Source organism: Mustela putorius, unplaced genomic scaffold (assembly GCF_011764305.1).
Source record: "Mustela putorius furo isolate JIRA1106 unplaced genomic scaffold, ASM1176430v1.1 tig00000228_pilon_pilon_pilon, whole genome shotgun sequence".
In the NCBI taxonomy this organism is placed as follows: Eukaryota; Metazoa; Chordata; class Mammalia; order Carnivora; family Mustelidae; genus Mustela; species Mustela putorius.
Window position 1 is genome coordinate 40,005,895 of NW_025421322.1, and position 64,333 is coordinate 40,070,227.

At 64.9% G+C, this 64,333-nt stretch overlaps 8 protein-coding genes across 17 annotated transcripts; 2 read left to right on the forward strand and 6 right to left on the reverse strand.

Moving 5' to 3' along the window:
• Positions 1–1,240: 1,240 nt before the first annotated feature.
• JRK (Jrk helix-turn-helix protein) lies at positions 1,241–6,870 on the reverse strand. The gene is made up of 3 exons (XM_045078205.1): positions 6,789–6,870; positions 4,548–4,862; positions 1,241–4,454 (listed from the first exon to the last, which is right to left on the reverse strand). Exon 3 carries the CDS (start codon positions 4,427–4,429, stop codon positions 2,804–2,806), a length of 1,626 nt encoding a protein of 541 aa, XP_044934140.1. The 5' UTR covers positions 4,430–4,454; positions 4,548–4,862; positions 6,789–6,870; the 3' UTR covers positions 1,241–2,803.
• PSCA (prostate stem cell antigen) lies at positions 6,461–15,434 on the forward strand. Of its 7 annotated transcripts, none has more exons than XR_006606199.1 (5): positions 6,461–7,989; positions 8,201–8,960; positions 9,775–9,909; positions 14,022–14,129; positions 14,665–14,689. XR_006606199.1 is itself a non-coding variant. In XM_045078211.1 (4 exons), the coding sequence occupies exons 1-4, from the start codon at positions 7,901–7,903 to the stop codon at positions 14,877–14,879; spliced, it is 522 nt and encodes a 173-aa protein (XP_044934146.1). In that variant the 5' UTR covers positions 6,462–7,900; the 3' UTR covers positions 14,880–15,434. The 7 variants fall into 7 exon arrangements, 5 of the variants coding, with proteins under 5 accessions (XP_044934146.1, XP_044934141.1, XP_044934143.1 ...); XR_006606198.1 differs by having other exon boundaries at positions 6,462–7,989; positions 9,758–9,909; XM_045078211.1 differs by lacking the exon at positions 9,775–9,909 and having other exon boundaries at positions 6,462–7,989; positions 8,851–8,960; positions 14,665–15,434.
• A 5,298-nt stretch (positions 15,435–20,732) lies between these two features.
• On the forward strand, positions 20,733–24,960 carry THEM6 (thioesterase superfamily member 6). Its single transcript, XM_045078212.1, has 2 exons — positions 20,733–21,361; positions 23,480–24,960. Exons 1-2 carry the CDS (start codon positions 20,849–20,851, stop codon positions 23,591–23,593), a joined length of 627 nt encoding a protein of 208 aa, XP_044934147.1. The 5' UTR covers positions 20,733–20,848; the 3' UTR covers positions 23,594–24,960.
• A 2,604-nt stretch (positions 24,961–27,564) lies between these two features.
• On the reverse strand, positions 27,565–32,043 carry SLURP1 (secreted LY6/PLAUR domain containing 1). The gene is made up of 3 exons (XM_045078213.1): positions 28,725–32,043; positions 28,221–28,340; positions 27,565–27,904 (listed from the first exon to the last, which is right to left on the reverse strand). The coding sequence occupies exons 1-3, from the start codon at positions 28,888–28,890 to the stop codon at positions 27,648–27,650; spliced, it is 543 nt and encodes a 180-aa protein (XP_044934148.1). The 5' UTR covers positions 28,891–32,043; the 3' UTR covers positions 27,565–27,647.
• A 144-nt stretch (positions 32,044–32,187) lies between these two features.
• On the reverse strand, positions 32,188–34,899 carry LYPD2 (LY6/PLAUR domain containing 2). The gene is made up of 4 exons (XM_045078214.1): positions 34,800–34,899; positions 34,209–34,348; positions 33,054–33,173; positions 32,188–32,477 (listed from the first exon to the last, which is right to left on the reverse strand). Exons 2-4 carry the CDS (start codon positions 34,267–34,269, stop codon positions 32,272–32,274), a joined length of 387 nt encoding a protein of 128 aa, XP_044934149.1. The 5' UTR covers positions 34,270–34,348; positions 34,800–34,899; the 3' UTR covers positions 32,188–32,271.
• Positions 34,900–38,809: 3,910 nt separating this feature from the next.
• On the reverse strand, positions 38,810–43,250 carry SLURP2 (secreted LY6/PLAUR domain containing 2). 2 transcript variants are annotated; one of them, XM_045078215.1, is made up of 3 exons: positions 43,197–43,250; positions 39,897–39,995; positions 38,810–39,621 (listed from the first exon to the last, which is right to left on the reverse strand). In XM_045078215.1, exons 1-3 carry the CDS (start codon positions 43,246–43,248, stop codon positions 39,485–39,487), a joined length of 288 nt encoding a protein of 95 aa, XP_044934150.1. In that variant the 5' UTR covers positions 43,249–43,250; the 3' UTR covers positions 38,810–39,484. The 2 variants fall into 2 exon arrangements, with proteins under 2 accessions (XP_044934150.1, XP_012907275.1); XM_013051821.2 differs by lacking the exon at positions 43,197–43,250 and having other exon boundaries at positions 39,897–41,782.
• A 1,112-nt stretch (positions 43,251–44,362) lies between these two features.
• LOC101690892 (ly-6/neurotoxin-like protein 1) lies at positions 44,363–50,054 on the reverse strand. Of its 3 annotated transcripts, none has more exons than XM_004743649.3 (4): positions 49,887–50,054; positions 48,413–48,571; positions 48,099–48,200; positions 44,363–47,907 (listed from the first exon to the last, which is right to left on the reverse strand). In XM_004743649.3, exons 2-4 carry the CDS (start codon positions 48,462–48,464, stop codon positions 47,711–47,713), a joined length of 351 nt encoding a protein of 116 aa, XP_004743706.1. In that variant the 5' UTR covers positions 48,465–48,571; positions 49,887–50,054; the 3' UTR covers positions 44,363–47,710. The 3 variants fall into 3 exon arrangements, with proteins under 3 accessions (XP_004743706.1, XP_012907277.1, XP_044934152.1); XM_013051823.2 differs by lacking the exon at positions 49,887–50,054 and adding an exon at positions 49,418–49,518; XM_045078217.1 differs by lacking the exon at positions 49,887–50,054 and adding an exon at positions 49,299–49,391.
• Positions 50,055–58,018: 7,964 nt separating this feature from the next.
• Positions 58,019–59,690, reverse strand: LY6D (lymphocyte antigen 6 family member D). The gene is made up of 3 exons (XM_004743650.3): positions 59,573–59,690; positions 58,723–58,821; positions 58,019–58,529 (listed from the first exon to the last, which is right to left on the reverse strand). Exons 1-3 carry the CDS (start codon positions 59,622–59,624, stop codon positions 58,294–58,296), a joined length of 387 nt encoding a protein of 128 aa, XP_004743707.2. The 5' UTR covers positions 59,625–59,690; the 3' UTR covers positions 58,019–58,293.
• Between the last annotated feature and the right edge of the window lie 4,643 nt (positions 59,691–64,333).

Here is a 64,333-nt window from a genome sequence, read left to right on the forward strand (position 1 = left end):
TGAGGCTGGATGCAGCGGACACCAGCGCGGGACCTGGAACGGCTCTGAAACACGAAATGGGTCCCAAGCAGCAGAGGAGCCCGGCTCCCTGTGTCCCGCTGCCTCCCCACCCTGGGTCACCCTCCTGGACTTGCAGGCCGGGCCTGAGGCAGGCAGGAACCGTTTCTTTCTCGCCCTCACGGACCCGCGAACAGCCCCGCGCCACCTTCCACTCCCATCCGCGTTCGGCCGCCCCCGCAGCTTCCTGCCCTCGTCGGTAAACCCGTGCTCCCCGAGGACGGGAGCCTCGTCTGATCAACCCCCAGCCTCGGGCGGCGCACAGTGCCCGGCACACGGCGGGCAGGGAACACAGGCCACGCTCCACGCTCAACGACACGTGGCGTGGGAGGGCTCCACACCACGAGAAAGCCCGCCGAAGCCCGCAGCTGTCCGCCGCCTCCCCACAGCGGCTCAGGCTGACCCTCGGAGGCCGCAGCAGTAGCGCGTCCTGTTTCCCCTGAATTCGGCTTCCCGTGTACCTGGGCTCCAGCGAAAGCACGCGGTCTGCATGGCCGCCTACCCCTGCCTCTACCCCATCCCTCCAAGGCCACATCTGACTCTGGGGCCCTGAGCTGCCTCCTGAGGCTCCACCTTCTGACCCAGGAAAAACCAGCCAAGAGCGGGGCAGGCACGTCTGCACAGGACGGCAGGGCTTCCCAGATGCTGCACCCGCGGACCCCACCGCCAGGGCTCTGGGCCAAGTGCTCCTGGGGGATGCGGAGCCCAGGCCTCCTAACGGTGCCTCTGTGGCGACCAGAGAGGAAGGGGACCCTGGTCCCACCCGGCTCTGATTTCACATCCAGCCTAGTTAGGGGGAAAAAGGATTCTGAGGCAAAAGCATTCTGACCGCCCGATCCTGGGGGGCCAGAAGTGCCAAGCACGGGGCTGGGGTCCTCTCGGGGGGGGGGGGCAGGGGTCTCTGGCAGGAGCATGGGACGGCGGGACGGGTACAGGTGCTCCCTGGACGGCCTCGCTGGGCCCTGGGCTCTGGGCTCTGCCAGTGCCTGCTCGTGGCCCCGCAGCCGGCCACAGCCCAGGGCCCCATAGCCGCCAGCAGAGGCCACGTGAGCAGCTGCCCGTGGAGGGGGCACAGGAGGCCAGACCCCACTCTGCCCCAGAGCCTCCTGAGCAGCATGGGGGCTCAAGCAGGTGCTGTGCTTTGTGGCTGCTTCTGGAAGGAGCGCAGACACCCCTCAGGCCGTCGGTGACAAGCGTTTATTCGGTGGCCACAGAACGGCCAGGATGGGGGCACAAATCCACAACCTGATGGAACAAAGCCTCCGCAGGGGATCCAGGAGCCCCCCAAGTCCTGCCCCTCCAGCTGCACCCGCCGGCAAAGTCCTGTTTAAGAAGCATGCCAGGCTGCGGGGGAGAGCTCCTCGGCGTCCGGCCACCTCTCCGGGCTGCCCCCACGGCCACGGAGGCGAGGGCAGGTGCTGCAGGGACTCCGGACACCTCACTGCAAGCACCTGCCGTTCGAGGACACGGTGGGCCACGGCAGCCAATGGCAGTGCTGCATGGATGTCACTCCAGGCACAGGAAGGAAAGGGCGTGGAGGCGGCACAGCCCTGAGGCTGTCTGGCCCGGAGATACGGGTGCTCTGAGAACAGCCTCGCTCAGTTGCGGTCTCTGCCCTGCATGCAGAGCAGGAAGCACGCTTGTCCACCGGCAGCTGCGTCGCTGGCACGCGTGAAGACGAGCACGCAGCACACGAGCGGCCTGCAAACCACACGCCGCATCCCTCGCTGCTGGCGGGCGCCCCAGTAGGCGCAGGAAAGAGAACCAGCAGGTGGCCAGGCAGCGAGGCTGGACCCGAGGATGCAGCGGTGAACAGAAGGGTGTGCTGCTGTCCCGGGCCACGGGCAGTCCTGGCTCTGGGCCAGTCCGGGCCGCGGGGAGCCCGCAAACAAGCTGTGCAGCCGGCTCCTCCCTGCCGGGGTAGGGGTTCAGATGCGGCCGGAAATCCAATCAGCTCCTTCTACACCGGGTGGCAAGCGGAGGCCTAAAACTCATTTTCAAATGCCTCGGTGAAACTCAGGGATAGGCAGGCGGTGAGCGTGACCTCCTGCGGACGGGGATAGGACCTCGGAGTGGACTTGGCACCAGGACGCTAGACATGCCCGTGGTGAGCCATGAGCTCCCTGGGGCAACGGGTGGCTGGGGGGGGGGTGGGAAGGACAGTCCTGCTTGTGTTGGGGAAGGGCCTCTGCCATGCCAATCCCGCCTGTGGCCCCCACATCCTGGAGTCCAGACCCCAGGGCTGAGGCCTCCTGGCAACACTGAGGAACTTCCAAGAAGAGGCTGGCATGGTTAAGTGAGTTCACAGCTGACGGGACAACTGCCACCTGTAAGCCACAAGCAGCTGCCACGGAGCCCCAAGGGGAGGATGGGGCGGGCCCAGGGCAACGCCAGCCTCACGCAAGGGGCTGCAGGTCCTGGCATCAGCTGGCCCGAGGCCTGGCTTTCCTCGTCCTGGACAGACAGACAGCTCCACCCACTCATACAGCAGGGCTCAGCCGGCGAACACGAGCCCAGACTCTGCCCGGCTGGGCCCCGGCTTCCATTCACAGGACGCTGGGTCGGCTTCAGGTGTGGGCGACCCAGCCAGAGTGGCCACTCACACTCGCGGGCCAGGAGAGAAAACACTGCAAGCCCCGATGAAGCAGATGCGTGGGGACGGGCCGCCCCGAGCGGCCGAGAGCGCACCCCGGCTGCCGCAACCTCCTAGACAAGCTCTGGCCCGCAGGCGAGGGCCGCGCGGACATCAGTGCTCGGCGGCTGCAGAGGAGCAGGGCAGAGTGGAGGCCTCCTGGGGGGCCTCCAGTTTGACCACGGCCCTGAGGGCGCCGCGCCGCCACTTCACCTGCCTCTGCCTGGCGAACACAGAGCGCAGCGCGCGCAGCTGCCCCACCTCCTGCGCCGTGAAGCAGGGCTGCCCCTCGGCGAAGCGGACCACGGCATCGAAGGACAAGGCCGCCTGCTCCCAGGCCGCCTCGTCGCTGTCCTTCTTGGCGAGCTCCAGGCTCCCAGAGCCCAGGGCTGGGCCTTCTCCGACCGCATGTCCCGGCCTGCCCCGCTCGGCCACCGCGGCCTGGGGAAGCCGGCTGCCAGGGCGGGCCAGGGCCTCCGTCCCCAGCTCCAGAATGTGCGTGAAAGTCTGGTCGTGAGGCTTCACGCGGAGGCGCTCCGGCTCCTCCTCTGAAGACGAGCCCTCGGCGAACATGACCGCCGGCCACAGCTTCCTCCAGGCCCGGCTGAAGACGTCGCCGGGCACGGCGCTCCAGGCGCAGGCCACGTTGAAGACGGCGTCGTTCATGCCGTAGCGGGGGTGGCAGGCCTGCAGCGGGACGGGGGGGTTAACGAAGTGCCTCATGAAGTCCCTCCGGATGCCCTGGTCCATGGGCTGTAGCAGCGACGTGACGCTGGCGGGCAGGAAGACGGTGAAGATGTTGCCGGAGGCCAGCTCGGCCTCCTGCGGGCGGGCGCGGGCGTTGTCCAACAGCAGAATGGCTTTGCCATCCTCGGGCAGACCGGCGGCCCGGAAGTGCTCCTTCACTGACGGGACGAAGATGTGATGGAACCAGTCGGAAAAAATCTCCTTGTCCACCCACGCGTTCCCTTGGGCCTTGTAGGCGACGGGCAGCTGCTGGATGCCCCCAAAAGCCCGGGGACCGCCGCCCTTGCCAACCACCAGGGGCTTGATCTTGTGGGAGCCGGTGGCATTGGCACACATGAGGACGGTCAGCCTGTCCTTGCTCTGCCTGACGCCAGGCACCGCCCCACCTTCCAGGCTGGGACTGGGCAGGCACCGCCAGAAAAGGCCGGTCTCGTCGGCGTTGTACACCTGCTCGGGGGACAGGCCGTGCTCGGCCGTCAGGCTCCGGAAAAAGCCACAGAACTGCTCGGCGGCTCGGTGGTCGGCCGCCTGTTTCTCGACGGACGCGTCCAGCTTCTTGATGCCGTGTCTGGCCTTAAAACGCCAGAGCCACCCGCCCGAGAACACGCAGGGCTCCGTTAGCTGCATCTGCTCATAGAAATCCTTGGCCTTCTCGATGAGCATGGGGCCCGACACGGGCACGCCCTCAGCCCGCTTGCCCAGGAACCACTGGTACAGGGCGCGGTCCAGGTGCTCAAGCTTGGGCGTGTGCAGGGTGCGCCGCTGCTCCGCCGCCGCGCTGGACGCCGAGTTGGCAAAGAAGCGCAGCAGCTGCGCCTTGTGGGCCTTGATGTCATACAGGGTGGACATGCCCACGTTGTACTCCTGCATCAGCACCTTCCTGCTCTCCCCCTTCTCCAGGCGCGCGCAAATGTCGATCTTCTCCTTCAGGGTCAGCACCACCCTCTTGCGCTTCTCCCCTGGGCTCCGCCCCGCAGCCTGCTTAGAGGCCATGGTGGAGGGTGGCTCGTCCCGGGAGCTGGGGAGGAGGGAGGACACGCGTGGCGGGGGAGGGAATGGGGAGCCCTGGCAGATTCCTTGCCTCACCTCCCCCCGTCCTCCGCTCCCTCACCTGCCCGTCCCGTTCCACGGACCCCGGGCCACCGTGAGCCCCGGTTCCTCCTGTGGTCTGCTCTCCAGTGCTAGCGACGTGGCCACCTCCCGGCCCCTCTGCAGGAGAGACGACTAGTGCCACACCGCCCCGGATGTGTCCACACGGTTGGAACCTCTGGTCTTCGAGGGGGACGGTGACTGCTCCCACCTTCAAATGTGGACCTTAGAGAGTACAGGGGTCCTGGGAGCGTGGTTCTGATGAATCGAGGTAGCACTGTCTGTGCTGCGGCTGCCTCTCCGGCGCATGGCGCGGTCTCCCGCCGTGCTCTAGGAACTGGAAAGCAGAACGGGGAAGAAAGAACGTTACGGGCCGCGGGCCTGGGCCCCCGCCAGCGTCCGCTCACTACTTCAGGCTGCAGCAGAAACCACCACGTCGTGAGGGCGACCGACCCCAGAGCTGGCCCGAGGGACGCAGCATCTAGGAGGCTACCCAGCTGGGCACACAGGCTCTTTCCAGTGACCTCTCAGTCACCACGGCTCCCTCAGGCCACACAACTCCATTCCCTCCTGACCCTTTACCGAACACCCCGCCTCTCCCTGTGCCGCTGGGCAGACTCGGAGGGCAGACAACAGGCATCCGTGCTGGATCCTTCCGGAATCACACCCTTGCCACACTTCTCCTGCTAAGACCTCACCTCCTCCATCCTGGGAGAAGCCAAGGGCTGCTGCCCTGACAGTGCCCAGCCCTGCAGGCCTAGTCCGGGCAGGGTCTGCTGGGCTGGTCCTGTCTTCTCCCCCCCAGCCTGCGTCCCCTCACTGCCTTCATGACTCAGCCCCCCCGTTCCTCACCCCTCCGCCCAGGAGACAGCAGATCCCCGGGGCCACAGCGACAGCCAGCTCGCAGCCGGGCACCCGTCCCGCCAGGAGAGGCACGCAGCACTCACAGGTGGGCTTCGAGCAACTCCCCACCTGCCGGCCACCCAAGCCCTCATTCTGGCAGTGCCGCCCCGCACAGATGCTGAGGCCGCAGCCCTGCTCATGGGCGCCGCGTGGAAACGGAGCTCCGTGAGAACACGACTCAAGACGAACGCCGTTCACTCAAACCCGGCGAGAGCTCCACGGACCGACTCTGGGCCCGTCGCCTGCCAGCGCCGGGCTCAGTCTCCCCTGCGGGCCAGCCTCCGCGTGTGCGGGGCGCGGGTGCCGCTCCCTCGGGGCCTGCCTTCGTCCCACCGAGTGAGTGGACTGCGTGGCCACGGGCAGCAGAGGGAAGTAAAGGCCCGCGCGCCCAGCAGCGAGGGGGAGGAGGGCGCCCCGGGAAGGCCTCGCGCAGGCTCTGCCCCCGAAACCCGAGGTGCCCGACGCTTCCGTCCCCGACGAGCAGGTGTCCCCGAGGTGCGAGCGGAGCGACATCCGCCAGCTGGAAGCGCGGGGCCCCGCGGGGCGCAACCACTGCGAAAACCGAGCCTCGGAGGCCCTGACGCTCTGAAGCGCGTTCTCAAGCCCAAAGGGCACCGGCGCGGCACTCGGGGCTCCTCGCCGCGACTTCGACGGAAGCACCAGGCGGAGGCCTCGGGAACGCGGCCGGACACACACACCCTCCGGGGCCGAGGGACGGACGAAACAGGGGGTGGCGGGCGGGGAGGGGCACCTGCTCCCGGTCCCTGCGAGGGGAAGCCCCGACCTGAGAAGAGCCCGACGGGCTCGGGCCGGGGAGGCGGACCCCGGGGGCGCGGGGGCCACGAGAGGAAAATCCAAAGAAAACGAGTCATTTGGAGACGGAGGCAGACGCGGGAGGACTCCAGGGGCAGGGCAGGCGCGGGCACCGGGCGGGGGCGCGGCCCGCTGCGCGGGGGGGAGGGGGGGGCGCCGGGGCGGGCCGGGGCGGGGCCGGGGGCGGTCCCGGGGCGGGGCGTCAGCGGGCGCGGTCCCGCCCACAGCGCCGGGGCGGGGCCTCCGCGGGACCCAGGGGCGCGCAGACGGGGCGGGTCGTCGCCCCCGGGGCCCCCGTCGGGGGCAGCAGCTCGGCCCGGCGCGCAGCACACACCGCAAAGGGAAGGAGGAAAACCCGCAAGTCCCCGTCCGGCAGGTCCCGGGGCGGGGACCCCGGGACCCACCCCCTCCGCCGGCGGGCCCCCAGCGTCTGCGAGCGGCGGCACGGCCAGGCCCGGCGGCGGCGGGGCTGGGACGGGAGGAGCCTCCGCCCGGGGAGCACACACTGCGCGGCGCCCGCCCCCCGGCCTGCCCGGCCCCCACTCACCTGCGGACCCGGGCCGCCGCCGCTGCCGCCGCCGGAAGTGCCGCCGGTCCGCGCCTGGCCGCCTTCCCCGGGCCACTTCCGGGACGCTCTAGGCAGCCCGGAGGACTGACTCGGCCTCTCGGTGGTGCGGGCAGCCGGGCGCCGCGGCGCCGGGGGGCGGGGCCCCTGCGCGCGCACCTGCCGACGGGGCGCACCTGCCGACGGGGCGCACCTGCCCGCGGGGCGCACCGGCCCGGGAGTCGCGGGTCTTGTGCGAGTGGAGCCCCGAGCTGAAGGGCGCGGGCGGGACTCCTGCGGTCCCGGGCCAGGGCTGGCAGGAGCGCGGTGATGCGGCCCCTCGCGTTAGTGAGATGCGGTGGCCCGAGCGGTTTCCTTCCCGCTGAGAGAAAACGCACTCCCCGGAGAGGGAAAAAGGAAAACCGTCGGGTCCCTGTCCGGCAGGGGCCGGGGCCTTGCTGGCTGCACATCTGATGTGCGGGCTTCGGATGCGGACGCGGGGCCCCTGCTCGGACCTGGGCCGTCCTGGGCTGAGCTCGTCGGGGACCTGGGGATGCGATGGATGTGGTCTGCGTGCGGGGCGGGCGGGAGTCTTTGGAGCCCGGAGTCCAGCCCCGGCGCGGAAGGTGCCCGCACGTCCACACCCCTCTCCCCAGCAAGCTAGGAGGCGGGGGTGCGGAGCGGCTGTGTGATCACGCGTCGGGTAGGAGGGAGGGAGGAGGGCCCGTCGGGGAAGGCGACGTGAGGGGCAGAGGGAGGAGAGGAGATGGGACAAGGGACGCGGGTCGCAGTGCTGCTCGGTAGCGAGCCCAGGGACGCGCACCTGCCTGGAGCCTCTGCGCCCTGCGCGTTATGGCTCTGCTGCCGAGTGGCTCCTTGTTGCAGCCGGGGACAGGGAGGAAGACCGTTCCACAGCCTCCTCCACTCCACTCCCTTTCTTCCCGGACTCCCCCAGAGGCTGCGGCCCCAGACCCTCCTTCCAGCGCTCCGCAGAGGGTTCCTGCGGCCTGGGCTCCCCCCTTGGCTCTCCCCTCTCTAGCACACCCACTCCCCGGGTGACCACCCCTCTCTGCGCAGAAGGAGCGCCGGGCGCCGCTCTGGAGAACCTTCCCAGCATGTCCTGGGCCAGCAGCTCACGCCCAGCCTTTCCAGACCTGAGCTCGGAACACGGCCCAGCGTCACCCGTCAGCGCACCCCCACCCCGGTGAGTGGCACTGTCCTCTTCGCCTTCACTCGGCCAGAAATTCAGTCATGCTTAACCCATGCTTAGCCCTGATTGACCAGGAGCTCCGCCCAGCTCTGCCCTCCCCATCCGCGCCCCATCTGACCTCCTGGCACCCCCAGCTGCTCTCTCCCTGGTCTTGGTCCCCACCCCACCCCCCGGCCTCCTGGCTTCTGTCTCTGCCCCACATCAGCCATCTGCTGCTGTGTGATGGAACACCCCAGACTCAGCGGCTTGAAATGAATCATCTTGCTGCACCTGGTTCTGTGGGTCAGGAATCTGGAGGTGCTAGGAGCAGCTGTGCTTGCCCGAGGAGAAAACTGGGGGCACTGAGCACCCTCTCCTGGGGCACTCGGTGGCCCCACAGGAAGGCTGGCTCTGTCCCCGTGGGAGACTCTCTGCTGCCACCTCATGGACACGGGATTACATGCACCTCCCAGAACCTACATGCAGCAGCAGAGGCGGCCTGGGGTTTGACCCGCCCCCCCAAGATGCACCGAGTTCCCCCAGAGGCTCCCATCATCACTCTGGGATTCTTGGGCCACATCTCCAGGTCTGAGCCCACGCTGGCAGAGAAGAGAGGGTCAGAAAGAGGATGAGAAGGAAGAACTTGGGTCTCCTGGGAATGGCCACTGATGACTCCACCGCCTCACCCCCCATTGCACAGGACCCAGGCCACAGCCGCTCCCCACCGCAGCTCCCCATCCCTGTTCACAACCAGAGTGGCCTTGAGGGTGTCAGTCTGAGCCGATTAATGCCCCACTCATCCCTGGAATCCCAGTGGGCTCCGCAGAACGGTCCCCAGCAGACCACACCACATCTGGCTCGAGCTGTCCCCTCCAGGCCCCACACAGGAGCCCCTTCCGGATGTGCTGTCCCTCAGCCCGCAGACCTCCACTTGAAGGCAAGACCGGAAGCAGCAGAACCACTCACCCAGATCCTGGAGGCCTCAGGTGGGGAGATGTCACCAGCCAGTCCCCAGAACAGGGGGGGTTTGGCTCCAGCCTGGGGATGCTTGTGAATTCCACAGCCTCTGGCAGAAGGGCCGCATTGCCCATGTGGACCAGGTGTCCTGGGCTCCCTGACCTCACTCCAGGACAGAGGAGAGGCGGCTGGAGATGGGGGACAGCTCTAAGAGGCACCAGCACCGGAAGGGGGCTGGAATGCAAGGCCAGAGACAGGAGGAGGGATGGGTTTGGGGCAGAGACACTGATGGCACGTAGGATACCTTTGTGAGAACCAGGACGAGGGCCCTTCTCTGGGGTGCAAGGCCCTTCCCAGAATTCGAGGTGGACAGGCACCCAGGCTGGCAGTAGGCCGAGGGAGCTCGGCCTTGGGGAACCGGGGGTGAGAAGCAGGCTCCCAGGCCCCAGCGTGGAACTCAGTGCCCGCAGGACCCACACACGTGCACACACTCACAGAGCTTACTTGACGCCTGAATTTCAAGAGCCCAGAATGGGAGGCCGGGCCCTGAGCATGCGCTCCCCAGGGGTCCGTGGTCTTGCAGCGTGCAGTTGACCCTCTCGATTTTACCAAGGCATTTTTCTCAAGAAGAAGGTCTACAGAAGTAGAAGGTGAAATCAGCTGTGGTTTTGTAATTAACTCACCATCTTTATTTTTTAAATTAATTCTGCCCCAAATATGAGATTCATCCAGCACTGGTGTCCATTCATGTGGCAGCTCCGGGCGGTCGCGGTCTGCTGGCAAAGACCCCGCACAAGGTGGGGTCAGTGATCCCTCTTCCTTCCAGCTTTCTGTCCCGACAAGAAGGGGCAGGTGAGCAGGCAGGAGCTCCAGGGGACCCAGCAGGCGGGGCAGGCAGGTGAAGAGGCAAGAGAACAGGAAAATCTGGAGCCCCGAGAGGTGACCGCAGAGCCAAGAAAGAAGAGAAGAAAGCTCAGGGTGAGTCACAGCGAAGGCCCACCCTGACCCCGTCCGCTGCAGGGAGGGACTCTTAGCGGCACACCTTCCCAGAAAGTGGGACAGCCAGGGGGTCCAGGCTCAGCCGAGGCCGAGGGGCTTATTCAGTGTGTCCCCAAAGCATGGGTGATGGGACAGAATGCAATCAGTGACCAGAGGAAGGTCGTCCACGTGAACGGGGTCAGCGTCAGTCTGTGACCCTAGTGAGGACTTAGTTGTAGACTAGGACAGAGGTCAGCCCGTGCCGGGGCGGGGGCTGTTCATAACCGTGGCTACGGCAGCATAGCCATGGGCTTCAATATTGGAGCTGTGGCTCTTAGGCTGTCCGCTCAGTCAACTCTGGCCCCGTCACACAACCCTGCGGGCTGGGCAGCCCACGCAGCCCACGGGTTTCTCGCAGCCCTGGAGGCTGGACGTCCGAGACCAGGGTGCCGGCAGGGCTGGGTTCTGCGAGGACCCACTTCCTGGCCTGCACCCGGCCCCCTCCTCGCTGTGTTCTTGAACCTGGCGGTGCGGGGAGCTCTGCCGTCCGATCTTACCGGGGCCCGAACGCCTCCATGGGGGCCCGCCCTCATGACCTCATCGGACCCGATCACCTGCCCACGGCCCCACCTTCAAGCACACCACACCGGGGCTGGCTTCAACGTAGGAATCTGGGGGGACACAATTCAGACCATAGCATTTTGGCCCCTGGGTCCCCAAAATTCATGTCCTTCTCACATGCGAGGTACACTCATTCCTTCCCTGTTCGGTCTAACCCCCTGCCTTCTACCCTCAGTGGGACGGCAGCTTCGTCTCCGTGGCTCTGGGCGGGCCTTCTCTCCCGGCGGTTCTGCCCGTATCAGGCTGGATGTGTCCCTGGGGTGGGGGGGGTGCCCCGTCCACGATGGTGAGCAGCTTTCTTGGCCCACACCCCTGGAAGGCAGTAGCACTCGCCTGCTGGGCCAACCACAGCGTCCTCAGACACTGCCAGGCCTCCCCTGGGGCCCAGAAGCCCCCTGCTTGAGAGCCACAGCCCTAGAGCAGTCACGTCGTAGTGAGTCAGGTGAACAAACGCGCGTGCACCTGTCAATATTTGCGGAATGAATGTTCCAGGCTGTGCTAGGTGCTGGGTGCCCGGAGCACGAAGGCAGATAAGAAAGGCTCCGGGCCAGGGCACCTCCAGTCCCGGGGGCTGGGCCGACAGGCAGACAGGGAGTTCACAAACATTTTACCGCACGAACCACCTGAGCTGACGGGGCTGTGGGCTGGAGTGGGGGTGTTCAGGGAGAAAGTTCTGAGCGGCCAGAGGAGACCAGGAAGGCAGCTGGTGGAGGGACCACACTCACTGCCACCTTTCCCACCACTGTGGGACCTTGGGCAGCGTCATGCCCCTCCCTGGCCCCAGGCTCCTCATCTGCTAAAGCAGAGATGCCATCTGCGGGAAAGGGCCCAAACTGGTGGGTGTCAGGGAGCCATGCAGGAAAGACCCCAATGCCAGGCAGTTCTGGGACTCAGCCCTGGCCCACGTCACTGTGTTGTCTTGATCGAGGTCTCAGGGTGAGAGGGTGGAAGCTGCTCCCCCCAGGGGCGTCGTTCTGCTCCCCTCGCCCCCCGCCCAGGAGAGCTGGGAGCTGGAGCTCACTGCCCCAGCGAGGGCCTTGCCGGCAGCACGCACTCGGCCCTGCCCTGTCCCAGGGGTGAGCCCAGGGGGGATGAGGTCAGATGCCAAAGCGAGGACAGACATGTCACCTCAGGGCCAGGCAAGCAGCAGGAAGCCAAACGTGCTCTCTTCACCCCTGGGAGGGGCCTGTCACCTCCCCAGACATGGGGTCAGCAGGCAGTGGGCGTGGCCTGTACCTGCCCACACCCACCTGGACACCCCAAGGGGTCATGGGGAGACTGTTTACAAATGGAGGGTCACGTTTAGAGTGACCACTAACAGGGACCACTAATGGGCCCCTAGGCCAAGAGCAGAAGGAAGCCACTGGGCCCTGAGCTGGAGGGGTGAGGGGATGGTCTGGGTCCCCCAGGCTGGCCAGGTCGGTGGGAAGGGGGGAGGCTGGTCCCCAGGGACACGGCCACCTCGCTGTCGGGGCACGGAGGAGGACATGGCCCGGCCTCTGCACCTCCACACTCAGGTCTCCAGCCATTGGAAGCCCTTTGGGGGCCTTCTGGTATCCTAGCACACAGACAGGGTGGAGAGCGGGTCTGGGGCACAGCCTGTGTCCAGCCCGGTGCCCCCTTCCATGGCCTCCTCAAGAGGCAGCTAATGCTCCATTTCCCAGACTCCCTTGCAGCTAGAGTTCTGTGTCCTGGGGGGGATTCAGGAAGGTGGTGAGGGTTAAGCCTGCAGCCCAGCGTGCACACATTTCCATGCACCACGCCGGTGCCCTTGGGCTGTGCCAGCCCCCCCTCCAGCCTCAGGGCCCTTCCCAGAACGGTCTCCCCGTTCCCTGTGCCCCTCTTGGGTGTGGCCATTCAAGGCCCATAGTCCCTGGGGGACCAGGAGCCCTGGGAGCAGAGCAGGGCCTGAGGGAGGCTGGGCCTCAACCTTGGCCTTCCACACTTACCCCACCCTGGCCTCACTGTGAGCCCCATGCCTCGCCCTGGGGGTGCTGAGAGACGGCAGACAGTGGGGAGGGCAGGCCTGTCCCGGGCAGGCCCCACCTTCCGGCAGCAGAGGGAGAGGACAAGGGGCGTGGTGGGGCGGCCAGAGATTGGGATCTACCTGCGCTGGGGTACTTGCTGGCTGGGGAGCCCGTCCGTGTTGACCGTGGGCGGTGGAGCCTCCCCCTTGCCAGGCGAAGCCTATAAAGCCACCCGGAGCCCAGCCCTGGGCCGCCCGTTGGTGACCATGAAGGCTGTCCTCCTAGCCCTGCTGGCTGTCGGCTTGGCCCTGCAGCCAGGTGAGACCTCTGCCCCCATGGGCCAGAGCGACGGAACGGCGCTGGGGGAGAGGGGACAATCAGGGGAGACCAGAGGGGCACTCAGCGAGGGCACCCACCCAGAAGGAATAGAGAGAGGAGGCAGAGGCGGGGAGAGGGGGAGGGCGGTCAGGTGGAAGATAGGGAGGCAGCGGCAGGAGGAGGGGGCTTTGGTCCTTGCCCGTGTCCCCCTCTGGGGCGGCTCTGAGTACAGCCAGGGGGCAGCAGGGACTCACCCAGAGGCGGGAGGGCATGGGGGGGCCTGGCTTTCAGAGGACCAGCAGCCAGAGGGATGCACGGGGAACATGCAGTGTTGGGGGAGGCACAGGGGCAGAAGAACCTCAAGGCAACAAGTGCCTCAGAGGCAAGGAAGGGCCAAATGAACGGAGGGGGTGCTGGGGGGTGTCCCGACAGCATCGGGGGCCCCTCCCCCGGCCCTGCCCTGGGGTCCACTGTGGGCACCAAGGACCGCAGCCACCCAGGCCGAGGAGTGGGCCTCGGCTGCTCTGGTCTGCACTCCAGGCCCTGCGAGGTCCTGCCCATCGTGGGTCGTCACGAAGTCTCTTAGGGCCCCAGCTTCCTCTTCGGGAAACTGGGGCTCATGACGATGGCCCCCATGGCTGCTGGGGGGTCAGCTGGGGTGTGGGGTGACTGAGCACGGGACCGGCAGCTCGGGGCCTCCTTGCCTTGGGTGACTCCCTCGCACCATTGTTTGGACTGGAAGGGGCCTTACTGAGCCAGCTGGGGCCACTGCCCCCAGGGACAGAGCAGGGCCGGGCCGGGGGCCCACGCAGGGTCTCCCGGCCCTGGCGAGACCTGGGCAGGGCTGGGAGGCTGGGTCGGACTGGCACAGGTTATTGAGACAGTGACGTCCGGTGGCAGGAGCAGTTCTGGGGTCCGGCCCGCCCTGCCCTCCCCTGCTCACCGTGGAGCGTGTCACTCCCTTCCTTCTCAGACCGGGGCATTCGGCAGAGGGGCGGGCTGGGGCGCTCACGGTGGGTTCCAGGTGCCAGGGCAGCCAGGAGGCAGAGCAGCATTCCTGGTGTGGACTCTGATGAGCGGGTTCCCTCCCTGGGGGCCCCCAGTCTGCAGTGGGCTCTTGCGCTCCCACACACTGCCAGCGGCCTGGAAGCTATGACATGACAAGAGGAGGCTCCGTCCCCTCTCTGAGCTGCCCCCGCCCCCCAGGCTCCGCTCTGCGCTGCTACTCCTGCAAGGCCCAGGCGAGCAACCACGACTGTCAGCATGTGCAGAACTGCACCAGCTCCGAGACGTACTGCTGGACCGAGCGCATCCGTGAGTGGCCCTGTCCTTCCCGCGCCTCCCCGGGACGGGGCCCTGCCCAGACTCCCCCAGGGCCGGGTGGGGCTTGGCCCTCCCTTTTGCCATTCCCTTGGACTCCCTGTACCTTCCCACCCCCTGGTAGGGACTCGAAGACCTTCTGTCCATCTGCCCACTTGTTCACCCACCCGCAGACACAGGTGCTCAGCTTCCCCCCACTCATCCCTCCACCCATCCCTTGTCTGGCTGTCCATCCGTCCCCCTCCGTTACTCCTCCACCCTCCCCCTCTGTCACCCACCCACCCACCATCCACCCACCACCCACCACCCATCCCTGTGCGGTCACCCATCAGGCATTTTCAGTTGCAGCAGAAGGTCGGGTTGCCTTGGGCCTGTGGATATGGATGAGCCCAGGCACCTGCCCTGACGCTGCTGGCAGTCTTGAGGTAGTCACCCGGGGTGACTCTAAAGTGTTAGAGTGGGGACAGGAAGAGGGCCATGGGATCGAGGACAGGGCCAGGTAGGTGAGCTGAGCAGCCCCTACCCCCAGGTGTTGTTGACATCGTGACCAGGATTAGCAAGGGCTGCATGTCGCACTGCGTGGACGACGCCCAGAACTACTACGTGGGCAAGAAGAACATCACGTGCTGCTCCACTGACCTGTGCAACGCCAGCGGGGCCCATGCCCTGCGGCCAGCGGCTGTCACCCTGGCGCTGCTCACCACTCTCGGTGGCCTGCTGCTGTGGGGTCCCAGCCGGCTGTAGGATCCGGGAGGGCCCCACTGTGTCCGCACACTGGCTATCAGTGCCCAGGGGTCCTGGAGCGCTCTTCACACCCACTGGCCCAGTCGAGACCCCTCCGAGACCCCAGCTCATGTTGGGCCATGCCCCTCTGCCCCCTCCAGCCTTCTGTGGCTCCCTCCAGAAGCCCTGCCCAGCTCCCCCTGCTCAGCAGGCTGGGTCCCGTTGATGTGGCACCGTTCCAAATCCCTAGAACCCAGCCTGCACGTGGTCTGCGCAACACCCATGTCGCAGCCCCCTCCTCAACCCCTGCTTGGGCATTTCTTCCTCCGGCAAGACTTCTCTGCCCCACCCCCCATCGGCAGAGCCATTCCCACCCATGATGTCCCCCGCAACCAGCAAGGAGCAGGCACTTGGGAGGCCCCACAAAGGCTGAATAGAATTAGGGGCAGGGAGTGAGAGGTCCCATGGGCCCCAAGAGATGAGGTGTGGAGGGGGGTCCAGCTCCCCATGGCCATGGGAGTCCTGGGGCAGTAAGCCCAACCCACAGGAAGCCCTTAATAAAATCCCCCGACCTAGTGTCAGAGAGCTGTGTCCTTATGTGCCCTGGGTTGGGGTCCAGCGCTGTGTGGGACGGCCACCCGGCCCCGTGACCATGGGCTGTGGCCACAGCACTGACCAGCCACATGGGGTGGAGGTCCAGCCTGGGCAGGAGCCAATGACCTGGGCATTGCTGCAGAAGGTGGTGGCCTCCCTAGGGGCTCCCGGCTCCTGCGGTGAGACTCACTTGTGTCTTTCGACCTCTCTGAGCCTCGGATACTTATCTGTGACCCCTGTGCCATGAGGACTGAGCATTCACAGGACACAGAAGCTTCTGGGGGGAGGGGCTGCTACTGTGTGAGGTCCCCACAGTGTCCCTTCCCTGGCCTTCCCTTTTGTTCGAGGAGAGCCCTTCTGTCTCTTTCTTGAATTTTTTATTTTGTCTGTTATAATAAGGGAGGGTTATAAGCCTATGTGGGTGGGGCAGGCCGTTGGGGATGTGAGCAGGGTGGTGGCCGTGAGCAGGGGGTGTCCTCGGAGCGGGAGCCAGGACAGGGACCTGCACGGGATGGTGCTTCCAAGACACATACCAAGCCTTGGGTGAGGCAGCATTAGAACCCAGGGTCTGGAGAGCTGGGCTGGGGGTGGGGCAGGATTACACTGACCAACAAGGTTGACCCAGAAGCTCAGTCTCCCTGTGTGTGTCCTCAGGCAGGCCACTGGGTCTCAGGGTCACCACCTCCAGAGGGTGGAAATCCCTCCCCGTGTTGAGTGGCGATTCTCTTGGCACCCTTCCCAGCCCTGGTGCCCGGCCCCTGGGGAGCAGCTGTGGGCTCTGGCCTCTCCCACGATGCTCCACTAGGGCCCAGCACACAGACCTGGCTTGGCTCCAGTCCAGGGTCCTGGATTCAAGGCTGGGCCTTTGCTTCCTGGGAGAACACCCCAGAACTGGGGGGACCCTGGGCAGAGCATTAGGCCCATCAGAGTCTGAGCTGTGCTGGAGCTTGGAGACTTAGGACTGGTGGGCACTCAGGACTAGGCTTCTTTGTGCCCTGAAATTGTGGGGCCCAGGCTCATTGACCCTGCCCAGGACACAGCGGACACCTCTGTAGTTACAGAGCACCTGCTAGTTCTAGGCGCTGTTCCAGACACACCAAAAACAGCAGTCGCCTGGGTTTGACTGGATTTTCCCGGACTCTCTTGATGCCCTGGGACCACCCCAGGTCATGGAGCTTACAGGACAACGGGCTTAGGTGAACAGGATCAATACAGAAATATGTAACATGTCAGCAGGAGAAGCTAGGAAAGGAGTAAAACACAGAGAGAAAATCACAAATACCGGTGGGGCCTGGAAGTCCAGAGGGATGGGCCACAGTCCACTGAACAAGGTGGGGACCCCTTGGGCAGGGGTCCTCCTCCCTGGGGCTGAGGCTCAGGGTGGTGAGGCGGTGCCTGGACCACCATATCCTGTCCCAGGCTCCTGGGTTTGAAACATCTGGGCCAGGGGCAGGGGAGAGGGCAGGTAGTCCCCTGCGACGTGGGAGACCTGGCAGGGTTCTTCATGTCCCAGAGCCAGGGGCTCTCCTCCGGCCTCCTGAGTGGTCTCCAAGTTCATGCAAACTACAGCACAACAGAAGGTGGGGCAGGAGCCCCTCCCGACACACAGCGCGCTGGGGCTCCTCCTCTCGGGGTGGGGAAAGCAGGGGGCCCCTGCAGGGGCAGCCCACTGGCCCAGGGCCCCTCAGCAGTGGGCCCTCATTCCCCCGTCCCCTCACCATCTAGTCCTCATGGACTACAGAAAAGCAAGGAATAAGAGAGCGCAGGGCTCAGATCCCCACACGCTGGGCTGGCGTGCGTCTCCGTCTGCACTGGCTCCGGGTGCTTCCTGTGTGAGAACGCGCAGGTGCACGCCGCGAGCCACACACCTGGCTCACCAGACACACGCTCCCCAGCAAACTGCTTTCTGAACCTAGATCTTTCCATAGCGAGGAATACAGACCCTCTCGGTTCCGTCCGGAGGCGGAGGCGTTCCCCTGGGCAGATGGACTTGGGCTTGTCTTTCCGATGCCGCTCCCGAGCACTTTCCGTGCTGGAGACATTGTCTGAGCCTTTCACCTCTGTCCTGATAGGTGACAACAGGGGCTCAGGGGCTCGCCCATGGGTCTCCGTGCAATCCGTCATCAAACTCCCCGCCACCCAGCGAAGCCAGCCATACAGGGAAAGAGCCAGGGCACAGAGAGGTGAAGGAACTGCCCCGAGGTCACACAGCTGGCTCGTCACCCTCCTCCCCTGTGTGCTTGTTCACCTTGAGCCAGACCTCCAGCGGCATCCCTAAGTGGGCACCTCTGGCCCTGGCACCGCGCCCAGTCTCCGGCTGGAGGCAGTCTGGTGCTGTCCTCCCCGCTGGGGACTCTGGCTCAGCCCGCCCCTCAATCCCAGGGCCTGTCTGCCTGGCCCCTCCAGGGCGGGGATCGCTGTGCCCCCGCCCCCGCCAACCCCGTCCAGGTTGGTGAGTTCTCCATGTGCGGCCACTTGGGTGTCTTTGTGGAGTGCCCTGCCCGCGTGACCCAGGACTGGACGAGCAAATCCCCGTGTCAGTCAGCAGCCTGGGCCCCGCTCTGTGAAGGGCTGCTCCTGCCTGGCTGGAGGGAGGGAGGGAGGGAGCTGGAGTGGGGGCAGGGTGGTTGCCTGAGGGAGCCAGGTCAGACCCTCTGGAGGCAGCAAAGTCGGGGGGCGGGCGATGTCCATCTTCCTCTGTTTCTCGAAGCTCCACCTTTGTCACGTGACCCCCAGCCCCTTCTCCCTCTTTGCCTGTCTCTCTGTCTCCCTCACCTCTCCCTGCCCCCAGACTCCTCCCTGCAGTGGGGGTCCACCCACCTCCTCGGGGCTTCTCTCCTTCTCCTGAGCCCATGAACAGGGACTCAGCTGCTTGCCTCACTGGGGCAAGCCAGACAGGAAGGAGTTCTGTCTTGAGGGCAGGGGTGGGGCGGGGCAGGCCCTATGGGAGCCTTAGGGCCTGGAGTGGCTTAGCGCCCCTGCCCAAGTGCCCACAGCTGCAGGGCACAGAGCGGGGACCCCATCTGCCCACTCCACAAAGGTTATGGGTGCAAGGGCTGTCCCTGGGGAGTGGCCCTTCTGGGCCAGGCCCTGCTCTGCGCTGCACACGAACGTCACCCAAACGTCACCATGTGCCCACGGACACACGGCCTGCCTCACTGTGGAGCACTCGTGCCCGCGGTCTAGATGAGGGCACACAGCAGGCCGGCGACCCCTCTGGGAGCAAGAGTGCATCTGGGGAAACTGAGGCACAGCATTGCAGCAGAGCCGCCACCAGCTACAGCAAACACTCTTTTATGGACCCAAGGTTCCAGAGGGCTACGGGCTGGCTGCCCCACAGACAGATGGGTCCGGGCCCTCTCAACCCTCCCTGAGGAAGGGGCCCGGGGTGGGGTGGGGGTCCTCCAGTTGCTGGCTCCGAGGCTCCTGTTCCGCGCACTCCTCTCCCCCGGAGCCCTGTACCAGGCGGCGGCCACTAGAACTTAGGCCGTGGGGCCGCCCGTGTTGGTGACGCCAGGCACTACCCAGACAGGACAACTCTTGTGCAATCACGGGGACCCAGGAGTAGCCCTTCCGAAACTCGCCCACCCTGCCCAGCACCTGGGGCACAGACACTTCAGGCCAGGGCAAGGGAGGGGGTTCCAGGTCCAAGAGTCCCGGTCCTGACTGGGACCCCTCACCGTCTGCCGATGACCCCCGCCATGCCCCGCGCCTGCTGTGGAAGACGGTCGCAGGAGGATGGCGGGCAGCTAAGAAGGAGTTTGCTCCTGCAGTGGTGTGCGGCTCCGCATGGATGGCTGGGCAGGGGGAGCCTCCTGGGGCCCCCACCCCCATTTTATCATTTACCAACCTTCACTGACGCCTCCAGAGCAGCCTCTAGAGGCGGCCCCTCCCCTGTGGGGATGCGACAAAGTGTGTTCCCAGACCAGCTGCCCGGGGGGCTCAAGGGACATTGTCATCCTGAGAAGCTGCCCCACCCCAGGGACAGGCGAGCACGACAGGGACAACGGTGAGCAGCGGGGAGAAGGCTTCTTACCTCCAGGGGCTCCTAGGGCAGCGGGATCAGCCCTGATAGAGAGCGAACTGCCTGTCCCTGGGAGCATCCAAGCAGATCTCCCGACCCAGGAAAACCCGGACCCCGTTTTGCCCAACTACGGGCCCCAGAAGAGCAGCCAGAAAGAGCGAAGACGGAGTCCAGAGAAGGGCCGGGACGCCGGACAGCGGGCTCCAGGCTGCGGGGGCCACAGCCCGTGCTGGCGACGCCTGCGGGGCCTTCGCGCTGCCCCCGCCCGGCGACCTGCCGCTGTCCGAAAGGCGGAGGCCGGGAGCTGGGGATGGAGGCTGAGACGCCCGGGCCTGGCGGTGCGGTAACGAGGTCACAGGCTGGGACTGAGAAAGCCCCGGAAGGGCCCGACGGGGACGCGCCCCGAGTGGCCGCGGCGGCCCCGGGGGCGGTCGCCCTGCCGAGGGGGGTGCCCTGGGCGTTCCGGAGCCTCGAGGGTCGCTTTCCGGCGGAGTCCTGAAGCAGCGCCGCCGGGGCCGGGAGGGCTGGAGCCCCTGCCCCTGCTCCGCTCCGTGTCCTCCTCTCCGGGGCCCGGCGGAGTGGCTTCAAGGGCCGGGGAGAGAGGCCGGAGAGGCGAGCTCGAGCCCCCAGCCAGGCCCGAGGAGACGCGGCGGAGCAGCACGGCTGCCTCTGCGCCTGCAGCGCGGGGCGCTCCCGCCAGATGGCGCTGTGGCGCGGCGCCCGGCGCGAGCGAAAGCGTGAGGGGCCGCGGGCGGAGGTGGGGGGGGGGGGCGGGGCGGACCACTGAGGAAGCTGGGGGGGGGGGGCGCCGGCGCGGTGGGGGGGGCGGACCACTGAGAAAGCTGGGGGGGAGGGGCGCCGGGCGGGGGGGGGCGGAGGGGCGGACCACTGAGGGAGCGGTGGGGCGGGGCGGACCAGTAAGGGCGCGGGGGGGGCCCCCTCCGGCACGGGGGGGGGCGCGGGGCGGACCAGTAAGGGCGCGGTGGGGCGGGGCGGACCACTGAGGAAGCTGGGGGGAGGGGCGCCGGTGCGGGGGGGGGCGGGGCGGACCACTGAGGGCGCGGGAGGGGCCTCTGGCGCGGGGGGGGGCGGCGGGGCGGGGCGGACCAGTAAGGGCGCGGGGGGGGCCTCCGGCGCGGGGGTCGGGGCGGACCACTGAGGACGCGGGGGGGGGCACCGGCGCGCGGGGCCCGGGCCCGGGCCTGCGGCACCTGCGGCCTCCGGCGCGTCCCCCCCGGCCGGCCGCGCGAGGTGGTTCGCTCCGGCAGCGCGGCGCTCCCGGCAGGCGGGGCGCGGGCACCGTTGCCGCCGACACCAGGGCCGTGGCCTCCGCCGCCGCCGCCTCCCCCCGCGCCCCGCGGCCGCCGCCACGATGCTGGGGCTGCTCGTGGCGGCGCTGCTCGCGGCGCTCGCCTACTTCGCGCTGCTGGACGGGTGGTACCTGGTGCGCGTGCCGTGCGCCGTGCTGCGCGCGCGCCTGCTGCAGCCGCGCGTCCGGGACCTGCTGGCCGAGCAGCGCTACGCGGGCCGCGTGCTGCCCTCGGACCTGGACCTGCTGCTGCACATGAACAACGCGCGCTACTTGCGGGAGGCCGACGTGGCGCGCGCCGCGCACCTGGCCCGCTGCGGGGTCTTGGAGGCGCTGCGCGCGCTCGGGGCCCGTGCGGTGCTGGCCGCCTCGTGCACGCGCTATCGCCGCTCGCTGCGCCTCTTCGAGCCCTTCGAGGTGCGCACCCGCCTGCTGGGCTGGGACGACCGCGCCTTTTACCTGGAGGCGCGCTTCATCAGCCTGCGCGACGGCTTCGTGTGCGCGCTGCTGCGCTCCCGCCAGCACGTGATGGGCACCTCGCCGGAGTGCGTCGTGCAGCGCCTGTGCAAGCGCCGGGTGAGCACCCTCTACCCCGCCCCGGGTGCACGCCCCCCGCAGGGACCAAAGGGCTCCTGGTCTCTGAGCCCGCTCCGGCTGCCAGTGCCTCCTTAGGGGTGCTCCTGTCCCTCCGAGTGTCACCCCAACCCTTGCCGTTGGATGCAGGACCTCGTGCTGGTTCTTAGCAGGGTCCCCCCCCCCCACCCTGCCACGGCTCCGCCTTGCGCCTCCGGACTCCATGCCATAACCTCCACCTTTCCCAGGGCAAGGAACCCTGGACCAGGCCTCTCCCAGGCGTCTGAGTCCTGGTGGTGCTGGGTGCTTGGAGTGTGCAGCCGCCGTCTCGGGTCCTTGGTTCTGAACGTGAGGGATGGTGTCGGTGAGGGGAGGTGACTGGGAATTCCCGAGGACCTGAGGACACCCCACCCCTCCCCCTGCCCTTTTCACACGGCTTGGACAGAGCCCCTGGGTTTGGGGTGGGGGGATTGAGCCCCCGAGAGCCCCAGGTTGTTCTGCCTTTACCGGTTGGAGTGAGTACCCGAGTGCGTGCGTGGGGCTGAAGGGCTCTCCCCAGGGCCTGCTCCTTCCAGCACGGCCGCTACTGCAGCGTGGCGACAGGGGCCCTGGGGACAAGCTAGGGCACCACTACGGTGATGGTTTCCAGGGCACGCTCCTGCCTGAGGCGGGTTCCCAAAAGCTTCTCTGCAGCCTCCATGCCAAAGCCAGGGCCCACCCCAACCCCTAGGTGCCCTAAACCAGGGCGCTGCCCTCTCTGGCTTTGGGCAGGGTCCTCCTGAGCCAGGAGGGACACAAGTGCACCTTAATTGTGAAAGGCCAGCCTTTCCCCGGTATCAGAGGTGGGGAAACTGAGGCTGAGAGGCAGCGGGAACCACCCAAGGCTATACTGTGGGCCATAGGCACAGCTCCCCAGTTTTCTATCTCTGTCTCTGAACACCCCTAAAGGTCCTGGATGTCCCCCACGCCATAGGGACAGAGATGCTCCATGTGTCCTTTTATGTGTAGGGACTGAGCTGGAACTGAAAGGCAGAGGGGAGCCTTTCCTGCAAGAGAGGGTGCCAGGCGGCCGGCGGGGGCTGGAAGGGGCTTCGCGGAGAGCTGGTGGCAAAGCTTAGCGGACATACCCCGAGGATGCCCAGCCAGGGACAGGAGGGCCAGTGTGGGGCCTGCAGGGGCCCGGGAGCCTGGCCTAGCCCATGGGTCAGGGAGTGCCCCAGACAGTCTCGGGTTTAGTGTAGGGCAGTCTGAGTCTGGTGCCCAGAGATCCTGCGTGCTGCAACTAGGGGGGCCGTGGGCCGATAGCTGGCCTACAGCCCAGCCACCGCAGCTGGACCCCACAGCTGGCTGGGTAGGCAGTTCTCCTGGAAGCCTGGCCTGGATGCTGAACAGAGCACCCCTGTCTGCAGGGGAGGCTGGGGCTGCACATCTCTGAGCCCTTCTGCCCCGGCTTCTCCCCTTGCCCCTGGGAACGCCCACAGCCCATCTGCAACCTGTGACTCTCAGGCCTGAGCCTGCACCTTGCCTGCCTCCCCAGCATAGAATGGTGGCCGGGTGTGCCGCAGGGCCGCGGTGTGGCCGGGTGTGCAGGCTGGGGACGCATTAGCCAGGCCCAGAGCTGCAGGTTCAGCTTCTCCTGATGCACTCGGGAAGGACAGGGGCTTCAGGCAAGCCCCTGTCTGGCACTTTCCCAGCAGAGGGGCTCTGACCGTGGCCCCTCCGCCCCTCCCCCTTCTGCTACCCGCCCCTGCTCTTCCCTCCCTCCCCTGCTTCCACCCCTCCGCCCCTCCGCCCCCAGCTTTAGACTCCTGACGCCCCCTGAGCTCCTCTCTCCTCCGCTTTCCAGCCAGCTGGCCTCAGAGGTTCTCGCCTGGGCTCTGGGGACACACAGAAGGCTCAGATGTGGCCCCGTTGGGGAGACAGGCCTGGTGACGGAGGATAGGGTCGTGAGCGCCGGCCAGGGGGAAATGCAGACATTGAGGGCCTCGGGGAGGGGCACCTGGAAGAGGGAACAGCATGCGCAGAGGCGCAGAGGTGTGAAGGCAGCACCCCAGCGGGGGCCCCTCCTGGCAGCCCGGCTGCTGCTGCTGCTGGTAGGAACCTCACCGTCTCCCCCTGCAGGTGGAGCCCCCTGAGCTACCCGAAGACCTGCGGCACTGGGTCGCCTACAACGAGGCCAGCAGCCAGCTGCTCAGGGCGGAGAGTGGACTCAGTGACATCACCAAGGACCAGTGACTGCTGCGCCCTGCCGACCGGCCTCACTCTGGGGGCGGTTGCCCTCCCGTCGGTGCCTGCCAGGGGTGGAGAGTGCAGGATGGACCGGCTGGGCTGTCCCGGCCGCTGAAGTCCGCCTCAGCCCCGCCCCCTCCCCACGCTCAGGCCCTCCCTCCCCCAGCCAGTAGTCGCTGCCCCCTCCCCTGCGCCATGCCCGGCACTAGACCCGGGGACAGAGACCCTGACCCAGCTCTGCCCTTGGGGTGGAGGTGATGAGGAAAGTGGGAGGCCCAGGGCCCTCAACGCCCTCATCCCAGGGGATGGAGGTTGGGCCCCACCTGGCAGGTGAAGCCAGTTTCTGTGGGCTCCAGTCGGGAGAGGGACCAGCTAAAGCCACCCTGAGCACTGGAGCCTGGATTTTGAGCAGGCTGCAGGGGTGAGGCCTGATTCTGGCCTGGTGAGGATCTGCAAAGGGTCAGAACCACATTTGAGGCAGAGCCCTGTGGCTGCGGGTGGGGGAGGGGCGGGCCCAGCTTGGAGTCTGGGCAATCAGGGCCCAGACCGGCTGACCAAAGGGCAGAGGGGCTCCCCCAGAGTGCGGGTAGGGCCTGCGGCCGGACGCTGTGCCAGAGCCCGTCAGGTCAGATGGCACAGGGGTGCTGGTGGTGAGCTTCCCGTCCTGGCTGGGGCCTGCTGGAGGAGGGAGCCGTCTTCTGCCCAGGTGCCCTCTGCACCTTGCCCTTGCTCGTCCGCACCCCTGGGTCCTCACAGGGCTGCTCTGGGGCTGTGGGTCGGACCCACACCCTCTTCAGGCCTACAGCACCTCACACGTCTGCTCTCCTCCTGGGGTCGTCCTCAATAGACATCTTGCTGGCGACTTTTGCCTCCCTTTGCCGCTCCGTGGGCTGGGGCTGAGGAAGGGTCTTCCAGGGTTGGCCTGTGTGGCTCCCTGGTAGGTCCCTGGGGCTGTCGGGACACCAGCACAGCTACCTCCTCCTGCCTAATCACTTGCCCTCCAGTCCGAAAGGCCTGGAGAGAAGCAGACGGTGGCCCAGAGCACTGACAGCAAGGCAGGGGTGCGCAGAGCTGGCTGGGGAGTCGGGTCAGGGCTCCGGGGGAGGATGGGCGCAGGCTCATGGGTGTGCTCAGGACGAGGGGCCACCTCGCTGTGGTCCCCTGTGGCGTAGGTCGGAGCCATGGAGCCCCTGGACCGCTGCTCTCGCCCGTGTCCGGGCAGCCCGCTGCCCGCTGGAGCGGAGACCGCAGCAGCGCCCCAGCCCCTGCCTGCCCCTCCCCCACGCTGACCTCTGCCTTACAGCTGCAATGGGAAAGCTGCAATGTTTCTGATTTATTTAAAGAAAACCCAAGATTAAAGGGTTTGATGTCCATGTGCTGGGGAAAGTCGTTCGTCCAGTCCTGCCCCCGCCCCCCCTGGGAAGCAGGGGGCCGCTCGCGGCGGTGTCTTTCTGCGGGGGGTTTGTCTAGGCTTCTTGGGCCCCCCGTCTTGGGCCGAGCAAGATGTGCTCCCATCTCACAGAACACGGGACCGAGGCCACGAAGGATGGCCCCAAACCCTTGTAGGCCGTGCTGCTTCCCTTGTCCCCAGCCCCTGGACCTGGCTGTCCCAGTCTGTGGGTGGCAGTGCTCCTTTCTGATTTGGTCCCAGATCCCCCGAGGTGTCTGGGAGGTCCGGCCTTGGAGCCTGGGGTTACCGAGGTGAGGCTGTGGGGTGGCAGGTGGGCAGAGTTCAGCGGACCGTGGTGGGTAGAGGGTGCGGCCGGCATAGGGCTCATTCTGCCAGCCCCTCAACGAGGGTAAGAAGTGGGGCTGCCGGAACACAAGGTGGCCGGGGGAGGGGGAGACGGCAGGGGCCACGTCACGCTCTGACCACCTGCTCAGGAGGGCCCGGCTGTGCGGGCCTGGGAGATAATGGGTGATTGGGAAAGTTGGGTTAGCAGCCAGCGTTCGGTGATGGGGGAAGCGATGCGGGCTGGCAGGCCAGTGGTCTGTGGCCGAGGAGGTCGCCTGATGCCTCACTCTTCCCACCTCCCAGGCAGGCCAGGGCGCCCTGGGCTGGCCACGCTGGGCCTCGCCCCTGCCCTGAGCAGCAGCCTCCGGCCCACGGGGGCCCTCGGGCATCCCCGTGGATATCCGCGTCTCCTTGTCTAACAGGTGTTTGGGCAGGTCCTGTGGGGCATGTGCGGGGAGTGGGGAGCTTGGGGATCGCCGCAGCTGTCAGACAGGGACACATTCCCCAGTGCGAGTGGGGACAGGGGAGGCTGTGCACACAGTGGGTCTGGGTCCCTGTGGGTCCACATGGTGCGGGTGGCCATGCGGCACCCTGGAGGGGGCAGGGGCTGGGGGGCAGGATGGGTCTGTGCATCTGCAGGAGGCATTCGGGATGGTCGGGCATCTGGGTTGAACGTCACTGTGTCCCACAGGCCACTGCAGTTTCTCTGTCCTCTCAAGGGAGACACGCCCCAGCGGGTGGGGGCAGGGGGAGGAGAGGCTCGCTCTCGCCCTTGCTGTGTGGAGGAGGTCCAGCCACGGAGTTTGGGAGGGGCTTGCTGACCAGGGCACAGGCCTGGCCCCAGTGGGGTTTAAGCGTCCCGCGTGTGGATGACCTCCCGTCCTTCTGCATTCTCTGTGACCGCACGTGCCCCCTCCTCCAAGGCCCCAAGTGTCCCCTGCCAGTGTGAGCAGCTCCGGGCAGCACCGCAGCCACCCCAGGGCCGGTCCGCCCAGGGCCCCGTGTGCGGCTTCCCCAGCTCCTGAGGCACACCGGGCTCTGCAGGGCTGGGAGCTGTTCTCAGGCCTACAGACCTCAGGGGCTCTCCTCAGGTCAACTTGGCTGAGTTGGCGGGGTGGGGGGGCGGGGCGGGGAAGTGCGCAGCTCTGGCGGGGGAGGGCCCCGCAGCCTGGCGCTCAGGCGGTGATGGGCAGGGGCGCCCTCTGCTGGTCGTGCCGCTGCAGTGCGGAGGCCCCGCAGGTCCCTGGGGCCACCTGCCTGCTTCCCCCAGGACTGGGGTGGCTGCTGAGCCTCCCACCGGCCCACCCTCCTCATCCTGAAGAAGGATCCTTGTCGACCCCTGGAAGCGGAAGCCAAGAGCTGCGGTGTCCCCATGGGGAGGCCGTGGCCTTGGCCCCTCGCCTCCAAACCCGGGGCCGCTAGAGGCTCTCAGGAACACTGGCCATAATGCAGAACCTGGAAAGGGCCCCGCCCAGAGCGCTGGTGGGCATTTGGGCCTGGAGAGGGGAAGCCGCAGGCTCTGAGGCTGCTGTGTGCGAGACGTGGCTCCTGCCCCCACCTCCCTCCAGGGCTGCCGAGCCTGGTCATGACCAGGGCCAGCTGGGGGTCATCGTGAGGGGAAGGCAGGAGTCTGAGGCCGGACCCACAGGGCACAGAGCCGAGCGCTGGCCCTTGGGGTCTGGGACAAACTGGCAGGCTCCATGCACACTGTTCTTTCTCATTGCAGCTGTGCCCGCGGCAAGGACATGGTGGGTCCCTTGTCAGGGGAGGTGACCGAAGCCCGTGGAGGTGTGTGGGTGTCCGCTGGCCCAGAGGCACCCCACCCCACACACTCCTGGGACTCCCAGGCTGGGCGGGCAGGCTCCCCGCTCTCTTCCCAGCTTCCCTGTGCTGGCCCCGTAGAGCCGGGCATGCCCACCCTTGACTCCAGCTTCTTTCCCACCCCGGGAACGGGGTGGGGGGGGCTTGATGCCTCCGGGGCTGAGGGGAGACTCTGGGAGTAGGGGCAGACTCCCCTTGGGTTAAGGCACGGGTCCTGCTCTGAGGTGCCGTAGGACTGGTTTGCAGGAAGGCCAGCCCGGGATGCCTGTCTCCCCCGGAGCCTCCGGTTCCCATTCTGTGAAATGAGTCCAAATGGCCCTGGGTGAGAAGGAAGGCCCGGGGCCTGGAATGTGCCCGACTCAGCCCGTCTCTCCTGAAAGCTGACTCCGCGCGCTGTCGGCGCCCAGGAAGGAGAAGTGGCCTCTGCCTCGTCTTTATTTATCCTCTGCAAGGGTGGGCGACAGAGGGCCCCTGGCAAAACTCGTAGCCCTTGGGGCCCGCGATTCACCTGAGGCTCGGGGAGCTCAAGGAAGCACGTGGGTAGAGGCGATCTCCAGTGGCGCTGGGCCCTTCAGGGAAGGAGGCGGCCGAGGACCGGGGCCCCCGGCGGCTGGCCCCCAGCCTGGTGCCCTGCATGGAGTTGCACAAGTCATAGAAGCAGCAGTAGACGGGGTGGGCGATTCCTATGCTGTCGGGGTCGGTGGCTATGCAGGAGTTGGCGCAGGAACGGGTCACCTTGGGGCTCTGGTTGAAGGGGTACTCTGCCGGGGGTGGACAGGCATCAGAACCCGCTCCTCCGCTGCCTAGTGCCCTCTCCACCTGCCCCAAATTTCAGGCACCTGCTCCAGCCCTTTTCAACTCTGCCAGGGACACCCCGTGACCACCCCCCTCCCCAGGCTGGGCCATGCTGCTCCCTCCAGGCGTCTGTTGGGGCATGCCGTGCAGCCTTGGGGGGGCCTGGAGCCCCGAGGCTGATGCAGCCCTTGTGCACCCCAGAGCCAATCTGTGGGACCTCCACCGCTGTCCCCCAACCCTGAGGACCGTTTGGGGAAGGTGACCACTGTGGGCCGGACTCACCCGACTCCACCTGCACCAGCACCGTCTGGCAGGCCGTGGCCTCCGGCTTGCAGCGAGTGACGTTCTTACACAGCGAAATGGTTGTGGGCTGCTCGCATGTGAAGCATTTGAAGGCCTCACCTGGGCGGGGGAGGGGGCAGACCTCATCACCCGGCCTCGGGGGCCATCTGGGACGCAGGAGCAGAGGCCAAGTGCGGTCTAGCCCCTGGGCATACCCCTCGGATCCACCCCTGCTTGACTGAGACCCTTTGAGGCCCAGGGCTCCGGCCAGCGGACCAAACGCCGCATTCCTCCACTGAGCCTTGGTTTTCCTGCCTAGAAAATGGGGACTTGAAGTCTGACCCGAGCAAAGGCTCTTGGGCCCAGGAGGCTGATGTAGGGCCAGGGAGGTGAGCCTCGGGGGTGCCTATGGAGGCCTGCCCCAGGGCCTGAAGGGCCTCCTGCCCGCTGAGGAGGTGGGCTGAGTGAGGCCAATGACAGGTCCCTCCCAGCCGTCCCGCTCACCGCCACGCACGCTGGACGCTGCGATAAGCAGCAGTGGGAGGGCAGCCCTGCACCAGGCCATCTGCCACGCTCGGAAGCCGGGACAGGCAGCACCAGGGCCGCCTCCGTGGACACTTATACCCTGCCCGCCCTGCAGGGCCTGCCAGGGTGGTGGCGGAAGAGACATGTGAGTCAGCCGGGCGGCACAGGGTAGGAGTGGGAGGGAGCGGGCAGCGTCACGCCCAGGCCCTCAAGGAGGGGGACCCCCATGGCTGGAGCCTGTCTGGTGCCGGCCCGCGAGGACGCCTCCCAGGCACCAAACGGGGGCCTGGCTCCTTCACACCCAGATGTCCTCCTCCTGACACAGGAGCCCCCCAGAGCACAGGCCCAGGGGCGGGGAATCGGGCCAGGTGCAGAGGAGGGTGGGCGCCCGGTGGGGTGGGGGTGGTGTCACGGGGGCTGGGATGGGCCCCCCAGGGTTCTCTCGGGCTGACGGGTGTGGGCTCCAGGCAGACCCCACAGTCACTGCCAGCCCCTTCCCTACAAATGATCAAGCCTGAGCTTCCCGATTTTAGGCCCCAGACAACAGGGCTCTGCCCAACCCCTGCCTCTTGACCTAACGGCCTTCTCCGGCTGTTCACGGCCCGCCCTCTCTCCGAGGCTTCCCCGCGCCCGCACCTATGTCTGTTCTCTGCCTCTTGGTGGGAGCCCTCCCGGGCCTCCCATCCTGGCCTCAACTCTTCCCCGTGCTGGAAGGTCCAGGCCAGGCGCCCCTCATCCAGGGGTCTTCCTGGTGTTCCAGACCCTCTCGTTTCTCTGTCCCCGGACAGCCTAATGGGGGGTGGACGGGTGAGTGGGTGAGGAGATGGGGGGCGGGGGGGCGGGGGGGCGATGTTTGAGGACGTGGCTGGGTAGAAGGCGGAGGGTGTGGCTGGGCCCAGCGTGCAGGGGGAGGAAAGGAGGGGGCGGCGGTAGACGGAGACGAGCGGCTGGCCGGGTAGGTGGCTGAGGACAGATTGTGAGTGTGCTGCAGGCTGCGTGTGTGGACGGCGCCCGCTGTCGGGTGTGGAGTCGTCCCCCAGCCTCCCGGCGGGATGAGTGCGGGGAGGAGCAGAGACCGGCGCTCAGGAGATCCTGGTTTGGGTCCTGGTTTCAGTCTTGGCTTTGCTGCTGGCTGCACGTGTGGCCTTGAGGTGACTCCTTTGCCCTCTAGACCGTACTCCTGAGAGAGGATGAGACTAGGGACCCAGGGCGGTTTTGAGGGCAGGTGTGATCGGGCCTCGTGGACTGAGGGAACAAAGGGAGGCCCTGCTTGCAAAGGGAGAGACTGTGCTTGCTGCCAAGCCAACAGCCTCACATGGCAGGTGCGGGCGCGGACAGCAGCCCGGGCGGCCCTTCCCAGGGCCTGGTCCCGCGACTGCGCCCCGGATGTTGCAAGAGCAACTGGGGAGTGTCTAGTGTGGAGTCTGACAGATTGAGTGGGCCCTGGCCCCACCTGACCTCCTGTGGGACCAGTCTGCTCACGAACCCTCCTGACCCCCTTTCTTTCACCTGTGAACCAGGCAGAATGTCCTGTGCCTCCGAGGGCAGCTGGGAAGGCAAGGGGCGGACGGGAACCGGGAGCAGTGGTGGGGCGAGTGTGCCAGGAAGGCGGCTGGGGTGGGCAGGAAGGGGAGAGGCCCCGTGTGCTGTCAGGGGCTGCCTGGAAGGGCCCTGGCTCTGGCTTCGGAGGGGAGGAAGGCCAGGCAGGAGCAGCGACCAGGAGGGAGGGGGGGCACACAGTGTTCCCATGCTTCCCTGGAGGGCTGTGTGTGTGTGTGTGTGTGTGTGTGTGTGTGTGTACTGGGTCCCAAACCAGGCTCTAGAGCTCTAGTGACCCTGCCATTCTCTTCACTTTTGTGAAACACACAGGAACACCAGAAGAAAGGTGTGCTGCATTACTGGACGGGGCCTCTTCTGTGGTCAAGTCAGAGTTCAGAGCTACAACCCCAAACGAAGGCATCTTGCCAGCACTTGGCCGTGCCTGGCTTCCCAGTTTCCCTGCCATTCCCGGAGTCAGGGGTCTCTGGCAGGTGGTGGCCAGGCTGTGCGACCAGTCTGTGCTAGACACACAGTACAGGGCTCGCTGGGCTGCGGGGGTGTTCTGCCCCCCAGGATCTGGCTCAGGACCACAGAGCCCCTGAGATGGACAGGAGGCAGAGATGTCGGGTTCCTGGGGTCCCAGGGATAGTGGGCCTTCTGGCCATGGGTCTCCTCTCTCAGAGGCATGGGGTGTCCCTTGCCCCAGGAGAGACCTGCTTCAGGTCCTGACTGCTGCTCTCTACCATCCAAGGGAAGGAAACCCCAGAAGGGGGGCGAGGGCTGACTGTGAGGGCTCTGGACTCAGAGGCCAGTGGGGATGAGCCAGAAAGAGGGCTTCCCAGCCCCAACTCAGGCTGGACCCCAGTGCTGTGCCCCCTTCCCAGGGCCGGGCCAACTCACCCAGGGGTCCAGGAGGAGCTGCTGGAGCAGGAGGACAGGGAGGAGGCGCAGGTCCCAGGGTGACTGGAGGCTCTCTCCTCCCCTCCCCCTCTTGCCTCCCTCAGGTGGTCCTGGGGAGGGGGCAGCACTGGGTGGGAGAGCCGGGGCCTGTCTTCCTCAAGTCCATGGCCTGCACTGTGTGTTTCCAGGACCACGTGTGTACGCACATACATGTATATGCATGTGTGTGTGAGCATCGAGTCTCAACCCAGATGCAGAGCTGGGAGCCCTCCGGGCAAGAGGCCTCCGGGGTAGGTGACTCCTGGGAGGGTGATCTGGAGGATTTGGTGCTGGCCAAGGTGAAGATGGAGCTCTGGATTGGAGCTTGGGCTGCCCTAGGCCCCCAGGGAGTGGGGCTCGGTGAGCCTGGAGAGGGCAGGTGGTGGGTATGCCCAGCAGCAAGCCCCGCCAACCAACAAAAGGGGACCATGTCACCAGGGCCAGGTGAGCAAGCAGTAGGCGCTTCACGGGTCTATCCTGGATCCCGGGCCACTCTGAGCCCGCCTGATCTTCCTTCCACCTGACTTGACCTGCCCTCCTCTTCCCAGTCCTTCAAAGCCTGGCCTTAATGGCCCCCTCCTCTGAGAAGCCACCTGTGATCCGACCCTGGCAGGTGCAGTGCTGCCCTTGCCTGTGGGGTCCCGCTTTCTGTCCCACCACAATCAGCCCCCCCCCCCCCGCGGGGCCCAGAGAGCAGAGCCCTGCCTGGTTTCCTGCCCTACTGCCCATCCCTGCTTAGCACATCTTGGTAGTGCAGAGGAGACAGGTGGGGGCAGCCGTGTGGCTGAAGAGAGCCCCAGAGAGAACCCAGAGGCCAGGAGGGGCAGGAAAGGACCAGGAGAGGAGGGGCTGAGAAGGGGTGGAAGGGGGACACAGGGTCGGGTGGAGGGAGCTGGACTTGAGGCTCAAAGCCCTCCCGCCCTGGTGGGACAGGGCTGCCAAAAAGGAGATTCAGGAGGCCTGGTGCAGGAACAATGCTTCTTCCGGGACACTCAGGACTGGCTTGCACGGGGTGGGGGTAGGGGTGGGGACAGAGGTGGCGCGGGCTCTAGAGGCTGAGGCTGCCCAGCAGGAGGAGCGCCAGCGCCAAGGCCAGGCCGCAGCTGCAGGCCAGTGCAGGGGCCCCGTCTATGTTGCAGAGGTCCGTGTTGCAGCAGGACACGGGCCGGGTCTGGCCGATGCCGTCCACGTCTGAGGGCACACACTTGACGGCGCAGGACTTGGTCACCGTGGAGTCCCCCACGAAGGGGTACACTGTGGGCCATGTTGGGTGTCCGGTCAGCTCGCGAGCTTCAGGGCCCCCTCGTCCAGCCCATGACCCCAGAGTGGCGTGACCCGCTCCCCGCTCCTCTTTCCTTCCGCCTCTGTGAGCCGAGTGCGGGCTCCCAGCTGGCTGCGGAGGCCATCCCTTTCCAGGGAATCCCCGGGCAAGGGGAGGCTTCCTCTCCGTTTAAGGAAAGAAAGGAGGAGGGAGGGAGGCCTAACTGCTGGGAACCAAAATCCCTTTTGCAAACAAATGGCTAAGGTGGTGGAGGCGCACTGTGCAGGGCCGGCCGGGGTGAGGGTCCTGGAGGCGCTCTGACCCTGGGACCCCGGCCCCGCCACCGCAGCTCCCGCGGACCTATCGCCCCGCCCTCCAACTCCCGCGGACCTATCGCCCCGCCCCCCAGCTCCCGCGGACCTATCGCCCCGCCCTCCAACTCCCGCGGACCTATCGCCCCGCCCACCAGCTCCCGCGGACCTATCGCCCCGCCCCCCAGCTCCCGCGGACCCATCGTCCCGCCCCCAGCTCCCGCGGACCTATCGCCCCGCCCCCCAGCTCCCGCGGACCTATCTCCAGGGAGTAGAGGGTGGTCTTGCACATGGTCTCGTTGGCATTGCAGGTGACGACGGTGACGCAGCTGGACACACCTGTAGGCTCATGACAGGTGTAGCATCGCAGGGCCTCCGCTGGGTAAGAAGGGACAAAGGACACCTCAGGCTTGCCCTGCCCCTCCCTGAGCCCCCGTCCTGGAGGCCCAGGTTTGAGGGGGCCGCACGGTCCAGGCTGCTGGTGCCCAGCGGCCCAGATTCTGGGAGGTGTCAGGAGGTTTGAGCTGTGGTCCTTAGAGACAGAGCGTGCCCCTGATAGGCTCAGCCTGCAGGGCCAAGGGGTGGAGGGGACAGCTCTGGAAGCATCGAGGAGGGCTGCAGGGAGCCGGGTGTCCTTGCAGGGCGAGGGAGGGCCTCAGTGTGGCCGGACACCCCTCGGAATCCTGACCAGCAAAGAGCAGCACGCAATGAGTAACAGTGGGCACCGGGGACAGATAAGGAGGTGTGTGGGGTGCAGGGTGGGTCGGGCTGGGCCTGGGGCACCCACTGGTGCCAGATTAACAAAGGAGGGAAGAGCCACAGCTCGGGGACAGGGGCAGGTTGGGGTGCGGGCCGGCAGGGGCGGGGCCCCAGGGTGTGCTGCTCTGCCCCACCCACCGCTGGACCAGCACAGCCGAGGCCACAGGCTCCTCTACCCCCACTGCGTGTCACTGTGCCTCTGGTTGATCTGTTTCCCTTCTGGCTGGGGCCCCCACTGCCCAGCTCCTTTTCTGGCTGAATGTGGGGGCCCTGTGGGGCTGGGGCATCTCCCCCAGGTGTTCTCTCAGACCGCCGTGTCAGCCCCAGTTCCCAGAGCCTTCCTGGTCTCCCCAAGACGCCCCTGAGCCCTGCCTTCACATGGCCCCAGAATTGGGGAATCTGGTTCTGCCCACGACCTCTCCAGCTACAGCCTCTCCGGGGCGCCCAGGGCCCCTAGTGACATGCAGCTCCCCAGCTGGCTCCCAGAGCCTCTGCAGCCTCCCCAGCCCTGGGGGGGGCAGCCCTTGGGGCTATGCCCTCCTCCCCCTCAGACACCTGCGCCCTTCCCTGCGGCTCATCCTGCTCCCCACCCCGCCTCTCCTAGGTCTCCCCGCCTTCCTCCACTCCCTGGGCCCCCTGCCCCGTGCCTCTCACCGAGCTCGTGGCCGCAGGTCACCAGCCCCAGCATCAGGAGCGCCAGCCGTGGCCCCCTCATGGTCTAGTCCTCACCCTGCTCTGCAGCACGCTCGCCTTCGGCCTGCCCGCAGGGACAGTGGACACCCAGTGCAGCCACCCGACCGGTCAGCCAAGCAGATTAGTGGGATTGGGTTTCTTGTGGGCGGCAGAGGTGCAGAGACCCGCCCCCCTCCACCCACTGGGGCCCCTCCCGCCTGCACTGGAAGCCCAATTGCTCTGTGGGGGCTCCTCCTGCCTCCCTGTCCTCTTCCTCTTTCCTCTACCTCCTCACAGCCTGGGGTCCCTTCCTGGCCCTGACGGCCCCTCTCTGTGATTCGGGGCCCCCACCTCCCTCTAGGACTCCCTTCCCCAGGCTCCACGCCGTCTCCTTCCTCCTCCACCCCTACCCGCACCCTGGTTTCTGCCTCTGCCAGGCACCCTTCCCACAGGGGTCCCCAGGCCTGCCTCCAGGGCAGAGTCTGAGTCTAGTAATTCTGGGTTTGAATGCTACCAAGGGGGCCTGCAACCCCACCCCCACCCCCACCCCAGCTCCCTTGAGGGAATCTCACAGGGCACGGAGAGACGGGAACGACCGCTGCCGGGACAACCAGCCGAAGTGTACGGAGAGGCTTATGGGCACAAAGACAGGAAAAGAGCTGGGTCAACAGGAAGGTCCTAGGTGGAGGGTGGAGCTGGGGAGGGGCCAGGGTCACTTTGGGGACACTAGCCCCAGTGCCCACTGGAGGGGCAGGTACACCTTGGTCTCTAAAGAAACCACAGGGGCTGCCCCTTGGGCAGGGCTCTCCTGGACCGTTGTAGGTCAGGCCATCGACAGCAAGGCCCTTGCCCAAGGCCCAGACAGCACCGAAGTGTGACTTCAGCCGCGGCTGCCCCCCAACACACAGGCGCACACACATCCCCCCCTGAGTGCTTGCACTTCAGCCGCCCCAGGATGTCCCCTACCCGTGACCCAGTCACACCCTCTAGCAAGCCCACAGCTGCCAGGGTGAACCCCAGGGTAGGGTGGGGAGGGCTGTTGGCAGGTCCCAGGGCCTCTTGCTGGGAAGTCAAGGCCATGGCGTCCAGACTCACTTGGGGCCACACGGCAACCCCACCCAACTCCTCCGTCTTCTCCCAGAGGGTCCAAATCTTACTCCCCTCCAAGACTTGGCTCCTGCTTTTCCTGTCACCAGGGATGCCCGTTCCTCCCCCACCCTCCTGTGGTTGACATTCTGTCTGGGGACTCCCCCCTCCCCACCCCACAGCGTTTATGCGGTCCTTGGCTTTCCTTTGAGATCAGCTCCATGTGGGAGCTGACAGGTCCTGTGCCCGTCTAGACACTGGGTGGGGGCTGTGGGCTGGGTGCGTGGCTTCCCGGAGCGCCCAGCCTGGGGGAGCCACCTGCCCTGCTGGATCATGCTTTCCTCACCACAGCTCTGGAGACACGACACTAGCACACAACACTAACCACTGACTCTGCTTCGGGCATAGGATCGGACGCTCCTGGCAGCTGCTGACTTGAGCAGGTCACCTTGCGCGGGCTGGGGAAACGCAAGCAGCAGCCGGGCTTGTCTGATTTCACACTTGAGCAAGCCGCCACGCTGCCGTCGGCGCTGACGCGGATGCCGTTAACAGGATTAGACACCCACCACACACACCCTAGCTTCCTCCTTCCGTCCAGCCCAATTCCATTGCTGCAGCCCGGACCAAGCCCAGCTCCTTGTGCTCAGACCCAAAGGCCCCACCTGTGCTTTCCATGCAGAGCACACCCCTGGCCCCTGGGCGTTCACCGCTCCTATAGTTTCTGCCTGATCCCTGGGCAGCCAGGCTGAAACTTAACTGCAAATTTGCACCTGTCTACTCAGGTCGGGGAGGGATGCGGCTCAATCAGAGTTTGGGTGGGCTCTGTCTAGTGCCTCCATGCTGAGAAGCCAGCCATCCCCAGTCCTACTAGGAGCCTCGAAGGCAGGGCTCAAGAGTGTGACCAGGGTCCAGACTCAGAGTGCAACAAAATCAGGGCCCATCATGTGACCAGAGTCAGGGCTCAGAGTGTGAGTAGGTCAAGGGTCAGAGTATGAGTAGGATCATGGCTCAGAGTGTGACCAGGGTGGGGGTCTCGAGGGTGATCAGGGTTAGGACTCAGAGTATGACCAGAATAAGGGCTCAGAGAGTGACCAGGGTCAGGGTTCAGTGTGTGACCAGGGTCAGGGTTCATCATGTGAACAGGGTCAGGGCTCAGCATGTGACCAGGGTCAGGGCTCAGAGTGTGACAAAGATCAGGACTTGCAGTGTGACCGGGGTTGAGATATAGCATGTGACCAGGGTCAGGACTTAGAATGCCAGGATCAGGGTTCAGGATGTGACCAGGAATCAGGGCTCAGAGTGTGACCAGGATCAGGGATCAGTATATGACCAGGAATCAGGGCTCAGAGTGTGACCAGGGTCAGGGCTCATGACCAGGGTCAGGGCTCAGGTTGTGACCAGGATCAGGGCTCAGAGTGTGACCAGGATCAAGGCTCAGAGTGTGACCAGGAATCAGGGCTCAGAGTGTGACCAGGGTCAGGGCTCATGACCAGGATCAGGGCTCAGAGTATGACCAGGATCAGGGATCAGTATGTGACCAGGAATCAGGGCTCAGAGTGTGACCAGGGTCAGGGTTCAGTATATGACCAGGAATCAGGGCTCAGAGTGTGACCAGGGTCAGAGTTCATGACCAGGGTCAGGGCTCAGAGTGTGACCAGGATCAGGGATCAGTATGTGACCAGGAATCAGGGCTCAGAGTGTGACCAGGATCAGGGATCAGAGTGTGGCGAGGGTCAGGGTTTAGAGTGTGACCGGGTTAGGGCTCTCTGCTGCTACTCCATCTCCGGACTAGGCTTCCTCCCCAGCCGTCTGTGAGTGGCCTCCTCTGGGCAGTGCCGGCAGGCCCCCAGGAAGGTAGTGGGGTGTCTGGCTCCTGCTCTCCCGTTCCCCTGTGCGGAGCATCCACAGAGTAGCCTGAATGCTCCATGTTTCTACACAGTGAAGAAAATGCGGGGAGGGACCTTATCCCCGAGGCAGCCCTTTCGGCGGCACCCTTCTTGAAGGACCCCGATGTGGATGTGCCCTAATATACAGTCACCTGTGTGCCGGCAGACCTGAGGCTGCTCCCCTCTGTGCTGGGACACCTGGGAACCCTCGCTGCCCCCACCCCAACACTGCGCACTCCTTGTCACGTGATAGCGCTTCCCGTCCCTGCGCGCCACAGCCTGACCCTCCCAGGGGGTTTGCAGGAACCCTGTGAAAGACCCATCCGCTGTTGACTCAGCACCCCTGCCTCAAGACCCATCACGCCTCAAGACTCAGCACCCCTGCCTCGGGGCCTAAGTTGCTTCACCCGGTGCTTACCCAGGCCTCACCAGGCCTTCACATCGGGAGCCCTGCCTTTCACCAGATTCTCAAGCCTGGAGCAGGGGGGTTGCGGCCGTGTGGGTAGGCACTCCCTGCCGCAGGTGTCTGGTGACGTTTGGGGGCAGGCGGCAGACCTGCCGGTGAGGGCTGCAGCGCCCCACCCTGGGGCACAGAGGGGTGGCTTCCTGCCTGCCCTGAACCCCTCTTCTCTGTGTGCTTGCTCCTAGATGTGAAGGCTACTTTTTGGCCCCGCGTGGGGCTGACGTTCTCCTCGGGGGAACCTGCCGGTGGGACCGGGCAGCACTCTTCACTGCGCCCAGGAGTGGCACGCCGTGGGGGCTGCCTGCGCGGTCACCTGCGCAGTCGCCTGCGCTCTGGTTTTGCGCAGCGCATCCTTTCCTGCGCTAGTGCGGTCGCGAACCTTTCTCAGTCTGGATGTGCGGTCCTGTTTTTCTTGCAAACAACTTTTTCTTTTTTTCTCTTTGAAATTTGTATCAGCTTTATTGGACACGTGTCCCCGTCCGTACAGTTCGCGCACGGAGAGCTGGTGCACTCACAGGTCCTGAAGCCCTCCCCAGTCAGGCTCAGGAAGGAGCCCTCCCCGCGCCCCAGTGCCTCCGCGACCCCGCACCCCCGCGGGCTGCCAGCCCCCCACACCAGGGCTCTCCCAGCCTGCCCTGGCCGCCTGCCCGCCCCCCCCCCCACCATTGGCCTGTGCTGGGTGCTTCGCAGAAACGGGAGCGGAGCGCAGTTTGCGGTTCTCCGCATGTGGCCTCTCGCTCTCGACGTCTCACTCAGGTCTCAGCTTCGTGCCGCTGCCATTAGCAGCGCGGGGTGCGCGGGTGGTGGGGACGCACCCCGCGGTCTGGACAGACCGAGCTGTCTATCCACGCTGTCGCTGTTACGAGGGAGGCTGGTGTGAGCGGTCACCGAGAGGCTTCGTGTGAACTTGGGTTCGTCCAGCGCAGGTATGGGATTGCTGGGGGTCTCGGTTTCCTACGCCAAACACTTTAACACACACACTCTCTCTTTTTAACACTTAAATCTGTGATTCAGTGGCAATGCCTTTCGAGTGAGTGGGAGTGAAGGCCCAGAGCCGGTTTGGTTTTCTTCTCAGGGTGGTCAGCTACCCGCTGCCTGTGCCGGGTCCCCTCCCCCCCGCCCCCCCCCGCCCCTGCACCTGCCACACGCCACATTGTCGCCTGCGCAGTCCTGTCCTTCCCGCGTGCCGCCCTCACCCCGCTAGCCGTAAGCCCTGCTTGTGCCTCTCTGTGGGGTCACTCTCTGCTGGGACACTGCCCCCCACACTGGGTGGCTGCACCACCGCACTGGCTTTTCCACGTTTTCTTTCATGGGACCGTGGTCAGGGTACAGACGAGGCAAGGGCTGGGCGCTGTGCTGGGGGTCATGTGGTGGGGAGGAGCCACGTCCCTGGCCGGTAGGGTCTTGGACCACTCCGCAGCTGGAGGCCGGCTGGAACCCTGATTAAAAGTTTCTCAGCGTGTGGGGGCGGTGTGTGGGGACGTGCGTGGTTGTGGGTGTGGGTGCGGGGATGCGACTGCACCCGTGCGTGGGTGGGGGCCAGCTGCCTCCGGCCCCCCCCCTCACCTGTCTGCTCTGTTCCCTCCAGCTTCCCCTTTCCAGTTCCCCCAAAGGTCCCTTCCTCTGCCGGGCGCCCTCCCCCTTCCTCTGGACCACCCAGTGCCACCTCTAGTTCTTAGGACCTCCCGCTCTGAGCCCTGGGATGCTCGAGCAGCCCCCCCAGCCAGTGCCCCCTCTCAGCTGCCTGAGCAGCCTCAGCCTGGGGCTCTGGGCGTCTCTTAGCCCTGGGCCGGGGGGGGGGGTGCTGAGGGTGGGGGGGGCGGTCAGTCCGTGTTGCAGAGGCTGAACTGGCAGCAGACGATGGACACGTGGGGGCCAAGGCCAAGGGTAGAGATGTCCGGGCAGCCACTGTAGCACGATTTGGTCACCAGAGGCAGGTCAGCGACACTGAAGGGGACTCCTGGGGTGGACAGAAGGTAAACAGTGCAAGCTCCCTGAGGCCCTGAGCTGCCTGTGCCCCCGCCCCACTTGCCACCAAGCCAAGAGTCAGCGCCCAAACTGGGTGTAACCGGCCCCCTCCCTCGAGTCCTCTCCTGCACTGAGGTCAGTGGGTGCCCCTCCCATCCTGTTCCAGCCTCGTTGGGAGCCTGGACCAGTTCTGCCCCCTCTGAGCCTGGGTCTCCTCTCCTGGGCAGGGAGAGCACAGCTGGGCTACCCCACGCATCCCTTACTCACGGGTGGCGATGCTGACGCAGTAGTTGGAGCCCCATGGGCATCTGGACGCATGGGTGCACCCTCCAAAGCCCTTGCACTGGTGACAGTTCAAGCCTTGCGCTGCAGCCATGAGCAGAGGAGGGACAAGCCGGTCAGCCGTGGGCGGAGGGACAGGCGGATGGACGCACAGATCGAGAGGGACACAGGTGTGGGCAGTGCCGGCCTGACAGCACCCTCTCTTCCCACCCAGGACCCCCCTCATTCTCAGGACCCCAGGCTCTCATCTTGGCGTGCACAGCCCCTTAAGACCTTCTAGATAAGGGGGTGGGGAGGCCACCCTGTCCCAAGCCTCAGCCCAGGGCTGGCGCTCTGCCCTTCCATCCTGCGGGACCGCTCTTCCCAGGGTGCAGGTGGCCAGGCCCGGGGCCACAGCGGGGTCGGCTGCAGCTGGAGGTGGCTCTGCTGAGTCCCCTGGCCCAGGACAGCATTGGGCTGGGGGGCAGGATGGAGTCTTTGCGGACTCTCTGTACGACCCCCCCCCCCAGTGGATGGCGTGAGCAGTAGCTTCACACAGAACGAGCTGAGGGGTTGGGAAGCGCCGGAGATGGGGGGAAGGTGGTGAGGGCTCCCCATGATGTGGCCGTGCCCATTTCCACATCAGCAGAACCCTGAGACCCACAGGCTCCTTTGTTCTGGTGGCTGTGGTGGGGGGGGCCTCACTGACCTCCGTGGGGAGTGGGAAGCCATGGGGACAGGAGCGCCGGACGACAAAAGGGACTGGAGGGCGGCCGGCGCAGTTTTGTTCAATGTTTCTTTTCTGAGGACAACCCGGAGGCTTTTGAAATACTAAGTTCATTCCATAAATGTCTGGCCGATCTGCCCATCAGCCCTGTCCTCGCACCGGGGCACGGCGGGGGCCTCTCTGTCCTTCGGCACCCCCTCCCCACCATGCTCCTTGCCTTGAATTTCCTCCCTCCCTGGCTGCCCCTCCTTCTCTGGTTCCTGCGCTCAGTGCCTCTGTCCGGGGTGAGCGCAGTGCACACCTGCAGGGGTCACTCCGGCTGAGGGCAGGCTCTGAGCCTCAGGGCATCACAGTTCGGGGCGGGATCCTCCCGCCCCATCCATGCCCCAGTCCATCCTTTGGGCCTCTGCTGGCTGCCCCAGCCCCGCCATCACCGTCGCCCTGGATCTGCCCCGGATCACCACACTTTCCGACCTGGGCCAGGGGGCACCGTGAGGCGCTGCACACTTTCACCAAACCCCAGTGTGCACGAGCACACACACGCACACCTGGCCAAGGCACACACATCTCCTGGCCAGCCCTGAGCCCTCTGCTCAGCCCCCGGGGTTGTGGGCAGCCTCCTCCCAGTGCCCCAGAGCAGTGATGGAGACACAAAGTCCCCACCATGGGAGTGTGCCCAGTTGGCCCTGACTCATCGGCCAGCCCTGCAGAGCGATCTGAGATCGCGTGACCAGGAAAGGTGACAGCTCCTGTCACAAAGCTCATCACGGCTGCTTGAAGCCACCGACACATCATGCCCGAGGACGGTGTAGTAAGCTACGTGTGCCACCTAATGGACAGACAGGGGACTGTCACCTGGGAAACTGGGGTGTCTCTGCCCCAAGGGAGCCCCTTGAGAAGTGCAGTTCCCGCCGCCCGCTCGCCTCTGCTTTCCTCTCTCATTCGCCCAGACGCCTCCCTGCCTCGCCCATGCTCTTCCCTCTGCCTTCCTGGCAAGACAGGCCCCCCTCAAATGCCACCTCCTCTAAGAAGGCCTTCTGGATTTCCAGGCAGAGTTGATGGCTCTCCTTTGACATGCCCCCCATGTGGCTGGTACCTCTGCCCCAGCCTGGTGGCAGCGTCCCTGCCCCCATGTGACCTTGCTCAGGGCTCCCTCCCCACCCCACCCTCTCCGACCTGAAGGACATGGGTGGGGTGTTTCACCCACTCTTCTGCGGCCCCAGAGCATCCCCCGCTGTACCTAGTGGAGGCCAGGAGAGCTTCGTGGAAGGAAGGGAGGAAGGGGGGAGGGCGGGAGGGGGGAGGGGGAAGGGGAAGGAAAGGCCTCTGGGGGCAGGGCTGTGGGAGCAGCCGGCCAGGCTTGCGCCCTGTCCTGGCTCACTGTGCAGCAGATGGGACCTCTCCCACTCTGCACCCCGTGCGTTCCCTCTGACAGGGCAGGCGTGGGACTGGGCGGGAGCAGGGAGAGGACACCAGCAATGCTGTGGCAGGTGCAGCGTCCCTGATCCGCTGGACCCCGGCGGAGCCAGAGGGAGGAGGGGCCTGTGACTTAGCGCTGGGGGTGACGAAGGCTTTCCCCACCCCTGTCCATCCACACTGACGACCCTGGGGCAGTTCTTAGGGTTCGCTGGTGAGACCCTCCCCACCGAACAGAGAGCCCGCAAGTGCCTGGGCCTAGGGTGGGGGGTTCCTGCAGGGGGACAGCAGCGGATCCCAGACGGCCCTGGGTGGAGCCGAGGCCCAGGAGCAGTCCAGACAGTCCCCGTGCCCATCTCATTTAGGGCCACAGGCCGTGAGGAAGATGCCTTCCCAGGCATGGAGGCAGGGGCCTTGTCAGGTGAGGGCTGGGCAAGTGGGGCCGCTGCGGTTGGATCGGGCGTCTGGCTGGTTTCTTTTGGGGCTGTGGGTGGGTGGGCGGAGACGCCATCCCCCATCGGGTGCTCTAGGAAGATGAGGCCAGGTGGGGCAGCCCCATTTGAGGCAGAGTTCCCCGAGAAGCCCTTAGACAGGCATTCGGTCCGCCGGGCCTGGAGCTGGACCAGACCTGGCCAGCAAGGGCAGACGTGGGCACAGCCAAACACGGAAATAAATGGCGGGAGTGGGGAACTGGCGCCAGAAGGAAGCCCGAGCAAAAGGAGGAGAGGCCCATGTCCCAGTCAGAAGAGAACCACTAGGGTCCAGAAGAGGGTGTCCTAGGAAACGGGCAGACCACGGAGAGCTGGAAGAGGCCCTCACTCAGTGTGGGGGTCACTGTTGCGTGGAGAAGCCTGTCGGGGAGCGGGCTGTCAAGCTCGGGGCAGGGCGCTGGGAGGCTGACGGCCCTTGCAGGGACAAGGACAGCACTGTGGGCTCCGCGGATGGGCCTGCGGGTCCAGGAGGGGGTGGGGGAGAGCGCTGAGTGCTATCCACACGCAGAAGGTAGGAGATGGCAGGTGGGGAGGGTCTAGAGCTCAGAAAAGGGGGTGGGGGACAGGAATCGGGCTTCCCTGAGGTGACAAGCCCCAGCCCAGGGCTCGGTAGTGGCTGGGGTTGGGGGACTGGCTTAGAGCAGTGGGGACGGAGGTGGCCCTTGGACTCACCCAGCTCCAGGCTCAAGGCAGCGGCCAGCAAGAGCCCAGGGAGCAGCCGCATGGTTTCCTGGGTCAAGGCTGGCTTGCAGGTACCAGGCCATCGTCTTATATTGGCTGCTCCCGCCAGCTCTGACTCACCTGGCCGCTGACTCAGCGGAGGGGCCAGGCTGGGACCTGCCCAGCCCCCAGGCCCCAGGCTCAGCCCCGTTTATCTCACAGACCTCTTTGTCCATCAGATGGCAGCATGGGGACCAGGTAAGACCCCCTGGCACAGGGTGGACCCTCAGCTCAGTGTCTGGTTTTCCTGTGAGGAACTGGATCGAGGGTCCAGCACGGGCCTGAGCTCGCCCTTCCCGCTCAACACGCCTGCGAAGCTTAGGGGTAGCCAGAAGTGCCCCCTAAGGTGTCCGATGACCAGCTCCCCTCCTCAGAGCCGGAACAGGTGCGTCCTCCGCGGTCCTGGCGGTGGAGAGCTGCCGGCCTTGCTAGGAGTGAGGAGGGCTAGTGGCCGTCGCCGAGCTCACACGGCAGGGCCCAAGACCTGCGGCAGTGTGCCCGTGTGCCCTGTGGCTGGGGGGCGGGGGGAGGTGCGGGGAGCAGAGAGATATTTCAAGGAGTCCCGTGATGGGTGAGAGCCCAAAAGGGTGCATGTGAGAGCAGAAGCCGGACGTGCAGAGCGACCTGCCAGCCCCACCGTTCTGCCAAAAGCCATGGGGGCAGCGCAGAAGCTTATCCCCGCACGGATCCTTGTGTCTGCTCTGGACGCCGAGTGGCTTCGGTCCACTGCTCTATCGGGTGGGCTCCTTCCGGCTGGGAGCTGGGTGGATTCAGACCCTGCTCCCAGGGGAAGAGCTTTAAAAGCAGGGGTGGTAGGTGGGTTCCTGGGGTTCCGCCTGCCTCCCCCAGGCCCCCCTAGGGACTCCTCTCAGAGGGAGGCCGGGTGAGTCGGTGGGCCTGTCACTTTTCCCTGGAGCCCCGGGTCCTCGGCTTCTCGTGCCCGCTCCCCTCCCCTGGGTCGTCCCCTTGTCCCATGCCAGCCCTGGCTCCAAGGGCGACAGGACGAGCCAGGGCGAACTGGAGTCTGGGACCCACGGAGCCGGCGCGACCAGCCGTGCGAGGCCAGGGAGGGGAGCTGGCGCAGGCCGCGGCGGCTGCTGAGAACAGAGAGAAGGGTGGACGCACGTATTCACCCGTTTATTCACACTCGAGACACTGACGCGGCCTCCCCGAGGTGCCTGGTGTGAGCAAAGGAGGGAGCCCTGGCCGGAAGACGGGTTCTCATGCCGATCAAGGTCAGGGTCAGGGCTGCGGGGCTTAGCATGAGCTGCCAGGGTGCGGCACAGCCCTGGAAGGGCCCAGCCCTCGCACGTGGCACCAAGGGAAGAGGGGCCACCCGTCCATCCGTCCACCCGTCCGTCCTTCCGTCTGAGGCCTCCTGTGTGCTGGGCCCGAGGCTGGGCACGTTCACCCACAGCCTCGGCCATGCTCCCGAGGCTAGGCTTGGGGGGACCGACCATTCCCATCTTACCAATGAGACAGCTGAGGCTCAGAGACGTGGGTGAGGACCTGCAGGCACCCCGAGTTGTGGGACCCAACAAAACTCACGGGAGGGGGTAGAAGACAGAAGGAGGCGTCCCCATTTCTATGTACCCTTCCCAGCGGTAAGATGGGTGTTGAACAAATCAGCCACTGCAGAGGGAGGTGGGGTGGTGGATGCCCCCCTCCCCTCCCAGCAGTGGGGCGGGCGCTTTGGAGGGTGCCCCCAAGGTCAGCGCCCGCAGTTCCGGCTGCTCAGCTGTGCCCCGAGGGGACCCATGGCGGGGGGCACCGAGACTGGGCTGCTTCCAGACTTGAGACACCACAGGGAGCTTTGAGGAGCAACTCTATTCCCGTCCGGGGGGTACTCACTTCTGTTGGAGGGACCCCTCCCCACAGAGGACATGCCCACTGCCTGCGGGCAGCCTGGCAACCCCAGCCAGACCGGGACACAGATACAGGGCTGGACACCTGCCTGGGGGCCTCATGGCTTCTCAAGTCTCTGGTTCCACTCTTCTCCTTCTAGAGCTCTCCTGACCCTAAGCTCTTGTATTTCCCGGGCGCAGTTTGTTTTCAGTTTATAAAACCCCTCCTTGGTTTCCCCACCCCAGGCTCGGGGGTGCAGCCTCCTAGCCGGCGGGAGAAGACTGCTCGGCGGGGCAGGGGTGTGGTGGCCGGGCACCCCGTCCCAATTTGTGCCTCACCTGTGAAGGGGCCGTGAGAATGGCTCGCTCCTTGCAGGGTGGTCATGATGTGCCGGTGGCCGGGGCACAGGGAAGCCAGACAGAGGTCAGCTCCCGTCCTCGTCAGTGTGGTCCCCACCGGCACTGCCCTTTGAGTTCAGTGTCACAGGTTTCCCACTACGGTCCGGGTCCCCTATCAGCTGAGGGCCTGCCAAGGGCTCTGTGCTGGGGTCTGGGGACAGCCCAGCCAGCCAGGGGGCTGTGGGAGCGTGAGGGAGGGGTGTGGCATGGTCCTGCAGGCCGGGTGCAATGTTCTGGGTCTTGGCCTTGGATTGGGTTACAGCGGAGGATGGGCAGATGGGGACAGAAGGCAGGTATAAGCACCCCCATACTGCGGCAAGCCCGGCTCCCTGCTCTTGGGGACCCCAGAACCCCAACGTGGCCAGGCAGGTCTCTAAGATCATCACCCACCAGGGCGAGGGGGGATTGACCCTGTGCTCCTCCCAGTTGTGGCCTAGGACGCCGCTGACCCGGGACAAGTCTTACACAAGCTAACAACTGCTTCCAAGCCTCTCCCACTGAGTCAGGAGGCCAAGGGCGGCTGGGGCTGCAGGCTCACGTCCAACCCTTCCTACTAGCAGGCTTCTGCAGCCAGAGGCTTGGGCCGGCCTTCCAGCCAGTTCTGTGGGCGAGCTGGGTCACTTCCCCGAGGCTGATCACCCCTGGGGGCTCCAGCCCGCAGCTGGGGTCCGGCTTGCTCACAGCCTCCCCAAGGGAGCGCTCACACTGGACTGGGCTGCGGAGGACAGAGACGCCCAGGTCTCCGTGGGGACTGAGCTGATGACCAGGTGGTCCTCGAGTGCAGCGCCTTCCGGCCCAGGATGAGGCCCATCTTCCAGGACGTTCTGGGAGGTCCAGGCAGCCAGTCAAGCCTGAGGACCCCGCCCGAGGGTCTCCCAGTCCCTCGAGTTCCAGAAGGGCCTGGGTGAAACTCTCCGGGCACACTGTCCAGCTCCACCCCGCCCCCCATGAGAACCACGCTCTCGGGCCACAGGCTCTTGAGTCCCAGGGACAATCCCACCATAGAAGCATTTGCCACTGTCCTGCCAACTTAGGCCCAGAGAGCTTGAAGGGGCTCCTAGGCTCCTCTACGGACGCCGGAGCTGGGGACACTGGTCAGGTAAGGCCTCAAGCCCTGTGTGCCCTGGGGCATGAGGACATGTGCGCAGCCCGGCCCCACTGGCAGGAAGACGTGTTTCCCAGGCCACCCTTACCCAGCACGGTCCATGCTGGGCGGACTCTTGTTACCCAAACCAGGACAGGGATGGGGTTCACCTAGGCTGGGCACCCTTTAAATAATGCCAATTCTTGGGCTCTTGGGGGTCCCAATGCCCCGCCGGCTTGGGGGCACCAGCACGCCGCTCTTCACATCAAGGAGGGAGCTCTTCAGCCCCGGGGGGACCTCTGTCTCCCGGCTCAGGCAGAGTCAGAGGCCACCCCGCCCCCCCCCCCAGCTTGCTTCCCTCCCTGCCAAAAATAGTCCTGGTGTCAGCTCTGGGCTTCACCAAATATAGCTGCCCGCCCGCCCCCCCCCACCCCACAAGTGCCTGCCAGCCTCAGGCCAGGGTGGGGAAGGGGGAGAGTCAAAAAACGGAAGACTCCCTTACCAGGTTTCTGGGGGCGGGGGAGGCGCTCAGGGTGCTCTTTAGGTTGAGTCCACCCCCAAACCCCAGACAAGGGGGGTTCCTGGCACTTCTACCTGGGACAGCAGATGGGGACAAAGGCCGGCCTCCCTCAGGCCTCTAAGCCACAGCTCCCTCGGGGCAGCTCCCTCAGTCAGAGGCACAAAGATAGCCCTCCAGGTGCCCCAGAAAGCCCTTCTTCCCAGGATGGCCCCTCACCCATCCTGGGTCCCCACTTGTTCCCCCACGGCTCCCCACACTTCCTGGTGGACTGGGGCGGAGCCTGGCTCCCAGAGCTGCCAGGAAGGCGGGCCAAGTCTCCCTTCAAATCAGTGTTCCCCAGCCAGCAGAGGACCCCAGCTAAGCAGCACACTTCACCAGGCTCCTCTGGGAGGGCTGGGCCCACATCGACCTTTCAAGAACAGAAGGTCGTGGTCTGGGAGCGAGGCCCAGCGAGGCCCAGGGTGGCAGGCAGGCGAGGGGGTCCCTCTAGCAGGCAGTGCTGGGGGTAGCTGGGTGGGGGTGGGGGTGGGGTGCAGCTGGTGGGTGGGGTGTGCGGGGTGAAAGGGAAAGGCTGAACCTCTCAGGACTTTGTCCTGGAGTGGGTCCTGGGGGGTGGGGTTTAGAGCAGACCCCAGAGGGTAGCCAGGAGAACGGGCGCCAGGGCCAGGGTCCTGGGCACGGCGAGGCCAGCGCTGTTACAGAGGTCGTACTGGCAGCAGGCGGTGGTGGAGGCGTGTTTGGAGTAACCGTCATACACGGTCTCAAAGCAGCTGGTCACGCAGGACTTGCTGACCTTCATCCTGGTCGGGGTGTAGTCTGCAGAGGGGAGGCAGGCGAGGGGCCAGGGTTGGTCCACCCTGGCCGGGTCTCCCCCAGCCAGGTGCTCCCACAATCCGAGGGCAGCAGGGAGGCTCCCTCCTCCCGGTCCCACACTGCCCGGGGCAGGGGAGGACAGCCCTCACACCCCCCTCCCCAGGAAGGGCAGCGGGGGGCGCCCGCGGACTCACACGTGCGCGTGGTCATGCAGTAGGAGACCATGGCTGGGCAACGCATGGGGTTGAAGCAGTTCTCTCCATTGTAGGCGCACACATGGCAGTCCAGAGCCTGGGCTGGGGGTCAGGGCATGGGGTGGGAGCTGGTTTGGAGAGGCCCCTCCTCCAGCCCGTCAGACCCCAGGCCCTGTCACCTTCCTCAGGGCAGAACAGCTGGACGGAGGTGGTCAGGCCTTCTGGTCTCCCTCCCCATTTCTGGCCCACCTGTTCCCCCACCCCCACCCCCCGAACAGGGGTCTGTGCATTGCTCTGTTCTCCAACTGTCTTACCTAGAGGGAGGCCCACCAGGGCTGCCAGGAACAGGGTGAGGAGGGCCGCCATGGCTGGAGGTAAGAGGATAGAGTGGGAGTGGTGGGCTGGGCAGGGCACAGGGGGTCAGACGACCCCTGCCATCCGGGAGCTCCTGGTTGCCTCAAAGCACTGCAGCGCTGCACAGAGGGAGACAAAGACAGGTGGTCACCAGGAGGACTGAGGGACCTCAGGGGACCTGCGCAGAAGGGCCACCCTACCCAGAGTGTCAGGCTTCCTGAAGAAAGGAACATGAAAAGAGATGAGAAGGGACCAGGGTGGGGACATTCCAAGGGGAGAGGCAGGCATCCGCGAGACAGGAGACCTGTGGCGCAGACTCTCGGGGGGAGGTCCCTGCAGGGCCCCGTGGGAGCCTGACACGCTGCCCCCCCCATCACCTAGGGCCCTGAGTGCAGGACTGGGCCCCAGGGCTGGGTCTCTCCTCACGGCCCCCCCCCACCTTGCTCCCGGTGATGAGGGAGCAGAAGGCTAGCTCAAGAAGCAGAAGGTGACACCCTACACCCCCCCACTGCCGCCCACTCCTGGGGGGACATGTGATGTTCTTCCCAGAAGCTCCCAACTGTCTTAATGTTACTGTGCTTTGCTACGGGGAAATAACCTGGACAATGGCGAGGCCTCCAGTACCCTGCAGGTCCTCTTGAGCATATAAAAGTTCTTTTGAAAAACTCCCTTTCTCCATACCTCCCCCAACCCCATGGTACATAGTCATTTGCTCCTCAGGACCCCAGTGCAGCTCTTTCTGCCCGCAGGTCCCATCCCTGGGCTTTAATAAAACCACCAATTTGCACCAAAGACCTCTCAAGAATTCTCTCTTGGGCACCGGCTCCAGACCCCACTCCACCAAACCTCATCTATATTCCAAAGTCATGTCACTGGGGTATCCCTGAGTGGGTCCCCACTCCTGCTCCTTTCAGGGCCCAGGCGGGGGCCGCGCTCCCCTGAAGACCTCCAGAGCCCCGCCCTACTTGGGCCTTCCAGGTCTGCGTCCCTGGCCGCAGCCGCAGCTCTGCGCAGTGCTGAGCTCGGACCAGGCGGAGGGGCACTGGGCGAACAGCAGCAGAATAACTTCCCAGTTCCCCTACGGTGTCTGGGATGGAGACATCCAGTCTCCGGGGAGAGGCGGGGCGGGGGTGGGGTGCGGAATTTGGACTAGGACTCCCCTCCGCCCTGCGGGGACATTCGGGGCTGGTGGGGGTGCGCGTCCCCACCCCAGCGGACTAAATTAGACTCCGCCCTCCCCAGCACGTCAAACCCGCACTTCTTCAGGCCCCGTTTCCCGAGAGCCGACTTCAGGGCGCCCGAGGCCTGAGCGAGGCCGAGCCGCGGCTCCAGCGCTTCCCGCCCCTCCCGGAGAGCTCCGCCCCGAAGATTGCGGTCCCCAGCCGAAGGGGAAGGTTTCGGGTGACCTCAACCGTCACCTTCAGCACACCGTACCTCCGCTGAGCCCGGGACTCCCCCGCGGCCGCTCGCCGAGCCCCGGGTCTGACAGCAGGATGGTCCGAGCGCCCCGCGATGACCACGCGGCAGTGCCCCTCCGCGGCCAGTGCGGCTGGAAGCCACCCGCCGCGCGTGAGCTCTCCGCTGGAGGCCCCGCCCCGGCCCGCCCCCGGCCGGCTTTGGGCCCGCCCCGGCCCGGCCCCGGCCCGCCCCGGCCCGTCCCGGGCCCGCCCCTCCCCAGCTCTTCCCAGTCTCCGCCCCGGGCTCCAGTCAGTCTCAGCCCCGCCCCTGCCCCGCCCCCCTCCGGCCCCGCCCCCTGCCCAGTCTCGGTCCTGCTCCGGCTCCACCCCCTTCCCAGCTCGGCCCAATCCTCGCCCCGGCTCCGCCCCCGACTCGCGGTCATTTTGGCCACTCCCCCAGATCCGCCCGCTCCCCGCCTCGTCCCAGCTCCGCCCCCGGCTCCGTTTCTTCTCGGTCACGCCCCAGCTCCGCCCAGTCTCAGCCCCGCGCCGGCTCCGCTATCTCCGCCCCCGCCCCAGGTCGGCCCAGGCTCCACCCCAACGCCCCTCCCATCTCGCTTCAGCCCGCCCGCCGCCCACGGGGATTCAAACCCCAGCCCCGGCGTCCGCGGCGTCCGCACCGGAGTGCGGCCAGACGGGGATCCCCACGCGATCCTCAGATGCGCGCGCCGTTCAGGAGCTACCTCCACGGGGTCTGGCCGCAGCGACTCCGCTGAAGCTTCGGGCTCTCCCAGTCTCCTCCTGCTGCTGCCAGGTGCACTTGGACCCCTCCTCCAGGCCACCACCCAGGCCCTAGTCCTCGAGCCCAGTTCAGCGGAGGTGCTGCATGGAGCTGTCCCAGGGCGCAGTGACCCCTGGACCCGGCTCCCTGTTCAGCCTGCCTGGGTCCCTACCTGGCCCTGCCTTAGCTGCTGAGTGACTTCTGCATTTTACCGAGCATTTCCGGCCTTCAGTCCCCGCATCGGTCCCTGGTCCCGTCTAGCAAAGCGTAACGGCAAGACTTGAAATTGAATCCCATAACTTCAGGGCCCCTCCAACCATAGTATCAATATGAAATACCTGGTTTTTACTTACATAACTTCACTTCAACATTTAGTTTTTGTTCTGATTTAGGTGAAATTTAAGATTTTCATGGGCCCTAAGTTTTTCTTTTTTTCTTTTTTTTTTTTTTGATGCAAAAACACAACATTCCATTTGACTACATATAAGGGTTTTTTTTCTGTGTGTGTGTGTGTGTGTGTGTGTTTGGTGTTTTTTGTTTTGTTTTGAAAGGAGGTGAATTGTTTGGGGGGGCCCTAGGCACTGAGCCTCCAGACCCATGGAGGCAATCTCTGTGGGCAGACTGGAATGGTTGGTCACCCTGTTTGCCAGTGGTCACTGAGATGTCCGTCCCACGTACCCCAAATATCTCATCCTCATGAAGCTCACACTCTAACAGGGCAGAGAATAAACACATGGGTCAAAACCAGAGCACACCACCGGCTTCAGCATCAGGCTATGCGCATTAATGAGAACTGGGTTTACCGCCTTGCCTTAAGCAAGCAAAAAAGGGAGAATAAATGAAGCAGCGTTTTTTGGACATTGCATGACAGGCCAGCAGAGTCCGGGACTCTGGAGGAAGGACTTCGCAGAAGGGACTGCAGGCTTTACCTCGGGGGACCGAACAGAGCCTGCGTGCTCTAGGGCTGCTCAAGAGAGAGGAGGTGAGCAGAGGGGCTGTTGACAAGGGGCAGCAAAACAGTCCCCAGAGTCACACGGGGCTGGGGGTTCACCTGTGTGAGCTGGGACCAGAAACCTTAAAATATGGGGTCACCAGGCGGAGTGCTCAGAAGGAAATCGTCTTCATTGTGGGCACTACTCGCCTGGATCACAGATCACGTCTGGTCCCACCTAACAAAGCCTTGAAGGGGTCCAGTCATCTCCAAGTAACTTCATTGCATCCTAAGACAAAGCTGGAAAGAGAAAATAAGCCAGCATTCCACAATGTAACATCTAATTAAGTGCCTGGCATCCGAGGGAAAACACCATCAGGCATGGGAAGAAGCAGGAAAAATGAGACCCATGGTGGGGAGAAAAAAAATCATTAGAAACAGACCCACAAATGACACAGCCAGTAGTGTTATTGAGCATGCACATTAAAACAGACACCATAGTTGTTAAGTGTCTGCCTTTGGCTCGGGTCATGATCCCTGGAGTCCCAGGATGAAGCCCCACGTAGGCCTCTGTGCTCATCGGTGAGCCTGCTTCTCCCTCTCCCACTACTTGTGTTCCTTCCCTTTGTCTCTCTCTGTCAAATAAATAAAATCTTAAAACAAAACAAAACAAAACAAAAAAAACAAAAACCAACCAGACACCATATTTCCCATACTCAAGCAGGCAGAGGGGAGCATGACTGTGTCAGGGAGCTGTGGGAAGTACAAAAGTACAAACTGAATTTCTAACGATAAAAAATGGGTCTGTGATGAAAAACGTGCTGGGGGGTAATTAACGGTCCACTGGAGTCTGCAGGTCAAGATCAGAGGCTTGAGGGTAAAGCACCAGGCAGAGGCTGCCAGGAAACAATGAGCAGGGACAGCCTGGCCGCAGGTTCCAGCGGCCCCCGTGTGCGTCACCGGAGTCCCAGAAGGAGAGGGGAGAAAAAATGCTTCCAAGAAATAATGGCCACATTTTCCCGAATTTGTTGAGAACTATAAATCCATGGAACCTAGAAACTCAATGAATACAAAGTACAAGAAATATGAAGAAAACCAGGCCAGAGCACGTCTGGAGGCAGGTGTGGAGAAGCAGCGACAGTGAGGGAACCCCGGGGACCGCTCCAGAGAGCGCGGGGACACAGCTGCCCGGTGCACTAGTGGCAGAGACAGAGGGAATGTCAGGGACCGCAGAACCCAGCGGTGGAGTCTGAAAGTGCAGGGGGCGGTGCCGCGAAGCCCTCGCCCAGGGCAGCGTGGAGGGGGTGGGGGGGCGTGGAGGGGCCGCGGAGGGGCGTGGAGGGGGCGTGGAGGGAGCGCGGAGGGGCGTGGAGGGGCGTGGAGGGAGCGCGGAGGGGCGTGGAGGGGCGTGGAGGGGGCGTGGAGGGAGCGCGGAGGGGCGTGGAGGGGCGTGGAGGGGCGTGGAGGGGCGTGGAGGGGCCGCGGAGGGGGTGTGGAGGGGGCGCGGAGGGGCGTGGAGGGGGCGCGGAGGGGCGTGGAGGGGGCGCGGAGGGGCGTGGAGGGGGCGTGGGACGCCCCCCCACCCCCGTCCTTTTTTTCTTACTTTGGAATTGGGAGGTAAGTGGCCGCTTGGAGCAGACGCGGTTCTGCCTCGTGAGGAGCTGCTCAGCAAGTGCAGGAGTCGCGCGAGGGTCGCGGCCACGCGGTGCGGACAGAAGGGAAGCGCAGCGCCGCGTGCGCTCTGGAGCCCGACGGCGTCCGCTGAAGACGGACAAACGCCAGAGCAAGCGCGCGCGCAGGGGAGGAGCGGAAAGCGGAGTCGGAGAGCTGCGCCGGAGAACGGAGCAAAGGGGATTCGACGGAATCAGAAAAAATTAATCTGCGAGTCACAGAGAAGGCTGGGGGGCAGCTCGGGCGCCAAGGAGAAGATAAGGGCCGGACAACGGACTCTGCACCCGAAACCCCGCTGGGCGGCCCGGACGCCCGGAGAGAAGCAGGGACAGAGCCTCGCGGTGCCGTCCTCAGGCGCCCTCCGTTCCCGCTGAGCGCGCAGGACAGAGATCCACGCGACACGGCGGACGGGAAAGCACGGTCGGGCGCAGTCCCAGCAGACACAGTGCGCCCGGAGCCGAGGATTTAGCCAGTGAGGACAGGGGACACTCTGTAAGTGCGAAGGGATCGGCTTAGAAAGGCACAGAAGGACCCTAAATGTTCCCGTCCCTGACAGTGGCGCTTTGGAACACACCAGCGCGGGGGCCTGGCAGAAGGGAAGAGAGAAGAAGAAACTCACACGCACAGTCCGAGGGTGATTCCTCCTTCCTCCACCCTCAGGATCCGAGAGCAGAAATGCGCAAACCCAGGGAGGGCAGAGAGGACCTGAGCAGCACAGCCGCCCGCTGCGTGGGCAGGGAGCCCTGTGCCCGGCCGGCTGGGGACAGAGCATTTCCCGGGACAGCCTGTGCTCTGGGGCCGTAGGACAAATCCCGGTACACTCACAGGGACTGGAATTGGATGAGGGGTTTCCTCGGACAGCTTGGAATCAGAAACAAGCAACAGACAAGTATGTGTGGGAGCGCCCAGGTATTTCGACACTGAGCCCCGCGTTCTAGGTAACTGCCAGGCCAGAGGAGAAGTTTGCCAGGAAATAAGAAAGAATTTCCAGGCCACGGAAAGTGAAGGCAACCCAGGGAGGTCCGGGGGCACCGTGGAAGCAGGGTTGGGACGGGGAGCATCCTTGCGGCTCATGGTAGAAAACCAGAAAGCTCTCAACACAGTGAGACTAGAACAAGAGCATCGCAAAGCCCAAGGAAGCAAGATAAAAGGAATAATACAAATAAGAGCCAAAAAAGAGAAAAACCTGTGAAAAAGCAGAAGAAAAACAACAATGAAATCGGCCAAACCGAAAGCTGACTCTTGGAGAACATCGGTATGATTCTTGAACCTCTGTGTAGACCAGCGCAAAGCAGGGATGAGAAAGGGGACATGGGGACAGGTTGTGACGACATTACGCTGGTGCGTCCCACAGGTGAGAGGAATTGGGCCAGGCCCTACACGTGTACAGGCCGGCTTCGTTCTCGGGCCAGGAAACGCATAATGGAGACCCCTCTGTCTTTGGAAGAAAAGTCTGGAAGGGCTGGGAGGCCACCCTCCCTCTGAGACCCAGAACCAGACTCAGACATTGCTGGGCACCACAGTGGGCCTGCGCCCCGCCCGGACTTAGCTGTAGAAGTTAGGAACGAAAGCATAGTAAACGCATCTGAAAATAGAGAAAAAGAAATGCAACGTGATTAGGCCCAAGGCCGCGTTGACATCGAAGACCACGTGTGACTCGCCGTGTCCACAAGACGACCGTCTGCATAGATTTGAGGAAAATGTTTCATAAAATCTCACGTCCGTTTCTGATTAAACCAACCCACCCAGTCACCAAGCAACCAAGGTCTCCGCAAACCAGGAACGGGGGAGCTGTCTTAGCCCGATGAAGGCTCCTGCAGAAGCCCTGCGGCTCCTCCCTCTGGTCTGGAAGGACCGGCCACGGGCCTCCGACGGCGCGTGCGCAGCCGCGTGTGGCAAGCCTGGCGGTGCCCCGGGCAGGACAGAGACATAAACGACGCAGAGACTGGGGCGCTGGGTGGCTCAGCGGGTTAAAGCCGCTGCCTTCGGCTCAGGTCATGATCTCGGGGTCCTGGGATCGAGCCCCGCATCGGGCTCTCTGCTCCGCAGGGAGCCTGCTTCCTCCTCTCTTTCTGCCTGCCTCTCTGCCTACTTGGGATCTCTGTCTGTCAAATAAATAAATAAAATCTTAAAAAAAAAAATGACGCAAAGATTGGAAGGGAAGTGAAACTGCCCCCGGTTTTCGGATGACAGCACTGTTCACATAGAAAATTTGGGGGAATTTTCAAAAAAAAAAAAAAAAAGGATTACGAAGAGTGTCCCATGTAGTGTTTAGGGACGACCCTGAGGAAGGATGGGAAGGCCTGCTCCCTTTGAAAGCCACGGAACAGTGCAGATATGCATTTCCAAGGGCTCCACCAGATGGAGAGTCTCGTCCCGCTGCGTGACACTCACACTCGCAGTCAGAATTCACAACGGGACCTAACTTCTCCCTGAGACCCTCTGTGGACTCGGCCCATTCCCAGCCCAAAGCCTAAGGGTATTTTTCTTGAAGAAATGAGCAGACTAACTCAGAAATTTGTATGGAAATGCAAAGGATCTGAAGTAGCTAAAACCTTTTGAGAAAGAAGATAAAGGGTAGAGGTCTCACAAGACTTGATTTTAAGTCTTAAGATACTCACGGTAGTATGGTAGGGGTCAGGACAGACGTACAGACCCAGTGGACAGAGCTAGTGCCTAGGACAGACCCCATGTGTATGACTGACTTTTGACAAAGGTACTAAGTCATGTCAACGGAGAGAGGACGAGCGTTGCCACCAGCGAGGCCAGATGCGAGCAAACTTGACGTCTGTCTGTGTGTCCCATCCGTGGGCTCGCAGTGGGTCACAGGCCTTACGTAAGAGCGATACCACTGGAAATCTTAGTGACCTTGGGTATGGCAGACACTTCTTTAAAAACACAGACCTAAGAGAAGAAACCCATAAACGGGGCTTGATCAAAACGGAACTTTTACTCTTCACAGAACAATGTTATAAAAATGACAAGACCAGCCGGGTCGGGAGAACATATTTGCAAGTTGTTGTGTCCGAGGAGTTGTGTCTACAATGGGTGAACGGCTTTTACACATAATCATCAGCCAAATGACCCAAAAGAGACAAGGGAGTAAAAGGAGTCGAACAATTTATCAGAGAAGGTACCCAGACGCAAACACACACGACATGCTCTGTCGATCGAGGAGAGGTGTGCAAACGGGACCCGCAGGGAGACCCCACAGCCCCCAAATCAGGACGGTCGAAGACTGACCACAGCAAGGCGCGGATGTGCAGTGACCGGAACCTTCTTCCTCTGCCAGAAAGAACATGGGGAGAACAGCCACTTTGGAGAACAGTTTGGTGGCCTCTCAACCCGGAGGCATCCCTCTGTCCTCTGCCCCCGGCACCCCCTCCTGGCCTTTACCCAAGTGAGAGGAAGCCTGTCCCCATGAAGACCTGCATGTGGGTGTCCATAGCAGCATCCCTCTGAGCGCTCGGGCCTGGGGACACGCCAGCTGCCGGCCGGCAGATGCACGGAGGGACGGGCCACAGCCCACGGCGGCTGGGCCGCATGGTGGCCGCACAGCCGAGCTCCAGCAGGGCCAGGAGCGAAGTCTGGGATGCCCCAGAGCAGGGCTGCATCTCTGAATCCTGTCGGCTCTGTTTTACCGAGTTCTGGACAACGTGGGCTGCTGTGCAGTGTGGGGGTCTCCGTCTGAGCAGTCGCGAAGAACACGGCCAGGAACAGAGCAGACCCGGGGTTGCCCGGGGTGGGGTGCGCAGGGAAGGATGGAGGGGGCACGGGCAGGGGTGCGGGCGGCTTTGGGGGGAATGGCTGTGCTCATTGTCTTGATGGTAGTGACAACCTCGTGCCCACGACATGTCCAAGCCCATCGCTGTGCACACTTGAGGGCGCTGCGCGCTGTACCTCGAGGGCGCCTTGATGAAACAGCACCATGGGTCAGGTGGTGAGGAAAGAGCTGTGGGGAAACGGGGATGGGGGTGGGGCTGGGGCAGCCTCCGCGCATGGGCCACACAGGGACACCGGTGCGTCAGACGGTGGCGCCCGTGCGAGGCTCCTGGGACGGCAGCACAGGCACCAGGCCCCGCGGCTCCCGCCGCGTGGCGCCGCTCCTGGGGGCCCTACAGCTTCACCATCTCCCTGCCCTGCACCCTGCTGGGGCCCCCAGCAGCCAGGAGTCCCCCTTGCCGGCACTGGACTTGGGCCTCTGTCTGACCCACAGTGAGGCCTGAGAGCGTGGTGACTGTCCGAGGGGTGGAGGAAGCCCCCAGAAGCCTCTGGTCCCCCGAGGAGCGGGGAGGCTGCTGGCTTGGACACCTGCCGGGTTCTGGGAACTCCCAGATGCAATGGTTCAAATTGTCCGGATCCAGACAGCAAGCCCCTAACCCAGGCAGTGGGGCCCTGAAGCCATGCAGCTGGGCCAGGGTCAGTTTACCTGCCTTGGGTTGATCCCGATCCCTGGTGAGCTCAGCAGCCCCCTTGGCCAACCTCCCCAGGGTGGATTTGGGGTGTGTGTGTGTGTGTGTGTGTCTGAGCACTTGGGCTGGGTGCCAGAGCCTTCTGCCCTGCACTGCAACCCCCACCCCGAGCATTCCCCCTTCTGGGGCTGGCAGAGGACGCCTGGGGAGAGTTATGTCTCCTCTGAAGATGAGGAGTGATGATGGCATTTCAGGCCTCGTGCACGATGCCAAGACTGGGCCCGGGTGACAAGCCCCAGGAGCTGGGGGCCTGTGTGCCCGGATGGCCCCCTCCCCACCCCCTGCAGCCCCCGGATAGCACAGACACAGCCACAGTGATTTTCAGTCCTTTATTCCTCTGCAAATAGAAAAATAAACAAAACCCGAACAGAATGAGTGTCCAGTCAGAAGGGGTCCAAATGCCTTCTGTCCCCTGCCTTCCTGCCGCTCGGGGACGTACCTCACCGTTCTGTCTGGGAGAGGGGGCCCCAGACCCTGGCAGGCCAGCTCAGCCAGGGGCTTCCCAAGCTCCCCTCCCCGCAGGCCAGTGGGAGGGGCTGTGGAGCAGGAAGGGCCTGGGAAAGGGATGGGGTTCCCCGCCGTGGGGAGGTCACAGGCTGGGGCCCGCGAGGAGGGCGAGGAGGCCGAGGGCTAGGGCCAGGCCGAGGCTGGCGCCGGGGGACAGGGTGCGGGCGGGCGCGCTGCTCTGCAGGCTCCGGTTGCACAGGTCGTCCTGGCAGCACAGGGTGGCGGCCGCCCCGCTGCTCACCTGGCCGGGCAGGCTGTGCGTGGGCGTGCACGCCTCCACGCAGTCCTTCTCCACCAGGTTCCCCAGCAGGGGCTCCACTGCGGACAGGTGGTTCGGTCAGCCGGCACCGCGGCTTCGGGCCCCCCAGCCCAGGCAGCCGGCCCCTGTAGCCCCCAAGTCCCAGTCCCCCGCCCCTGGGGCCCCGGGACCCACCGACACGGACATCCTTCTGGCCATGGTCCCGCGAGCCCTGGGGCACTTGCACAGAGCCCCGCCCCAGCCCGCACTCACCCTTGGTCCTGGTCCTGCAGTAGCGCGAGCCGGCCGCACAAGTCTGGGGTCTCTCGCAGTTGGAGGAGCTGGAGCAAACATGGCAGCGGAGGGCACGGGCTGGGGGGGGAAGGACACAGGGGGGGCTGGAGCACGGGCTGGGAGGGACACGGGGGGCCTGGGGTCGCTGCCTGGCCACAGCCCTCTGCCAGCCTTGCCACCGGCCCCTCTGAGGGGACCCCGCTGGTGCTCCTGCACACACCCCCCGGGGCCAGGAGGTGATGATCCTCCATGGCTGGGACAGTGGGAGGAGGCTCCTGTGCCGGGCGTGTCTAGAGAACGGGTGTCAAGGTGGCTGGTGCAGGCTGGGGACCTTGCCACGGGAGAGTCCCGGAGCTCTGACGCTTCCAGGGAGCAGCCCACCATGGCTGGCCCCGCCCCAGAGCCTGTCCCCAGTGGTCCCCACCACGGTCATGAGGACCTGAGGCTAAGTCAGGGCCAGGGGGTTTCAGCTCTACCATGCTGAGCTTGCGGGAGGCGGGTTGCCTTGGGGACAGAGTCAGGGGCTGGATGACTGGCCGCTGGTCATCCTCCGAGGTGGGGGAGTCTCAAGACAGCTCCCCGCCCTGCTCTCCCTCTCTGTGTTGGATCCTGGGGGCCGATTCTCAGCGTCTCCGACTCTGTGATATGTTACATCTGATTCCACTAAGCTAAGACCTGGGTTCGTTTTGTTTTAAATTCTGAGTCTGGCATCCCGGGAGCCCAGAATGCCCGGAGCCTAATGGGGGGTACTGCAGGCTTCCCACGCGTGTCCCGCAGGTCCCTGCCCCCCGCCCCCCGCCCCCCGCCCCCTGCCCAGCCCCTCACCCACCTGGCCCAGCAGCCACGGCCAGCACAGCAAGGAGCAGGAGAGCTGTCTTCATCTCGGGGCGTCTCTGGGAGCAGTGGGGGCCCCTCCTCTCTGGAGACCTTATAGCCCAGGACCGGTGCTGGTGGGAGGGGTGAAGGTGGGGACCCAGCCAGCGGCATTCCAGCTGCCCCACCCTGGCTGGCCCACGCCCACCAGCCCGGTGCATGGCTGCCCCTGCCCCTGCCGCCTGGAGGGATCGCTGCGCCTTGGCTGCCTGTCCCCACGGGGCAGGGGTCTGCCGTCCCCCATCTCAGCTCTGACGAGGCCTCAGCAGGCTCTGTAGCTCAGCGCCGGCTTCTCTCTCCGATGCTCCGTCCGTCCCTAGATTGCTTCGTCTCGGACTTTCCACTCCCTCCCTCACCCTGACCCTCAGATAAGGTCGACGGAGTCACAAGCCTAGGCAGGTGCCCTGTGGGGAGCCAGAGTTGTGCCCGGGGGCAAGCAAGGCAGGTGTAGGCTCTGGCCCTGGCTTCCTGGGCTTGGGGCTCAAGACTGCTCGGTGGGCCCACGGGGTGTCGGGAGAAGGACCCCTAGGCGAGCAAGGCATCTTGCTGAGAGGTCAGGACCTCAGGGTAGTGAGGAGGGAGGAGGCCGTCCTGGGGCGGGACCGGCGGCTGGACAAGCCTGTGGATGAACCTGCAGAGACGTGAGCCCGGACCAGGTGCATCAGGGGGAGGCGCAGGGGCAGAGCTGATGGGGGAAGGGTGGGGGTGGAGGCAGAGACTCAAGGGTTCACTGACCCAGAGACCCCAAGGGCCCCTGAGTCTGCAGCGGCCCTGCCTTGGACGCTGCCCCTCCAGTACTCTGCACTTGCTCCGGACACGGTGGAGGACCAGCAGCCTTTATCCGGCCTTGGGACCAGGCCTCTCTGTCTCCTGCTCTGGTCCCCAAGGGCAGTGAGCTCTTCCAGGTCAGGGGTGCAGGGCGCTGGGTAGATCCCCCCAACGTCACCTTCACCGTCTCAGAGCGCTCGTGGGGAGGGAAGACCCCGCCCCTACGCGCAGGTTCCCTGAAGCTTTCCCTGTCTGCTGGCTGGCCACGGCCCCTCCCGCCGCTCGGCTGTGCCCGGCAGACCCTGCTGGGTTCTGGGGGGTCCCCTATGGAGGCCTCCCCTGACCCTGTCCTGGCAGGCCACGCTGACTGTGATGGGGAGTCAGGCCAGAGCACAGAACTTGGCCCTGGGCCTGCGCCAGCCCCCTCCCTGCAAGTACTGGAGGGGCAGGGCCTGCGGCTGGGAAGGCGGCCCTGGGCTGGGGGGAGGGCAGGGGCGGAGCCAGCCTGCAGCTCTTGGGAGCCCTGTGGGCTCAGGCCGGGGAGATCTGGGAGCCCTTGGCCCTTCCTCCCGCGTGCCCTGCACAAGCCAGCTCCTGAGCGGGGCCCCACCTGGGCGAGGCCGGCCGCCTCGTGGTGCCAAGGGGCCGGGAACGTGCGGCCTGACCCTCTGGGCCGCCCTCCCTAAAGATGCTGCTGGCCCTGGTGGGACGTGGCCAGTGGCCAGAGGCGCAAGGCCGGCAGAGCGTTTCCTTCCAGGACCCCGGCGGTGCAGGGAGGGATGCCGGCGAGCCCCCGGGGCAGCCCCACACCAGCAGTCTGAGCCTGTCCCCGGGCTGGTCCCAGGCTCCCTGGGCCTTATGCAGGGTAGCTGGGGCCTCTTTTGACGAGGCAGGTAATATGGGGGAACTGTGCACTCAGCCAGAGAGAGGAGGTCACCCCAAGCTCTGAGGCCTGGAATTCATCGGGCACAGCCCGTCATGGACAGATGAAGGAGGCCTCAGGAAGCAGGATGTGGGGCTCAGTGACAGGGTGGTGACTGGCATGGGGGGTGGGGTGGGAATGACAGGTGCGGAGGGATGACTCACTGAGGCCAGGGGCAGAGAAGCTACTAGAACAACGGGTTTGGGGGATTGGGTTTCCTGTAGGGCCTGGTAGAGCTAGGGGTCCAGACCAGGAGTGGAAGTTTGAGCACGAGGCTGCCGGGCTGCCGGTTCCCCCCACTGCACCCCTGTCCCATCCTCACGGGCACCTGAGGCTTCACTGGCCATGTGCCCGTCAGGCAGGGACAGACACCTGCCAGAAAAGAGGGGGATCCGTGGGAAGACAGCCGTCGGCTCTGACAGGGCTGCCAGTGAGGGCATGGGCTGCCCACTAAGACGAGAGCTGCCTGTCCAGGGGCTTCCCAGCAGGGCCGTCATCGGCAGCCTCAGACACAGTTTACTTGAGCAAGAAAGCGGGCGATTTCCATGGCAGGAGCTCTCGGAGTCGTTGGAACAGTACAGTCAGGGAGGGCTGCCTGGAGGTGGTGGCCTGGCTGCCCTGATCTTGGAGGCAGATCTCAGGGGAGAGAGGAGCCGTCATGGCCCCTTAGGTTGGCCCCCTTCCAACATCCTTTCACTGGTGAGGAGACGAGGTCCTGCGGGGACCCCGCTGGTGCCAGCCCGACAGTTCCAGGTGATGTGGCCTCCCCTCCTGTCCTCGCTCGTCCTCCGGAGAAAGCCGCCACTCTCCGGCATGCAAGCCCTCTCACCCAGTCCCCGGGGCCGCTGGGTCGCTGGGCCCGATGGCGCCAGGGAATTGTTGGCAGCAGAAACAAGGCCTCGAAGAGGTCTTGGAGGGGCCAGGAGTGCTCACGCCCTCACCCCTCAGCCCTGCCTGCTTCCTGAACTCAGCGGCGCCAGGACAAGCCCAGACCTCTGCTGCCTCGTGCCTTTCCTGCTCACGCCCCCGCCCCCCTCCCCCTGTTCCCCAGGGTCTCAGCCTTGGGGTCGGAGAGGGGAATCAAGGCCTCGATCACTGGGCTCTGGGGGTCCCTGGGGTCCCACAAAGGGGGCGAGTGGCTCAAAGAGGAAGCGCCTGGCTCAGGGCAGACAGTGGCCACTCCAGACTTTCTGAAAAGGCAGCCTAAGGGGTCCCGGGGCCCTGCCTAGGGCGAGGGTGGGCATTAGGATGGGCAGGTCGGGTTCCCTCCCTGGGGGCGCCCCTGCACCTTGGGGTCTGCAGACAAGGCTTCTTTCGTTTCCGGATGCATCCTGCATGAGGGCTGGCCGGCTGCACACAGGGACGCACAGCGCCGGGCCGCCGCTCACTCGTCATTGAGCAGTACCCGACATGGACCACGCGCTCAGGGCCCAACAGAGACAGACAGGAGGGACGGGGCCAGCCCGCAGGACCCCAGGTGAGCTGGGGAGATGGGGCACAGACAAGTGGGCCCCATGTGCGCGGGATGATCGGGGGAAGGGTTGGGGCCTCCTGAAGAGCGGAGCAGGGACAGGCCGTTGGGGCCTCGGTCTGGGCTGGGGGGGCCTCGGGCTTGGCACATCCCTCCGTCCCCACAGGGCTGAGGTGACGACCCAGTGAGTCAGGCCGTGCAGGGGTACAGGGTCACACTGCCCTGGGGGGGCCTGCCTTGTGCCTCCACTCACGGACCCGCACATGCCGACAGGGCCTCCTTCGGACGATGTAGAGAGGGCAGGGCCTTGCTCAGGATCAGCTGGCCAGCCGGTGGGAGCCAGAGCCGGGCCTGCCCTCCTCCCCCAATTCAGTCCCTGGCTGGCCTGGGGCTCTTACCCCACGCCCACGCCTCCCTACTCCTCCCTCCTGTGCGGGAGACTCGCCGTCACACACAGGGCCACAGGCCCAGACACGGGTCTCTCTCACCTGCTTCCCAGGGCTTGGCATGGCCCACCTGTCTAGATCATCCCCTGGGACCCTGGCCACTAGTGCGGGGCCTCCCTTTCCTGCTGTGCCAGAGTGCAAACCCAGGGAGCAGACACACCGGTTCTCAGGTCTGGCAGCCAACTCCCCTGAGAGAGGCCCCACAGGATCTCTGCCCACATCAGCACCTAGCACCAGCACTTAGGACTAGCACCTTAAGACCAGCACCTAGTGCCAGCACCTAGGACGAGCAGAGGTCTGGCATGCACCCTGCCTATCAGTTTCTCTGGCTGTGTCCCTTTGTGAAGTAGAGGAAGAGGGCCTGCCGAAGGCCGTGGGCACAAGCCATAGAACCCAGCAACCCTGGGGACCTTGGAGTTCCAAGGGCACAGGCTCTTAGCACTGTGGGCTTGTGGAGCCTGGGATCCCAGAGCTGAAGAACCCAAAGAACCTGAGAATCATGAATCCAAACCACATGACTCCAGTTAGAATGGCCAAAATCAACAGGACAGGAAACAACAAGCGTTGGAGAGGATGTGGAGAAAGGGGAGCCCTCTTCCACTGTTGGTGGGAACGCAAGTTGGTGCAGCCACTTTGGAGAACAGTGTGGAGATTCCTCAAGAAATTAAAAATAGAGCTTCCCTATGGCCCTGCCATTGCACTACTGGGTATTTACCCCAAAGATACAGATGGAGTGAAAAGAAGGGCCATCTGTACCCCAATGTTCATAGCAGCAATGGCCACGGTCGCCAAACTGTGGAAAGAGCCAAGATGCCCATCAATGGACGAATGGATAAGGAAGCTGTGGTCCATATACACTATGGGGTATGATGCCTCCATCAGAAAGGACGAATACCCAACTTTTGTAGCAACATGGACGGGACTGGAGGAGATTATGCTGAGTGAAATAAGTCAAGCAGAGAGAGTCAATTATCATATGGTTTCCCTTACTTGTGGAGCTTAAGGAATAACACGGAGGACATGGGGAGATGGAGAGGAGAAGTGAGGTGGGGGAAATCGGAGGGGGGAGACGAACCATGAGAGACCGTGGACTCAGAAACAAGCTGAGGG

Bases quoted from the DNA above. Each gene is read 5' to 3' on its own strand.
- JRK (XM_045078205.1), bottom strand. From the start codon at position 4,429: ATGGCCTCTAAGCAGGCTGCGGGGCGGAGCCCAGGGGAGAAGCGCAAG.
- PSCA (XM_045078206.1), top strand. From the start codon at position 8,603: ATGAGAAGGAAGAACTTGGGTCTCCTGGGAATGGCCACTGATGACTCC. The intron at 8,961-14,021 runs GTGGGGAGATGT...CCCGCCCCCCAG, and splicing joins CCAGATCCTGGAGGCCTCAG to GCTCCGCTCTGCGCTGCTAC. The intron at 14,130-14,664 runs GTGAGTGGCCCT...CCCTACCCCCAG, and splicing joins CTGCTGGACCGAGCGCATCC to GTGTTGTTGACATCGTGACC.
- THEM6 (XM_045078212.1), top strand. From the start codon at position 20,849: ATGCTGGGGCTGCTCGTGGCGGCGCTGCTCGCGGCGCTCGCCTACTTC. The intron at 21,362-23,479 runs GTGAGCACCCTC...CTCCCCCTGCAG, and splicing joins AGCGCCTGTGCAAGCGCCGG to GTGGAGCCCCCTGAGCTACC.
- SLURP1 (XM_045078213.1), bottom strand. From the start codon at position 28,890: ATGTCTCTTCCGCCACCACCCTGGCAGGCCCTGCAGGGCGGGCAGGGT. The intron at 28,341-28,724 runs GTGAGCGGGACG...TCCCCCGCCCAG, and splicing joins AGCGTCCAGCGTGCGTGGCG to GTGAGGCCTTCAAATGCTTC. The intron at 27,905-28,220 runs GTGAGTCCGGCC...CACCCCCGGCAG, and splicing joins GCTGGTGCAGGTGGAGTCGG to AGTACCCCTTCAACCAGAGC.
- LYPD2 (XM_045078214.1), bottom strand. From the start codon at position 34,269: ATGAGGGGGCCACGGCTGGCGCTCCTGATGCTGGGGCTGGTGACCTGC. The intron at 33,174-34,208 runs GTGAGAGGCACG...CTTCTTACCCAG, and splicing joins GACCTGCGGCCACGAGCTCG to CGGAGGCCCTGCGATGCTAC. The intron at 32,478-33,053 runs GTCCGCGGGAGC...CATGGCCCACAG, and splicing joins CCTCTACTCCCTGGAGATAG to TGTACCCCTTCGTGGGGGAC.
- SLURP2 (XM_013051821.2), bottom strand. From the start codon at position 40,137: ATGAGGGGGGTCCTGGGTGGGAAGAGAGGGTGCTGTCAGGCCGGCACT. The intron at 39,622-39,896 runs GTGAGTAAGGGA...TGTCCACCCCAG, and splicing joins CTGCGTCAGCATCGCCACCC to GAGTCCCCTTCAGTGTCGCT.
- LOC101690892 (XM_004743649.3), bottom strand. From the start codon at position 48,464: ATGGCGGCCCTCCTCACCCTGTTCCTGGCAGCCCTGGTGGGCCTCCCT. The intron at 48,201-48,412 runs GTAAGACAGTTG...CCTGACCCCCAG, and splicing joins CCTGGTGGGCCTCCCTCTAG to CCCAGGCTCTGGACTGCCAT. The intron at 47,908-48,098 runs GTGAGTCCGCGG...TCCCCTCTGCAG, and splicing joins CTGCATGACCACGCGCACGT to ACTACACCCCGACCAGGATG.
- LY6D (XM_004743650.3), bottom strand. From the start codon at position 59,624: ATGAAGACAGCTCTCCTGCTCCTTGCTGTGCTGGCCGTGGCTGCTGGG. The intron at 58,822-59,572 runs GTGGGTGAGGGG...TTCCCCCCCCAG, and splicing joins GGCCGTGGCTGCTGGGCCAG to CCCGTGCCCTCCGCTGCCAT. The intron at 58,530-58,722 runs GTGAGTGCGGGC...ACCTGTCCGCAG, and splicing joins CTGCAGGACCAGGACCAAGG to TGGAGCCCCTGCTGGGGAAC.